Genomic DNA, 72,089 nt, shown 5'->3' with positions numbered 1-72,089 from the left:
GAACCCTCTCACTCCCCTGGTCTGTTCCCCACCTCTTGTATGCATAAATAAATAAATCTTTAAAAAAAAAAAAGAAAAAAGAAATCGGGAGAACAGAACACAATAGAGTGACATTTCCAATGCTTTGAAAGAAAAGGACTGAAAATAAAACAGCCTATGCCCACCAAAACTCTTCTCCAAAAAATGAAGGCGTGTGCTCACTTCGGCAGCACATATACAAAAAATGAAGGCGAAATTAAGATATTTCCAGATAAACAAAAACAGAGAACTTGTCACTATCAGACCTCCCCAGAAATACTGAAGGGAGTTCTTCAGGCTGAAATGAACGGACATTAGACAGTAACTGAAGTCCACCTGAAGAAATAAATAGCATTAGTAAAGGTAACTATATAGATAAATATAAAAAGACAGTAAAAGTATTTTTTGTTACAACTCATTTCTTCTGATTTTAAAACAACCACATACAGCAATAATTATAAAACTGTATTGTTGGGCTTATAATATATAAAGATGTAATTTGTACGTTAATAATAGTACAAAGGAGAGAGAGAACACAGGTATGTTGCAGCAGAAATTTTATAGACTATTGACATTAAGTTAGTATCAATCCAAGCCATATTGTTTTAAATTGAAATGCTAATTATAACTCCCAGCTTGCCACTAAGAAAATAGTTTAATGGTTTCAAAGAAGGCCTTGATGTGAGTAAACACCTTGAGGACTTATGTGCCTGACAATTATTTTAAATTCATGGTCATTTTCATAGTTAAAATGCATTAAAAATTTTAGGATTTGAGGGCCTCCCTGGTGGCACAAGGGGTTAAGACTCGGCACTATGAAGGTATTCACAGCCACTACAGCACGTTGGATCCCCAGCCAGGGAGCTGACCCATATGGTACAACAGACCTCTCCTGTCTCTTCTGCTTCTCCCCTCAGCAGTGTATCTCAGTAGCCTGTTCTATGCCCAAATCTGTCTCTGGTGAATCCTCTTATCCCCGCACCCCCTGCACCTCTGGCCTTTACCCCAGTTCTTGTATGCATAAATTAAAAAAAATCTCAAAAAAAAAAATTCTAGGATTTGAGAGGTCCATATCCTTAAGTATTTTGAAAATACGACTCCATTGTTATCTTGCATACAGTTTGAGATTGAGAAGTCTGATGACAAAATATTTATTGTTTCTTATAAATCATCTGCTTTTTCTCTGGAAGCTTTTGGAATTTTCTTCCAACAACAACAAAACAGTAGAACTTAGCCAAAAAATGCACAGGACCTACATAAAGAAAATTTGAAATTTTGCTGAAGGACAAAAAAGTGGAAAAGAGGAATGTTGGAACAAAATTAAAAGCATACCAGAGTTTTTAAGTGATTTTATTGTAGTTTTGTTATTATTCTCATTTAAAAGTTTGCTCTTTTAATCCCAGTTAGGATTAAAGGGCTCCTTTCTACTTACTTCTAACAAGATTTAATAAGAAACATAGGAACATAAAACTTGCCTCACTGAATGCACCAAGAGCCCATCCAATCTGATGTGTCACTGCCTTGGAAGGCAAACAAAAGATCAGACTCCCCCAAACCCCAAGTCCTCCCCCAGGGCCCAGCAGCAGTCAGGCTGGGGACAGGAAGGTTCTGAGTCTCAGTGCATAAAGCATCCATCACACCCACCATGCTCCAGCACAAAGGGCTGGTTCTCTCCGTAGGCAGCGCAGGATGCCCTCTGACAGACCCGTGTCACACTCCATGACCTCCTTGGTTGGTGTGTTCTTTGTTTCCTCCTCTCACTTCAGAATGACTCAGCCAGCTCAGCACTGAAGCCCAGCCAAGTTTCATTTTAAACATTGCCCTTCTCTTGAGAGTCTGCAATGAGTTTTCTGTTAGGTAGGTGCCATGCTTTCAAGTATATCATGTTTTTTGATAGGTCGATTCCACATCACAAAGATATCGGTTCTCTTATATTAATTTATATATTTGATGCAATCTCAACAAATAATACTATCTAGGTTTTTGTTGTTGTTTAGTTGATTATCTTATTTGGAACTAGAAAATATGATTCTAATGTTTATAGGTCAAAATAAACAAGATCAGCTATGAAGGCTGAAAAAGTAACCCAATGAGCAGATGTAAAAATATATTTAAAGTCTCAGTATGTAAAGGCATATCAATAGACAGTAAATTGAGCAGAACATTTCCATGAAGAAAAGATCAACTAGTCAATAAATGATTTAAAGACAACTCAGCCACCATCAGAAGAGAAAAAACTAGATTCCTGCCCCATACCACACACCAAGATAAACTCCAATTGGCTTAGAGAGAAAAAGTATAAAAAAATTAAACCCATGAAAGTATTTGAAGAAAACTTGGGAGAATTCCAAAATGGCCTTGTAATCATAGAACTCTAACTTCGCTTCAAAGTCCAGAAGCCATAAAAGAAAGTATGAATACATTTACATGTAAAAATAAATTTTTCCAAAAGCTAAACAAAACAACCATGCACTGTTGGTGGGAATGTAAATTGTTGCAACCATAAGGAAAGCGGTATGGTAAGTCCTCAAAATAATAAAAGCAGAAATTCCATATGATCCAATTATCCCACTTTTGGGTATTTACCAAAGGGGGGAAAAATACATAAACACTAATGTCCAAAAGACTTAGACATAACCCAAATGTCCATCAATAAGAGAACAGTTAAACTCTTATGATATATCAACATAAAGGAATATTATGTAATTAAAAAGTCACTTACATATTGTTATGGAGCAATAACTAATATATAGCAAGTAAAAAAAATTAAAAGTATGGAGCAGAAGAGTGTCTATATGCTACCTTTTGTGTGGAAAGGGAGAGAATGAGAATATATTCATGTTCTTGTATTTGCATAAGAAAACTGTGAAATACAGAAAACGATAATGAAGTGACTCTTTGGGGAAAAAGTGGGTACTGGTGGATGAAAAGGATGGAAATTATAGACTTTACCGTACACCTCTTTTGTGGGGGGGAGGGTGGACCACAAGAATGATGTATTTAAAATTTGAAAATTAAATTGAAAACTTATCTGACTATCTATGATATTCTTGAATTTCAGTGTACCATGTCCAGGTATGGTTGATTATTTTTCTTCTTAAGATACAATCTTTTTTTCAGTTTTGAGTTCTCCTGGACTTTTAGTCACTTTTTTCTTCAAATATTTCATCCCTTTCATTCTTCTTAAAAAGTTCCTATTATTACTTAAATTTTTTATTTTTCACTTCAATCCTCTGTATCTTAGCTTTTATTCCCATTTTCTCTCTTTTCTGATGCCTTCTCAAGAATTCCTAAAAGCTGTCTCCACCCACTGGTTGTCCTGGGCTGTATCCATCCTGCCACCCACTGAGTATGCCAGTTCCCTCAGTTTTCATAGCCATTCTTCATCACTTGTGCTTACTGATGGCTTCATGGTTCTAACATCTTCCCTCATCTCTCTGAGGATATTTGTTGTGTTGGCTTTAAATTCTTATTCCATTGACCCATCGCTTCTGCTTCCTATGGTATATAGATACAGTTCCTGGGTCTATTGCCTTCCTTTGTAATGGCTGCCCTCCTCAGACACCCACTATGTTTCCTTAGCGCGCATGGGTCCTTGGCCAGTAATGCAGACTCAGGCAGTCAGAGAACCTCTGACGTTGCTGTCTGTGAGCAACCATCCGCTCTTTGCTTCTCCCAACTGGGCAATACTATTTCTCAGCCAGCCTTCCAGAACTTCCTGCTTCCCTCTGTTGCAACTGCCTGCTCCATGGAAGAAGGAGACTGCGGGTGTGCCCAGCCTGGGTGCCCTGATTGTGCCCCAGTGCTGCAGCCTCACCCTGGCGCTCTAGGCTGGCATGAAGTCGGTGCTGAGCTGGTGCTGTTTTCATGCCACACAGTGGCAGTAGTGAGTTTTCTGGAGCAATGTGAAGGAGAGAAAAAGCATGGCCTGACACCGGCCTGCTTCTAGTAAGAGAGAGAGAGAGAGAGATCCTGTGGTTTATGTGTTCACTTAAGGGATCCTTCAGCCTCCCTCCCATCTCTGCAGCATCTCCAGGGACAGAGGAACACTTTGTTCCTGGCTTGTGATCTTGTGGGAAACCTGAAGTTAGCTCCATTTAGAACCCAGCTTTGAAGTTTAATCTCCCAGTCTCCATCTTTTTCTTCTACACGAGATGTTTGGAAAAGGTGAGCTCCAGTTGCTCTAGCTCTCCGATTCTGTGGTTCTGCACTATAGATGAAGAGGCGGCAGGTAAGAGACATTGACATATTTTAAGATGACAGAGTTTCCAAGGAGATAAAGAGAAATAACCATGGGGAACTCCCGAGAAGGGGGAGTTATTAGCCAGAATAGCTGTCAAATTTAGAGGGTGGAATGTCAATCAGGCTTCAAGGAGAAGAGGGGGCATTTTGAGAGAGATCCACAGGAGTAAGAAAAAAACTGCTGATGGAAAGAAGGTTTGGGGGAGAACCAGAAAGTGTGAAGAATGACAAATAACTACCATAGAAGCAGATGCAATATTTCCTTTTTAATGTATTATTAAATATGTCAGATATACCAAAATGACACATAATAATATACTGAACATTTGTGTCCCCAGTACCCAATCTAAAATCTCACTCAGAGATTAGTAGTGACCCTCCCTCCACCACCACCAACAGGCAGTGACCGTTATCCCCAATTTGTTGTTTATCATTCCTAGTAGCTCTGCACACTTATACCATATACGTATACATTCAAGGGCAGTATTTCACCTTTTTAAAAAAAACAGGTTTGATGTTTGAGACTGAGAAATAGGACTTGAAATACTTGTTTGAGGCAAAGTATACTTGCAAAAGAGCTCCAGACAAGAAGAACAATAAAATGGACAGATGACTTGGATGAGAGCATGAGAAGTTTCTTCTGACTCAGTTAAGTCTCTTTGAGGCGACAAAGCCACTGGCAGAAGCCCCCACAGATAGACCAAGGACATCGGCCAGCTCCGCGGTGCAGGAGAAGGCCACACTCCATGAGCATGTAGGTCAGGAAAGGGGATATTCCGGCTGCTGCCTAGGATATCTGTGTTTGGACCACAGGGAATTCTCTTCCCAGAAAGGCCAGCATGGGAAATAGGGCATCGGAACATAGTGGGGAGTCAGCCATCCACCACCAGGGACAGACCGCAGAGCAAGCTGTGCTTGGGGCCAGGCTCCAAGGCCAGTGGTGGCCCCTGATTAACCAGTGAGATGAACACAACGAGGGTTCTCCATCACCCTTTTTCTGGAAGAGAGCTTCCCTTGAGCTGCTTGCAAAGGGGACTGTGGTCCTCAGGTCTGGCCAACTGGTGAAATGGAACAACATGGGCCTCCCTGGTGGCGCAGGCACTTGAGCGCAGAGCTGTGAAGCTGTCCGCAGCCTCTGCAGTGCCAGTTCGATTCCCGCCAGCCACAGAGGTACCCACATGACGGGGCAGACCTCTCCTGTCTCTCCCACTGCTCCCCTCAGCAGTGTATTTCAGTCAGTCTGCCTGTTCTGTTCCCCACTCTGTCTCTGGTGAATCCTCTCACCCTCCCGCACATCTGGCCTATACCCCGGTTCTTGTATAAATAAATCTTAAAAAAAAATAATAATGATGTTGAAAAACATATTTTTAAAAATGCAACAACAGAATCATCCCATGAAAAGATGGCTGGGTTCAGTGATCCCCCCTGCCTCACACAATTCAGTAGTGAGAACCCATCCAGGTCATCTTCAGAAACCCCACCCTGCAGGGAATATAACTAAGCCCTAGACCCTGCCAGGACATGTTTAAAGGCACGCCTGGCGACACTAAATATAATTTGAGGAGGGAAAAATGAGAAGATTTTTGTAATTTTTCCTTTGAAATTATTTGTCTCAACCTGATTCATTTAATTTGATTTTTCCCCCCAAAATTTATGCATAATTGGGAATTCTTGAGAAGTGAGAAAATCAAATCCACAGATTACTTTCAAATGTGTGAAACGCTGTATGAATACTAAAATTTATTCATGAAGTTGGAATATTACATTTGCATGCATTTAATTAAACATTTATGCTCTATTTTGTGGTTTCCTTTCTGTATTCTAGAGCCAATAATCATTTCCAGGCTTCAGAGTTTTAAAGCTCAGAGTCTCTGGGCCTCATGCCCACAGTGACTGGAGGATAAAACACCCAGTTGGGAAGATTTTATGGGAGGTGTCTGGGTCTGTGGATACCAACCTGCTTCCTTAGCCCAACCCCCGCCCTTCTCTGCTCAAGGTCAATCTGTTGGTAATGAGGGCAAAGCCATGACAAAACATCCCCAGAGGTAGCCAACAGAGCTGGCCTGTCAACTTCTCCCTCAACCTCCATAACAGCAATGCCTTTGTTTTGTTTCCTGCTGCATTCCCAGTCTAGACTAGAGTGTTAGGCACATCCTGGTAAATGACATAAGTATTTGTTGAATGCTCTGTCCCTCTAGGAAATGGGATCAGATGATAGATAAATAGGGCTTTGGCTGTATCTATATTATTTGAATGATGTATAATGAGAATATGTTTACTTATTGCCCTTTTAATAAAAAGAAAACATAATTTCATCTCACACCCATTAGGATGCTTACCATAAACAAAAACTAGTGTTTTTGTTCAGTGAGGATGTGGAGATATTGGAACCCTTGCTCATGGCTGGTGGGAATGTGAAAGGGTTTAGCTGCTGTGGAAAAATACAGTGGTTCCTCAAAAAATTGAAAATAGAATTGGCATATGATCCAGCACTTCTACTTACGGGGCTATACCACAAAGAATCAAAAGCAGGTTCATGAGCAGCCAGGTTCATATAGGCAAAAAGTGATTGCAACTCAAGTGTGCACTGACGGATAGATGAACAAAATAGTGGAATATTACTCAGCCTTATAAAAGAAGGAAATTCTGACATGTGCTCCAAAATGGACAAACCTTGAGGGCATTATGCTAAGTGAAGTAAGACACTTACAAAAAAGAGATATGATTCCAATTATATGAGGTCTCTAGAACAGTCAGATTCATAGAGACTGAAAGTAGAATAGCGGCCTCCTTGGTGGTGCAAGGGGTTGAACAGCACTGTGAAGCTGTCCGCAATCTCTGCAGCACGAGTTCAATTCCCGGCTGGCCAGGGAGCAACCCACATGGTGCAGTAGACCTCTCCTGCTCTCCTGCAGTAGACCTCTCGAGCCCACTGCTCCCCTCAGCAGTGTACTTCAGTCATTCTGCCTGTTCTGTTCCCCACTCTGTCTCTGGTGAATCCTCTCACACACCCCCCACACCTCTGGCCTGTACCCCAGTTCTTGTATGCATAAATAAATAAATCTTTTTTTAAAAAAAGTAGAATGGGGCCTCCCCTGTGGCGCAGTGGTTGTGCGCTGGGTTGCGAAGCTGCCCGCAGCCTCTGCAACGCCGGTTCGATCCCCGGCTGCTCCCCGGCCACCAGAGGAGGGTCCCACATGGCGCGCAGACCTCTCCTGCCACCCACTGCTCCCCTCAGCAGTGTACTTCAGTCCTTCTGCCTGTTCTGCTCCCCGCTCTGGCTCTGGTGAATTCTCTCACCCTCCCCCGTGCTTCTGACTGTACCCAGTGCATATATAAACAAAACGAACAAACAAATAAATAAATTAAAAAAAAATGCCTCTCTAAAAAAAAAAAAAAAAGTAGAATGATGGTAATTAAGGGCTTGGGGAGAGGGGAATGGGGAATTGCTGACTAATAGAGTTTTGGTTTTGTAAGATGACATTGCTCTGGAGATTATTGTACACCAATATGAATATGCTTCATAATATTCAATAGTTAAAATAGTAAATTTTATGTTATGTGTATTTTACCACATTTAAAAATAAAAATTTAAGGGCCTCCTGTGGTGGCGCAGGTGGTTGAATGCAGCACTGTGAAGCTGTCCACAGCCTCAGCTGCGCAGGTTCGATCCCAGCCCGCCGGCGAGAATTCCACATGGTGAAGCAAACCTCTCCTGTCTCGCCTGCTTCTCTCCTCAGCAGTGTATTTCATCAGTCTGCCTGTTCTGTTCCCGCTCTGTCTCTGATGAATCCTCTCACCACCCCTCACCTCTGCCCTGTACCCTGGTTCTTGTATGCATGAATGAATAAATCTTTAAAAATAAATAAATAAATAAAAATAAAAATTTAAAATAACATAATATTAAAAGCAAATGGGTTGGAATACATTTATAATTTTGAGTGTGAAAGATTAAAAAAAAGCACAAATCCATTACCTAAAAAAATGATCAACAGATTTAGTTAAGTGAGTATTTTAAATTTCTACAATAAAAGAACCATACATGAAATTAAAAGACAGTATTTATATAGTTAGGGAATATATATATATATATATATATATTTGGTAATACTGATTAGATGAGAAGATTGTTGGTGGGAAGAGGAAAGTGAATTGGGCTTAGCAGAAACTGGATGATTAAAATCAAAGAATTTGGAGGCGATGCTGGGAGAAACATACAAGGAGAAACAGGCTGTGGAGTGTGATGGTTTTATAACCAAAAGAATAATTGAGCTGAGAACACAATTATTCTAGCAAATGGAACTGTGCAGGAACCACCCCAAAGTACATCTACCACAGGACCCCCTCATGCCGCTGATATCATAAGCCACATGGGAATGAGGCAAGTAAGGTCTGAAAGGAGTTTGTGCAATGTCAAAGAATGAACTCACAAAGGGGGAGACATAGGTTGCTGACAAAGGAATCTGCGCTGAATCTGAGAGCTCAAAATATTCTTGGGGATGACCATATTTCTCAATAATTTAGTCACAAGGCAAACAGGCCAGACATTGCCTCCCTCTCTTCTGCTTGGTGCTGATTCTGCTTTTAGGAAGTCCTAAGACTAAGGGAAGGGAGAACTCATTCTCCTGATGATTTGGTGAATCAATTTGGGTTACTCATTATTGGTCAGCTTGCTCTTGACCCTTGCTTTATCTAATCCAGTTTCAATCTACTCAAAGGCATAAGGGTGGATAGAAGACAGTGTCAATGCAAAAAAATCTTCTAGGGGGCCTCCCTGTTTGCCTAGGGGTTAAGTCTCAGCACTTTCACTGTCACAGCCTGAGTTTGATCCCCAACCAGGGAGCTAACCCACATGGTGCAGCAGACCTCTCCTGTCTTACCCGCTGCTCCCCTCAGCAGTGTATTTCAATAGATCTACCTGTTCTGCTGCCCACTCTGTCTCTGGTGAATCCTCTTACCCCCCACACCTCTGGCCTACACTCCAGTTCTATGCAGAGAGAGAGAGAGAGAGAGAGAAAGAGAGAGAGATCTTCTAGATATGAATAAAAATAGGAGACAGTTCAATTTTTAATGTGTGCCATATATGAACAAGAAACAGGTGACAAATGGCAACATGCATTTATGCACATAGATGTATTGTTCACCAAATCATCCAGCTATACTTCTGGATATATTCCTAAAGAAAATGAAATCAGCACCTTCAGAGAGACCTGAATTCCTATGTTTGTTGCAGCATTATTCACAAGAGCCAAGATATGGAAACAACCTGTGTGTCCATTGATGGAGTGGATAAGGAAAATGCACTGTATGTACATGTACAACAGAGTGTTATTCAAGCTTAAGGAAGGAAGGGACGCCTGGCCATTTTGTAGCAATACAAATGAATCTGGAGGACATTGTGCTAAGTGAAATAAGCCAGACACAAAAAGACAAAAACTGCACAATCTCTCTCATACATGGAATCTAAAAAAGTTGAATATACATAAAAGCAGGGGGTAGAACAGTGGTACCGGGGTGGCGAGGTGGAGGAAACAGGGAAATGATGGTCGAGGGGTGCAAAGTTACAGTGACACAGGATGAGTAAGTGCACACATCTAAGTTACAGCTGATGAATATAGTTAATAGTATTGTATGGAATTACTGGAAATTTTTCTCCCCAAAAGAAAAAGAAGGTACTATATGAACTGAACATGTTAATTAGCTTGACTAGTAGTAATCATTTCACTATGTAGATGTTTATCAAATCATTATATATATTCCTTATATAGTTTTTTAAATAAATAAATTTGTTTATATTTTTATTTTTTTCTCCAATAATTGCCCCAGAAGTTCCCTTGTACCATTTGTTGAGTACTTTCTCCACTGAATGTCATACTAGCATACAAAGCACATTTATATAAACTGGGGTCTATTTCTGGGCTTTCTATTATGTCTCATTGCATCAGTGATAACAAATAGGGACCCTGTGAGCCCAATTAGAACTTCCAGATGTGTGTTTTGACTGGTTTTGGTTTGGGCCGGAAGTATTTTTTTTTTAATTGAATTTTACAGCTTCCACAGAGTCAGCCCCGTTTAGACCAAGTTACTTGCCGGGTCCTTCAGGCTGGTGAGTTCTGCCTGCAGTGACTTTTGCAACGATTGTTTAAATACTTTCATCTTTATAACATATTTCAGTACATAGTAGTGGACATTCTCTCTCCTTTGTCTTTTTTTTTTTGTTGTTATCTTCTGGAGTATTCTAATTCTCCAAATAAAACTGTGATTTTTTTTGTTGTTGTTGTAAGTTTCTGGAGGGAAAAAATCTTTCTGGGATCTTCATTGCAATCTCATCAAATTCTTAAATTCATTTGGACAGAATTTACATTCCTACAATATTGAGTCATTAGTCAGAAACTTTGACTCTACTCAGTTCTTCATTATAACACTCAGTAAAATTACAAGTTTTCTTTTTAAAGATCCTGTATTGGGAGGAGAAGAATCAAAGACTGTCTCCCCAGAATGTGCCAAAGTGGCAGGCTGATTATTCTGAACTGAATGAAAATGAGAGGCAAAGATCTAAGAATGATGTTTTTTCACCCCTACTTTTCTCCTCAATTTCAGGAAATAGATCTTCTCTGTGGGGTCCTGGAGGTGAGAGACAGCTTTCTCACCGCAAAACAGGGTCTGCAAGACATATATAGATAACCCTGCAAAATTCCTTTTTTCAAATTTCAAAATTTCTTTTGATCTGTCTCTTTTCCTCCCAAATTTTTTTGCCTTTTTTCCCAAAACTATAAACCCACACTGCAATGACCAGATGAGGGGTTCATATTGCATGGTTCCCTAGCTTTTCTCTTGCTAATCTCTCGTGTTAATTTGTTACTAGTCCTGCTTGCAAGACCCAAAGAGGGTGAGGGGGAACTCTCTCCAACTTCCCCTTCAATAGTTCTTACTAAATGTATTTATTTCTAAGGACTTCATTTTGCTGCTGCCAGTACAAATGGATATCTTTTTCTTTTTTCTCAAGATGATAAAAGTAATATAATCACAATTAAAAGAAAATGAAACAATACAGGAATATAAGGAGTAATATTTCTGTCATCAAAGCTATGATACGCTATCCTTCCAGAGTTTTCTCTATATTTAATCATGGACACACATACACACAAAGACACACACGTACTGACTAAATCACACTATACATACTATTCTGCATCTTGCTTTTGTCACAAAGCAATCACAGATTCCATTCCATGCCCATACACGTAAACCAACCTCACTCTTATACATTGTGTAATATCACATTAAATTTGAATCATTTTTTGTTAATTAACTTTTTTTGGATTTTCACAGTAGATGATCCCAGCATCTGCCCTTATGTTTAAAAAAAGGGGGGGTTAAAAAAATAAGAGAAGAGAAAGCAATTTTATTGTCTTTTTGCAATAACCAGAACATCTGAAACTAAGTCAAATGATTGTTGTAATAGGAAAAGCCTGTCGTGTCCCCTTCCACAATGGAGATCATAGAGCTGCAGACTGGACTGGGCTTAGACCCTTTATTATTGCTTGGAAGAGAGTCTCCCAAGAGAGCTGCCCCCAACATACCTGGTGAAGTCATTGAGACTTGAGGTTATTTGTTACAGTAACAGACATGGGCATGCTTGACCAATGCAAGGAGTTTCTCAAAACATCCATTTTGAAGCATTCAATATAGTGTATCTTCATGATCCTACTTATATGAACTACAAGACATTATGAAATAGAATACAACAAATAAAAAATGATTTCCTCACTCCAAATACTCATTCAATCTTCAGCAAACTGGTCTCTGTTGTGTACCCAGCACTCTGCTGCTCTGTATGACTGGATAATATTTTTTGAGATACTAACCTAGATTATTTCTTCTCCTGACCAGATTATTTCTTCTCCCTCCCCAGTTTTAAGCAGATACTTGTCTTAGAGGAGGACGGGACAGGACAGAAAATACGCCTATTGTTTACCAACAACCTAAACCACTAGGAGAGTTTACTAGATGCCTCAGAAGCAAAGAGCAAGATGGAAATAGGGGGAGTTGTGGGAAGAAAATTGGGCTCACCCTGGGAGGGAGAGGAGGCGACCTCGAGAGAGCACAGATTTCTGAGACTCCCAGACAGCCTGCGCTCTGTCGCTGGCCCCTGGGAAAGCAGTGAGACCCCAGAGGGGAACGGAGGTGGTCATGTCGGGCACTGAGGAAGCAACAGAGCGAGCCCTAGACATGAGGGGATACACAGGTGCAAAGGCCACCTTAGCAGTTATCAGTATGCACTGCTCTGCTCCTGGACCACACTGGATGTGCCCTTGTACTAGGGCAAACAAGTGACAGAAGAAATAGAGAGCCCCCTCTTCAAGGGTGGCCATTACACTGTCCTCCTCAGCAAAAGAGTTGGGTAACCCCAAATTGACTAGGCCAGGCTCTGGGGATAAACAATGAAATAAACACACTCTTTGAGGAGCTGACAATCATTATTGTATTCTTCTGGATCCCTGCTGGATCTGTTTACTTGGGGGCACTTGAGTGTTGAACCACCTCTGGTTGAGGGCCTTAGCGTGGGGTGGGGATGAGGGGGGTGGATATGTTCTGGGTAGGGTTATGGCTGTCCTGCTGCCTCCCTGAACCTGTCAGGCTGGCTGGTAGCGACTTAAGTGCCACCGCCTCAGGAGTCTCTAAGGACCAGCCGGGAAGGGCAAGCTGGGAGAGTAAGTGCGGGGCGGGGTGGGGGGCGGTAGGGCCTGGACGGGACCGTGGCCCGCAGCACGTCTCTTCCAACGCTTGAATGGAGAGTGAGAGCTGGCGGCCAGCAGGGGGCGCCGGAAGACCGTGAACGTCGCGGGGGTGGGTTTGCAGGGGTCGGGAGGCAGTCGCAGCCCTGAGCCCACGACCCCACCCCAATCCTTTTGGACGGCAAAGGGAACGGGGGAGTGAGGCCGCGCCACCGGCCTGCGTCTCGGACGCAGAGTGTAGCGGGAGGCCTGTGCCGGCAGTAGGGAGCTCAGCTTGGGGTCCCAGTCTTTGTTCCCCTCCAGGATCCCCCTCTAGTCGGCCTCACACACAGGGTGTCAAATTGAGATGCTGGACCCTGGGCCAAATGAGTTCATGCACAGTGCTCTCGTGGGGTCAGGAAGGCAGCCATCATAAACATGTAAATGTGAGATGTTTGTGGTACTGTGTGTTGGCATTTCTTTGTATTTTAATATTCTGTTAACATCAAAAGAAGGCATTGAGTCTGTTACCCTCCCAGGGGCCTTGCCCTGGGCCCTCCTCCATGTGGGACTCTGCCTTCCTAGTCCCCAGGCTTCTGCCCTTCCCACCCCCTATGTCTCCCCACATCTAGGGCACCTACCACTTGGTTCTCAGCTTCAGGCCTCCCCACCTCCCACAGGCTCTGCTTTGCTATCCACCCCCACCCCACCTCAACTATACACCCTCCTTCCTATAGCCTTTTCTGCTGGATCATCTGTCCTAGGCTCATCCTCCTCCTTCACCCTCACATACACCTTGACCAAACCCCCTTCTCAGCCATGGACACCCAGGCCCTGCCTCTGGGACACCAGCATGTAATCTGTCTAACTTCTTCCCAGACTTCCTGAAGGGCAAATGCAGGAAGAGAGAGCAGGGCCCCAGCAAGAGTTGAGTCAGCCAGCCAGGGGACAGAGGGCAAAACCTGGGTTCCATGTGTGGTCCACAGAACCAGGCAACCTGTTGCTAGGTAACCAGATCGCCATCAACACCCCAACACTTCATCCTGAGCTTCTGATCTCAGCTTCCAGCCATCTTCCCCCAATCTCTTGGAGACCCACTTTTTGTGGGACCCTGAAAAACAGGAGCCCAGTCACCACTCTGAGCCCCCTGTGGCTCCATTATCCGCTGTTTCACAGTGAAGAGCAACTGTCCGGCCGTCAGGTCACCGCCACTATGAGTCTGGGCATCATGGAAGAGGAAGATCTTGCCGAGTACTTCCGGCTTCAGTATGGGGAGCGGCTTCTGCAACTGCTGCAGTGAGTGTCTAAGGGCTCTTGGAAACCCCTCCACCCCCCTGCCCTTGGAGCCAGGATCACTCATACCCACCCCACTCCCCACCTCTCACCCTGTCCCTTCCTGCTCCTATAAGCCACTGCCCCAAATCAAGGACCCCCATCCTTTATCACCCTGCTCCAGCAAGTCCCTGAAGTTGCCAGCACAGCCTTCTCTCCCTCACAACATACCATTCCTTCCACTCAGGCTAGGGAGGACACCCTCCCCTCCCCATGGGTGCCTGTCTCTGGCTGACTTCTAGTACCAGCGCTGCCCAGGTGCTCAGGACTCACAGGCCCCTCTGCCCATGTCTTGGACAGGAAGTTCCCCAATATTGAAGATCAGGCGGAGTCCCCATGCATCCAGTTACTGGAGAAGAAAAAGGAGGCCAAGATCATGCACCATGCTATGGAACATAAAAAGGAGGTGGGGCACTAGGAGGAGGGATGCAGAAAGGGTCACAGGGCTCCTCTGTTTTGTGGATGGAGGTGGCTAAAGTCAGCAGTCCTGGGTGGGGGTTTTGTGGTCCCTTTTTTTTGGAGACAGAAAGGATCCAGGTCTTAGAGGTACCAGATGCTCTGCTCTGAACCAGATGAGGGGAAGAAAGTGAAAGGCTTGGGGATGGAGGACGTGGGGCAGGGGATGCTGGCCCCTCTTCCATGCCCATGTCAGGGGCTCTCCTGACCTCTCTATTGCCCCTACCCTAAGACATTTCAGCACAGAATGGAAACCCTGAACCTGCGCTGGGAGGAACTGGGCATGAAGGAGGCCCAGCTGAAGGCCCATATCCAGAAGTTTGAGCAATTCATCCAGGTATGCCCACACTGCAGTGGGGCAAATTGCCCCCTTCCCACATCCCTTCCTTGCCTTTTCTGACTCCTCACCCTGTGGTAGCTGTCTCCTCAGGGCTCCAACATTTCCTTGGGCATCCCCTTTTATATCCTCACTCACTGTTCTTCTTGTAATTTCCTCTTTACCATAGATTGCTATTCACTGGTTCCTTGCTGGCACCTAGTTTGTGCTGTTTATCCAGTGGATGGCTGCCTGGATGATGAATGAATGAATGAGCCATGATCAGGGTTAGGCACTTCGATACAATGCTGAATCAAACAAGGGTTTCAGTACCTCCAACTCACCCTCCCCTTCTGTGCTTGCACTGAAGGTCCAGGCAGGGGCAGTGGAAGGACTGGGTACCAGAATTTATGCCAAGACAACTCCTCTCAATTGATCCTTAGAGGGAATTCAATCATTTAAAAATCCAGATTTCTCCAGATCCACACCAGCCAGAATTTATGGAGCCCTGAGGGCCTGGCCCAGTTCTAGGGGGTGATCACTGGCTTCTGCAGCAGAGGAGTCCTGATTTTAAATATCTCGTCTCATTCTACACCTAAACCCATGGGAAGGATGGACTAGACATATTCTCCAAAAGTTCAGTCCTTCTTACTGACCAGAGTGGAGTGGTTGGGAGTAAGAGATTTGGGGGAAAGTGTTCTCCAAATGGCTATCAGAGGACCAGCAGTGTTGGGATCCTGGGCAGGTAGTTACAGGTACAGGCCTCAGGACTCTCCTCACTTTCCACAGACCTGAGCTAGGAACTAGGCATCAGAATTTTTTTTTAAAGATTTATTTTTTATTTATATAAGAGCTGGAGTACAGGCCAGAAGCTCGGGAGGGTGAGAGGATTCACCAGAGACAGAGCAGGGAACAGAGCAGGCAGACGGACCGAAAGCACTGCTGAGAGGAGCAGCAGGGCAACAGTAGAGGTCTGCCACACCATATGGGAATCTCCCTGACCAGCCAGGAATCGAACCCACGCTGCAGAGGCTGTGGACAGCTTCACAGCACTGCACTCAACCCGCTGCGCCACCAGGATGCCCGGCATCAGAGTTTTTAAAGAGATCTGCAAAGAACTGAGATGCACAGTTGGACTTGAAAAGCACTGGTTAGGGCGCCTCTGTCATCTCTGGGTGTCTGGGAGAGAGTGTGAATCCTCTATGCACCTTGTCCAAATGTCCTCCAAGTGCCACCCTTGCATGCGAGGTGTAGCCATCTCATCTTCCTATAGCTCCAGCATGGTGGCCCCAGCTTTGGGAAGGAAGAGAGGGACTACTGCCCCTCACTTCTACAGTCAGAGAAACTGAGGGACCAAGTACCAAATCAGGAGAAAATTCAGGGCTCCCAAGTCTGGGCCCAGGATCCTGCCCAGTGATAAACGGCCACTGCTAAGAACAGAAACAGAACATTTGTCAGAAGGGCTCCTGCTCTGCCCAATTCCGGGACGCTATCAGCCATTTCTGAAATTGAGTTCTCTCCAGACGCAGAGCCTAGCTCAGCATCAGCCTTCCCATCCCAGTCCACTGTTTAAAGCCCAGGGCCCAAATGCCAGTGTCTGAATCACTTCCTGTCTGATACCCCAAGGCCACTTCTTGACATGGGCTAAACCTCTGTCCTTGCAGCATCCTCAGCCCACCTGAGTTCACAGAAATCACCTCAGTTAGCTCGGAATGACCCCAGAGACTCTGTCCCTGCACCTCCTGTCCCAGAAGAAAGGCCCAGCAATGCCCGCCCGTCCTTAGGGTGTACTGACCGCCATAGGCAGGGGCCTTGTGAGGGCTCCACTGGCCGGGTCCCAGGGAGGGCAGTCCCAGTGACTGGCTGGTGTCATCTCCCCGGGCTCAGGAGAACGACCAGAAACGGATCCGCGCCCTGAAGAAAGCCAACAAGGAGCGCGAACTCAAGAGGCAGCGCATTCGAGAGCTGACCAAGGCCAAGCAGGAGATGGCGGCCTTGCGGCTGGAGCACCAGCGGCTGAGCAGCAAGCTGCAGGACTACTCAATCTTCAACAAGTACCTGGAGAAGGTGGTGGAGAACTCCGAGGTGAGGGCGGGAAGAGGGGGCAGTTTGCAAGCATGAGGCGAGGTAGGGAGGGTGACTTCCTTGGCCCTCCTAGGCATGGGGCTCTGGAGCTGGGCATGGTCACCCAGCCCTGAGGGGATACCGCCAGTCCTGGAATGGGGTGGGGGCAGCTGGAAAAGGCCCCTGGTGAGGCCAGGGGTCCAGTGGTGTGTGTCCATTTTGTGGGGGGGCTGAGGGCCGAAATCTGTGTAAATGTGTCTGTATGGGCCATGTGATTGCCTCTTCCTGAGTGTTGAGGTAATGATTTGGTTTTGGAGCACCAATAACACACTTTCCCTGCATCAGGCTGTGGCCTACATCTAGTCCTGCTTCCCCTCCTCCCCGGTGTAACTTACTTGAGAATAAATCGTGGCTTGGGAGGGAGAGAAACTGGAAAATCTCCCAACCTAGCATGGAGCTTGAGTCCTCAGTGGTGCTGGGCCTGGGCTGGGTGCTGCAGGCAGGGACTTTGCTCAGACCTCTCCTGAGCCCCCAGAGAAAGCAGTGAAATCACCCTCTTACAGAGGAGGAAATGGAGGCCCAAAAAGGTTAGATCATCAGCTCCCGCCCTCCCAATTTTTAAGTGGCAGAGCTCTTGCTTCTAGCCCTCCTGTGTGGTCCCCAAAGTGCCTCTGATAGCTGGTCTTCCTAAAGGGGCCTTGTCAGACCTAAGGGAACACCCCCACCCTTTCCCCTCCCCTGCATCCTGAGCTATTTGACACTATAGACCCTGCAGACATACCTTAGCTCTTGCCTCAGGGAAACCTTCCCCTTCACTCTCCTGCTTTCTTATTCCTCCTCAGACTCCTCTGGGTGTTCCTCTTCTTTACTCCTTCCTTATGCTTTACTTGCTCTTCGGGTCTTTGTCCAGACCCCCCACTTCTCTCCCTGAGCAGTGCCCCCAAACTCCTATGGATACCACTCATGTCAGTGTCTATCCTCCTTGTTCTCCCCAGCCCCCATGTGACAGCAGAGGCAGGGCCTCACCAGGTTGGTGAGCATGGTATGAGGAGGTGGGCTCTCTTGGGTTATGGATCGGGGTCTTATGAGGGGCTCCAGGGAGGCAAAGGATGCACAGCTTTTTGAGTTTCAGCAATTTCCACATAGAACCACTAACCTAATTTCTTTATGCAGATTCTATTTTGTTAAGTCCTCCATTCTAACGTACTGCCTACTCAGTATAGACACATTGTTCATTTAATAATTGGGTTGTTTTTGTTTTGTTTTGTTTTGTTTTGTTTTGTTTTGATGGAGGGAATGAGAGAAGACTATTATAGTAAAGCTACAGAAATATTGTAAGACATGAATCAGATTCAGAGTTGGTAAAATGCATATCTTAGAATTGAGGTGACTGGCCTCTATCTCTCTGTACTGTATGATCCTCCTAAGCTTCAGGCCCCTACTTCAAGTTATTGAGTCCACAACTCAGCCCATCTGCTTCCTAACACCCCAGGCCAGCCCTGCCATTGAGGCGTCCTGTGTTGGTGACTGGCAAGGCCACTCATCCACAAGCCCCACCCACAGCCTTTTAGGAACAGGGCCTCATCCTTACTCCACCCCCTCCTCCACTCCCCTACAGCATCAATCAGCAGGTCTGGTCTAGTCTGCCTTCTAAGTATTTCTGGAATCTAGCCCCTGCCCCTTTCTCATCCTGACCACCAATGTGCCTCATCAACTTTACATTATTCCCAGCACCAGCCTGACCACATTCTACACCAGCGTGATCGCTCGCTCTCTTTTCTCTTTCTTTATGTCTTTCAAAATATTTTAAACATACTGAAAAGTACAGAGAAATGTATAAAAGCACCCACGTACTCACCACACGGTTTTGTCAAATCTTGATATTTTCTCCCATTTGCTCTCGATTTTTTTGTTTTAAAGTAAAATAGTACCCATAATTGAAATCCTTGTGTGCCAACCCCATCCTTCTCTTCACCTCAGAGGTGACCAGTATTCTGATTTTGATTTCTTATTCTCATGCTTGTTTTTATTATGTTGGCAACATATTGCAGATCCATAAACTGAATGGTATTGTACATATCCTTCTGTAAATTGCTTTTTCTGACCAATATTTTTTTAGAGAATCTTTTTATTATGGAAGATTTCCAATATGTACAAACATAGAGAGAATAATTTGTTGAATGCCTGTTACTCAGTACCTAGTGCCAACAATTAATCGACCCATAGTCATCTCCTCTATTCTTTCCCACTGCTGCCATTTTAAAGCAAATAATTTTTTATCAATAAGTTTGTATTTCTAAAAGATAAAAGTTTTTTAGCATCATACCACTGCTACACATAGTAAAAATTTGATAGTAATTCCATAGTATTAAATATCCTATTCATGTTAAATCTCCCCAAATGCTTTTTGTACAGTTGGTTTGTTCTAATCAGCTGCTTTCGGTTGATAGGTTTCTTAAGTGTCACAGACATTATTATGCTGAGCAGAAGAAACCAGACTCAAATGAGGACATAGTATATGATTCCATTGATATGTTTAAAAATCGGGTGAAATGAATCTTTGGTGGTAGATATCAGAATTCTGGTTTCCTCTGTAGAAGGGAAAATACCGATGGGCCAGAAGACTCTTCTATCAAATGTTCTATCATTCTTTTTCATGTTAGCTAAAATACTACCATAACAAAATGGACTTTGCAAAAAGAAACTTTATCAAGTATTTAATTACTAAGTCTTTTTTTTTCTTTTTTGAGGTGACATTAATTTACAACACTGTATAAGTGTCAGGTGTACCTCACCTCAACAGTTTTATGTATCACACCACGCCCACCTGCAAATACTTGTCAAATGCCTGATTCTTTATTTGCAGTTTTCAGAATGAGTTGGTTCTCCTGCATCCTCCAAAAGGGACCTCCAAGATGTTGTTGGCATCTGTATGCTCTCACGGATTTTTAACATATATGCTGTGTTTCAATCCTTCGCTGTTGCTCTGTTGTTCAAAGTGCCCCATCTTTGGACCATGGGAACCTCTTCCAATGGGCTCCTGAGCCCTTTTGACATCAACGTTTAAGTTTTGGAGAAGTGTTTCTGGCGTTCATTTTAATTGCTATATGCCATTCATCATGTACTGATTGAACTTTCATAAATACAGATATGAAGATATCTCTCTTCTTCTTAAAATCTTTCAGTGGATAAAGTCCGTACTCCTCTCAGTGTTTCTTGGGCACTTCATTTACATTTCCAGATCCACTTTCCCATCTTGGACTCAGGCCATTCAAACTAACAAACCTTGAGCATCCTGACCTGGCCACTCACGTGCCATCATCTTCATCACACTGTCCCCTCTGCCTATAACACCTCCTCACCTTGCCGCCTGACTTTGCCTTGCTGTCTTCTGTCCACACCTTTGGTCTCATTTCAGCCATCATTTCCCCCAGGAAACCTTTTCTGGCTGTTCCTACCTCCTCTAATGCTGGGTTAGGAGGCATATTTGTGGGGGGAGGGAGAACAGGGCAGTTCCTGGGGCACCAGTCTGTCGCTGGAAATGTCATGAGAGGGAGAAAGTGCTCAGGGAGTGTCCCCAGAGTGGCTGGGAGGCACACTTTGATAAGCCCCTGGGGAGGTGAGTTGGCATCCTGGAATGGGTGCTCCGTGCAGAGAGGGAGGGTTGTGGGTTTTTCTGTTTTGATAATAGGTTCTGTGAGTTAGGCCAGAGTGGCAGGACTCTGGACCAGGCCAGACTAGTCTGATCTTGGGCCTGGGAGACCACCTGCCTCGCTGGTACCCACTCCAGCCCCAGCTCTTCCCCAGCAAAATGTTGAAAAATATCAGAGTACCATGTAGAAGGCATTAACCCACTGCCTCCATCTAGCACCATGCCCCTGTTAGAGATAGGTCTTATCACTGTGCTGTAACTGACATTTACTTATCTGTTCCTCTTCCCTGCACACTCCCCCACCTTGAAGCTTCCTAAGAACAGGGTCTGGCTTTCTATCTCCTCCTACAGCCTGAGCACTTAACACAGGTCAGGCTTGTAGGTTGTTCTTGGTACAGTCTTGTTGAATTGGATAATTATTGCTCAGAAGACCTCTCAAAATGCCCCCACCAGCGATTCTCAAGCCTAGAATCACCTAGGGGTGAATTTTCAAAATTCAGATGCAAGGGCCTCCCTCAGACTTGTTGATTATTCCAAATATCTGGGGGTGGAGCTTGTCTGGTATCCTTTTCCAAGTTCTCCAGTTTGCTCTAATATGTAGTCAAAACCAAGAGAGAACCCCAGGTCCAGTTACACATGTCCCCAATATATGGCCCACGGCCCATACTGATTCAGGAGAAGTAAACAATGTCCTCACAGCCTCTGCCCCCTTAACCTGCTAGGCCGAGGTGTCCAGGGGTGGGGGCCGCAGTTGTAGGGCTGGGTAGCCTTGTGCCCCACCCCAGGGGAGCAGTGCACTGATGTGATTCCCGGCTGCAGTTTGAAGAGATCCACGAGGTGATCACGCGCTACAAGACACTGGTAAGCATGCACCAAGACCTCTTGCAGTCAGCGCAGGAAGGCCAGGAAAACATTGAGCGTGCCAAGGCCCGGCTGGCGCGCTACATGGAAGAGAAGGACGACGAGATCCTGCAGCACAACAACGAGCTGGCCCGCCTGCAGATGCGCTTTGATCGTGCCCGCAGCGACGTCATCATCTGGGTGAGGGGCCTCCTGGGCGGGGCTGGGAGCAGGAGGGCCTCTGGGCACTAGGTGAGTGAGGGGCATGCACGTACTCCCCACTCAGGCCTCTTCTTCATCCCCTCCCTAGGAATCTCGCTGGGCACATATCCAGAACACTGCAGCCAAGAAGACTCTCTTGCTTGGCACCATTAAGATGGCAACACTGAACCTCTTCCAGATCGTCAGCAAGCAAATGAAGGAGACAACCTCAGTGTCTCTGGAGGACACACACAAACAGCTGGACATGGTAGGAGATGGGGCGGGTGCCTTGGAGCCTGGATCTTCTGGGCCAAGGTAGTTCTGGAGAGGTTAAGTGGAGCAGTGCATTCTCACCCTCAGTCTGGCTCAGTGTCTGGGATGACAGTTCATGAATTTCCATGTTCAACAAGGTCCTAGATGATGGTCTGGTCTGAATTTCAGACTTTGAGATCCCCTGCATTAGAGCTAAGACCTGTTGTCCCCAACCAACTTGGGAGCACGGAGACCCACCATGGAATTAATTTTTTGTGCAAAGAAGTCTTACTAAATCCTTGTGAGTCATTGCAGACCTGTGGCCCACTCTGGGAAAAGAGAAAAGACTTTTGGAAAAAGGGAAATCACGTTTTTGATTTCTTTTTGAACTAATTGAAAGGAAATTAAAAAGGAAATCACTTTCTCACTGTGTGTTTCAAAGCTGTCTAATACATGTCCCTGTGTCGCCTAAAATCGTCTCACATCTGGCACTTGGGGTGATTTTAACACTATTAATGACTGACAATCTTATGGGAGTTTAGAAGGGTCTGTGTAGTCCCTTCTCCAGGGACATTCTTGAAAAGGAGAAATTTTTAAACTGAGTTATTAAAGGCCTCTAGGCCTACCTTTTCAAAGATGAAGAAACTGTCCTAGAAAGATGAGGTGATTTCCCCAAAGCTGTGTTTGGGTCTTCTGACTTCCAAAACAGCCCACTTTCCCTGTCACTTGTTCTTTAAAATAGCAGCTAATGAAGGGTCCTCCCTGGTGGAACAGGGGTTAAAGTCTCAACACTACCAAGCTATCACCAGCCATTCCACTGCAGCATGAGTTCAATCCCCAGCCAGGGAGGGGACCCACATGGCACAGCAGACCTCTTCTGTCTCACCTGCTGCTCCCCTCAGCAGTGTATTTCAGTAGATCTGCCTGTTCTGCTCCCCACTCTGTCTCTGGTGAATCCTCTCACCCCCCCCACACCTCTGGCCTGCACCCCAACTCTTGTAAGCATAAATAAATAAATCTTTTTTTTTAAAAAAAGCAAGAGTATCTGAAAAATATGTACAAGCACTGCTTATAAAATGAAAAACTAGGGCCTCCCCTGGTGGCACAGTGGTTGAGCGCTGGGCTGCGAGGCTACCCACAGCCTCTGCAGCACCGGTTCGTTCCCCAATCGCCGGCGAGGGTCCCACAAAAAAAAAACAAAAAAAAGTAAAAAAAAAATAATAAATAATATAATATAATAAAATGAAAAACTAGGCCTACCTGGTGACCTAGGGGTTAAGTCTCAGCTCTATGAAGCTATCCGCAGCCTCTGTAGCACTTTTCGATCCCTGGTCGGCTAGAAACCCACATGGTGAAGCAGACCTCTCCTATCTCGCCTGCTGCTCCCCTCAGCAGTGTATTTCAGTCAGTCTGCCTGTTCTTCTCCCCACTCTGTCTCTGGTGAATCCTCTCACCCACTGTACCTCTGGCCTGTACCCCAGCTCCTGTATGCATAAATAAAGAAAAATAAATCTTTTCTTAAAAAGTAGCTAATGAATAGAATTCAAGCTTCCCTTGATGACTCAAGATGATCACAATGCACATCAGCTTGAGTTTCAAGAAAAGGACCAGCTTGAAGGCTATGAAACTGGAGAGCTGTGCCCGACACTGCCTGCCCCAGGTCCACTCACCTTCCTCTCACGCTTCTCCTCTGTTAGGCTGTCAACCTGTACTTCCTCATACTCCCCTATGTTTGCCTCTAGGAGTCCCCAACTCCGATCCTAGTTACTGCTTCTTGTTTACTAACCTGATACTCAATTTCAACTAGAATAATTGTCAAATGAGGGCAGGTGGGCTCCTCAAGGGGTCATTCCAGGAAAAAGCTACACCTTGCCAGTTACGCCAGACTTATGCAGATTTTGGGCTGGGATGGCTTCTTGCTGGGTGGGGTTAATTCTGTCCTCCTTGCTTTGTTAGATCCAGCAGTTTATCCAAGACCTGTCGGACATCTGGGCAGAGGTAAAGAAGAAGGAACAGCAGCAATTCCGGGTTTAAGGAGCACCGTGGTTCAAGAGTGTTCTGAGACAGAATCTGAGAGAGAATAAGTTCCTGGCAAGCTCGCAGCCTAGTCAGCCCAGTTGAGCCCTCTGACTTTTTGCTGGTGCACATCCTGCCCCTCAGCCTCAGTCCATCCCAGCCATGAAAACATTAAATTCTATAAGAAGTTTGTCCCTAAGTTCTCTCTCCTTTTGGTGATTTATTAATGAGGAAGTGTCCAAAGAAGAGAGAGCTCCCAAAAATCTCTTCTCTCCAAGCTGGTCACTGTGGCTGGGTCCTCTCTCAAATCTCAGGCCTACTTCCTCCTAGGCTTTGTACTGGCACATAGTAAGCGTTCTCCTGAGCAACATGCCAGTGAGGTGAGTACATAGGACCCTTCTTTGCTCTTCCACTTCAAAAAATAATTTTTTTAAGTTGGTGTTTCTAAGTGGGGTGCAAAGTAGGGTAGAAACTATGATGGCAGCTTCCCAAGTCAGGGTTCCAAAGATGGTAAGTGAAAAACTTCCTTGGGCCTCCCTGGTGGTGCAGGAGTTAGTCTCAACACTATCAAGCTGTTGCCAGCCATTGCAATGTGAGTTCGATCCCGGCCAGGGAGCTAACCCACATGGCGCAGCAGACCTCTCCTGTCTCCCCTCAGCAGTGTATTTCAGTAGATCTGCCTGTTCTGCTCCCCACTCTGTCTCTGGTGAATCCTCTCACCCCCACACCTCTGGCCTGGTTCTTGTATGCATGAATAAATAAAATGAATCTTTAAAAAGAAAGAACTCTGCCTTGACCTCAGGAGCAGTCCATGCCCTCTAACCCACTGTGGACCCTCAAACACATGATATGACGTAGGAATCACAGTCAGGCCACCAAATGCCCACCTCAGGGCTCGGGAGCACCTTTACAGGCTGGAATGACGGACTAAAACCAGCAAAACTAAACTGAGTCAAGGTCAATGTAATGCACTTAGTATCAAAACCTTAGTTGCACATGTCAGTACATGTCTAAATCAGCAATGGCATTCATGAAATCAGAGACGACTGAGGTGCAAGGGACAGATGAAACATTTACTGAGTACATGCTTCATCATCCTGTTGAAAACTGTGAGGCACCATTAACCCTGTCTTAGCAAATAGGACATTTGCCCAAGACACAGGCTGCAAACAGCAGGGCCTGCCCCAAGCCGGTGCTCCCTCCTCAGCCAGGCTGCCTCTCAGAGGCAAAGGCAATGTTGTTTTCCCTTCAAAAAAGGCAGATGAGCAGGCTGGGAACAAGGCTTTCTCCCTGGCCTTTGACCCTGGAGGGCTTACACATCCCCATTATGCACAAAAGAAGACACAGGCAGCCTCCTGGCTGGGATCCTGCCTTTGTATGTACCACCTTACAGCACTGGCTCAGTACCTGTTCTCTAGACCAGCAGCATGAGCATCACCTGGGAACTTACTAGACTTGCGAAATCTCAGGCCACTCCCCAGACCTGAGAATTAAAAATTCTGGAGGTGGGACCAGCAATCTGAGTTCTAACAAGCCCTCCAGGTGATGCGGATGCACACTCAGGCTTGAGAAGCACTGCTTTTAGTGAACCAAACACTTCCGAGGACCTGAGCTCAGTGACATGCTTATCAGTAACCCAGACGTGTCATTCAGTGTGCAACCAGAGAAGCAGAGCTGCCAGGAGATGGATGTCATATATGAAGGGCTCTGGTTAAGCTGAGTTTGCAAAAGCTATTGTCTTCCTACTTATGCTGGGGCTTGAAGCCCAGAGGGGAGGTTGTAGGGTCAGGAACAGGCACTGTGCTTTCTAATCCAGCAGACCAGGTAAAGGAAGAGTCAGAGTCCTCAGTGTTTTTTGAAGGTCTTTTATTGGGGTTCACCAGGCATATGGCAGGCAGGGGTGCTGGAGGGCCGGGAGGCTGGCAGGCCTCCCAGCCCTTAGCAGGTCTTTACTTTGGGCTCTCCGGCCTTCTCTCAGCTTCTGCTTCTCTTGCTTCTGCTTCTCTCTCGGCTTCTCTTTCGGCTTCTTCTGGCGTCCTCATGACGCCGCCCTTAAAATGCCCAGTCTCAGCCCAGGTGAATCCCATCTACCTATGTCCACACCCTATTCCAGGTGCCCGCCATCAGGCATGCATTCAGGACCGCAAGGATCCATCATCTATCCTGATGGCAGGAGGGCAGAAAAGCCTAACATTTTTTTCCTTACCCTACAGAGGTAAATGGGAAAGATTTGGGATGTGAGTTGGGGAGATCAAGAGTAAGTTGAAATCCATGCACAGGAGCTGGAATCCCTGAGGACAGACAGACACCCCTGCCAGTTCTTGTTTCTGAGCTCACTGGCTTGGGTGTCCTGCAGAAGCCTGAACACCCCATCATGGAGGTGAACACACACACCTGGCCCAGGAGGCTAATTAACTGAAGGAGGATGGGAGGCAGGTGGCGCCATAGCCGCTGCTGCTGAGGTGATCACGAGACCGCCAGCTACAGTGTATGGGGCTACGATGCAGCTGCTGCTGCTTTTCTACCTTCCAAACCTTCCATGGGGGTCTTCTGTGACCCCCCACTCTGTGGAAACCCCCAGGAAGAATTTTAGGAAATAGAGTTCAGCCTAGTCAGGTGGCCACACCCTCAAGCCTCCACACCACCATCATCTGTTGTACAGGTGAGGAAGAGGAGGGGAGTGGGGCTGGCTGGAGCTTATCTCTGGAAGGGGTTGGAGGGTAGAAGTCAGTTTGCAAGTGCAGGGCAGGGTGTGTCCTGGGGTGACACTCAGGGAAGTGGGTACAGTCACTCACTGGAAGGAGGTGTCGGGCCTCCAGAAGCTGGTTTGTGGGTGAAGGATATGACTCTGAAATAGCCGCCCCTGATATTTTGAGTCTTCTGGGCTGTGTCTTGGGAGGCAGGAGAGGGCACAGGACAAACGGTTCCCCCACTCCCCATGCACACACCTCACACCGTTTTCTGCTGTATGTGTGAGGGGATGTTTGAGAAGTCCAGCCGGTAAGGACTAAGCATCTTCCTGGGAGACAGGGCCCCCCCTGAACCAACCCTGGGGCCCTCCCTCTCTCCTTCCCACTCTCCCCCCTGGCTCCTTAGCCTTGGAGTGTCAAGTTTCCTGCTGACTGAAATGGGGAATTGCAAAGAGTCACACTTTGAATTCCTGTGATCACACACAAGCTTACCACACATATGTTTACAAATGTGTGTGAAACTCACTCTGATATTATTGCATTTTTCAGGTTTGAAAAAGGGCCCAGCCCTGGGGTAGAAGAAATTCCGTGGGTCTAGGCAGATTCCTTGATTACAAGTGAAGCCACAAATCCACAGATTGGTTCCTAAACCCACAAAGGCAGAACAAATCTGGAAGTTTCAGGGATTCTCCGGAGCCTGAGGGGAAGGCCTTCCATTGGAGTGGGGGGGGACGGGCAGCCCTATGAAGACCCTTGATGCTGCCCTTGGCCCCACTCCAGCCCCTTCTCAGCAGTGACTCCTGCAATCCCTCAGCATGTTCATCCTGTGATCTGGGGCCGCAAAAAGAAGCCCAGGACCACAGAATGAAGAGAGATTTGGGCTCCCAGATGCTTGAGCTCATGTTCCAAGAAAAAGGACATGAAGTTAAGGGTCTGACTGAAGTTTTCCCAGCAAGAAAAGACACCAGCTCATCAAAGCAGAAGTAACTGGTTGCAGAAATGAATGGTTCTTATCAGCAAAGCGGGGAGTAGGGCTCTGTGTGTTTAAAACAGGAAACAAGAGGAGGGAATCCCTTCAGGGACACACTTTCAAAGCTGGAACACCCCGCTCACCATCAAACCTGTTAGTTCTTCCTGATAGAAAGGAGGAGGGAAGGTGTAGGCACGAGGAAGGAAAAAAGGAAAAGCGGGGAGTAGGCTTCAGGTGTGAAAGAACTGGCGAGCCATCCATGTCATGCTCACAGCTACCAGGCTGTGAGGCGTTGGTCCAAAAGCTGTTGGTGAGGATGAATTAGAACTAATAGTTGCAAGTTTTTCAGAGAGACCTCTGTAGCTCTGGAGTAGCTAAAGAGTCCGTGCTTCTGTGGGATTAGCTACTCTCTTGAGGGACCAGACCCCTCCTTCAGATGTCTGTGCCCTAAAGACTTTTTCTTAGATTCCAGCTCAGTGTTCCACATCTAAGTACAAGGCTTTCAGCCAGCTGGAGGGGCCCTGACTGCTTCCTCTCATTTCAAGCCACCTCAGGGTTTATGGCTCCAGCCCCTGAGTGAGTGCCCCTTGTCTGGGACCTTCAGTCCAGCAGTGTCTATCTAAAGTGTCAGGATGCTCCCCTGGTGGTGCAAGGGGTTAAGTCTCAGCACTATCAAGCTATCACCAGCCACTGCAGCATGAGTTTGATCCCCGGCCAGGGAGCTGACCCACACGGCACAACAGACCTCTCCTGTCTTGCCGGCTGTTCCCCTCAGCAGTGTATTTCAGTGGATCTGCCTGTTCTTCTCCCCACTCTGTCTCTGGTGAATCCTCTCACCCCCTGTGCCTCTGACCTACACCCCAGCCCTTGTACGCATAAATAAATAAATCTTTAAGAAAAAAACAAAAAGTGTCAGGGTGCTGAAGGCCAGCAGAGAACCAAGGGCCCTGCCTCAGGTAGAGTCTTATCCTCTGGGAGGAGGGGCCTCCTGAGAGCTGTGGTGCTGAGTATAGCATCACCTCAGCTTTCCTCACTTCCCGGGGCCCCATGTTCCCTTAGCTTTAACTCTTTGAAATGTTTAACTTTTTGAAATGGAGAAGGTTCCCAGCGTTGACCACCACGGGAGTCAGGAATGACCACAGGAGTCAGGAATGACAAGAAGCAGGCTCAGAGGCCTCCAGAGCATGATCGCACCCTCAGGAGGGCACATAACCATTTAAGGAATTTTAGAGGAAATGATCTAGAAACATCCAGGGGAATGAAAGTCAGCTGCATAGTGATGCAAAAACTGATTGTTTTCCAATCTGTGTAACAAATTACCACAAACTTGGAGACTTAAACCAACACCCACTCATCTCACAACAGTAGGTCAGTTGTCCATGGGGATTCAACTGGGCCCTCCACTCAGAGCTGAAATCAAGAAGTCTGTCAGCCCAGGCTCTTATCTGGAGAGGCTAGGGAAGAATCCACTTCCAAGCTCATTCAGGTTGTTGGCAGAACCAGTTTCTTGCGGCTGTGGGACTAAGGTCCCTTGACCTCTGTTCCTGGAGACTGTCCACGTTCCTCCTCCTCATGTGCTCTATCATTGTCATACTTTGAATCTCTCCGATTCTCTTCCCTTATGAACCAGAGAAAACTCTTTGCTTTTAAGGGGCTAGTGGGATTAAGTTAAGCCCATTCAGATAATCTTGCTTTTGTCATATAATATGGGAATATAGCACCACGAAGGGCATGGGGCCATCTTAAAACTCTGTGTATCACACTGATCAAGAAAAAAAGTCCAGAAAACTTGAGAAGGAGGAGAGAAAGGGGATGGGAACAGGGAGGAACTGTGACAGGGTGGTCAGAGGCCAAGATGAGGCATGCATGGAAGGAAATCTTTTAGACAGACACCTGACCTCACATGTACTAGTGATGGTTTCTTCAATGCAGGGCTTTCCTGTGGCTTACAGCCCTCTGAGGAGTCAGTAAATGCATTGTCTGTGAAATCTGATATTTTATGAAACTTTTATAAACATGAATGTATGTGTTTTTCACGAGTGAGGGGAGTCTGTGAGGACAGGAGAAATTTCATATATTTAAATAGATTCTCCCAAGAATCACAAGGAGCTGGCGCTTTTAAAAATTATTATTAACAGCTTTTTTGAGATGTAATTCCACATACTTTATAATTCTCCTATTTAAAAGTGTATGGTTCAGTGCTTTTTGGTTGTGCAACCATTAGCACAACAAATTTTAAAATCTTTTCATCACCTCCCCAGAAAAAACCTATACCATTAATAGTCATTCCCATTTCTTCCCAACCCCTGGTTTGAGGTAAACATTAATCTACTTTCTATTTCTCCAGATTGGACAATTTCATATAATTTGACCAATTTCATATAAATGACCAATTTCATTTCTGGAAATTTCGTATAACTGGGATCATATACTATGTGGTCTTTTGTGTCTGACTTCTTTCATTTAGCTTAATGTTCTCAAGGTTCATTCATACCATTGCATTATCAGTACATTGTTCCTTTTTGTGGCTTAATATTCCATTGTATGGATATACCATATTTTATATACCCAATCACCATTTGATGGACATTTGGGTTGTTTCCACTTTTTGACTATTATGAATAATGTTACCCTGAACATTCTTGCACAAGTTCTTCTGTTATCAAAGATTTTCATTTCTCTTGGGTGTGTATATACATAGGAAATAGAATTGCTGGGTTATATGGTCATGCTGTTGAATCTTTTGAGGAGCAGCCAAACTATTTAGAATTAGTGCATTTTTTAAAGATTTATTTTTATTTATGCATACAAGAACTGGGGTGTAGGTCAGAGGGATGAGGGGGTGAGAGGATTCACCAGGGACAGAGTGGAGAGCAGGACAGCGAATCTACTGAAATACACTGCTGAAGGGAGCAGTGGGCGAGTCAGGAGAGATCTGCTATGCCATGTGTGTAGCTCCCAGGCTGGGGACTGAACTCATGTTGCAGTGGCTGGTGATAGCTTAATCCCTTGTGCTGCTGGGAGGCCCAAATTACTGCATTTTAAAAAGTATTCTGGGAGCACTTTCAGTTCAGGGATTAAAGGACAAGTTTTCAAAAAGGAGAGCCAGCCTGACAAGAAATAGTCAGAAGGAAAATCAGGATTTGACGAAGCACTGGGAGAGGACAATTTAAGACTGATGACTATAATACCCAATTCTAGGCTGCCCAGTTTCAAAGGGAGGAGGCTAACCATTGAGTTAGAGAAAGGTGACCATTCCAGCCCTACTTACTCATAGTTAACTTCACAGGTTCATCTGCATCCCTCACTCCATCCACCCTTCAACCACACACCTGGGCTTCAGAAACCTTCTGTCAGTCAACAAATAATGGTGTTACTGAGTTCCTCCTACAGGCCAAACACTGTGCCAATGAACTGAAGAGGACATAGTAAATTCTTAATATGGTTTCTGTCTCTCCGACTTAAGGTCTCTTGAGAAAGACATTAAGCCAATAGTTATAAGTAGTTAGATAATTAAATGATAATCACTGCAAAGGCTGTCAAGAAGTGCTGGGTTCTGTGAGATCACATAAGGGAATGGAGTAGGGAAGCCAACCAGGTCTTTCTAAGAAAGTGATATTATGTTTAGGAAGAGACAGAGACTGAGTGGAATGTCTCTTAGCCAAGCAATGATGGAGAGGAGGAGAGAGGGAAAGAAGGCTGTCCTAACGCAAAGTGGGAAACCCCGTGTCTGGAGGGGATGGGTCAGAAGGCTGGCGTCTCTGAAACAGAGAGCATGAGGACAGGAGACAGGCAGGACGAGGTCATGCAGGACCTTTGGGTAGACCTTTCCAAAGATCATGTGTTTTATTCTATGGGGCTTGAGGAAAAAAAAAAAAAAAGCATAAGAGAACCAAAGATTGAGTTCTGAGTAGAAGTTAGTTTTTGTGGTGGCAAGCTTAGAAACACAATTTGGCACAACATCTAGGATTTGGGGAATGAGGTTTTGGGGGAGGAGAAAGGAAGTATCAACATATCTTTAAATCTGAAGAACAAAACAAAACTCACAAAACTTTTCTGTCCTGTGCTTGTGTCCTGACAAGTTTCTAAGCCCTGTTGATGAAATCTGAGCTCAGGTGGGCACAGGGCTTCTGCCCTTGGATGGAACACCACCCCAAAGGTGCTGGCCTGTCCTGTCCCACTGCTTGATGCTAAGTGAGGGCCCCACTCAGGACGGTGGCACGAAGTTGTCTCGGTAGAAGTGGCGCCTATGTTATTGTCAGTCGTCTACACTGCCTGTCAGTTTTAAGCTGGGAGGAATATGGTGAGATTTTCCCTTGGAAAAAATGACTCTAGGCCCTGTGTGGATTGAAAGGGGAGGCCAGAGTGGACACATGAGACCATCTTACTAAAGGATCATATTTTTTAAGTTGGTGTATGACCACTATAAAGATGTCAAATGGACACATTTGAAAGATTTTATTGAACTCATTGATTGAGAGAACCAGTATGATATAAAACCTGATTCACAGGAGACTCCAAAGAACAGACACATTTAGAGACTGTCAGGAATGCTGAAGTTAACTTACCAAGAGATAAAAAAAAATTTCTGCTATAGAGCAGAAGTCATTTGCATCTTTTCATACAAAATCCATACGCATTTCTAAGAGCAGAAATTGTTTGCATCACCTCCATAACTTACATTCTCTCTGTACAAAATTGCAAAATGGTAAAGAAAAAAAAAAAATGCAAAACCCATATAGAATCAGATAGTCCTAGAAAGGTCCTCTAGAGAAAACACCACTGGAAGGAAATGCAGCAATAGTTTTGCCTATTTCAAAGTCTTTTTTTTTTTTTTTTTTAGAGGCATGTTTTTATTTATTTGTTTGTTTGTTTGTTTATACACGCACTGGGTACAGTCAGAAGCGCAGGAGGGTGAGAGAATTCACCAGAGCCAGAGCGGGGAGCAGAACAGGCAGAAGGACCGAAGCACACTGCTGAGGGGAGCAGCGGGCGGCAGGAGAGGTCTGCGCGCCATGTGGGACCCTCCTCTGGTGGCCGGGGAGCAGCTGGGGATCGAACCGGCGCCGCAGAGGCCGCGGTCAGCTTCGCAACCCAGCGCTCAACCGCTGCGCCACCGGGGAGGCCCTATTTCAAAGTCTTTTGCAAATTTCCTTGACAATCCCAACTGCTGCTGTGGTCCAGGTAAAGTGATCTTATGTGGAAGAACCGCATGTGAATGTGAAACACAACCAAGTGGGGTGCTGTGGTCAAGCTGGGGGATGAGGGTTCATAGCTGTCCCTCATGAAACCTGGAACTCTTCAAAATCTGGTGTGAAAAGTTTTGGCTTAGGAATTTCTTAGTTCCCTGACTGCTCAATAGTCTATGTTACCTGGACTTTCTAGTTTCCCAAATCTTACTCTCAATTATGCATATCTGTTTAAGTGCCACCTCCTGCATGTACTCAGAATCTTAAAATGTTAAAAAGTTTTCAGAGACAATCTAGCATACTGATTTTAAGTGCAGACTCTTGGAATCAGACTCAAACCTGCACCTTGGGTGATTTCCTAATCTGCCTGTGCTGCTGTTTCCTCATCTGTAAAATGGAGATAATACCCTAGAGGTTTGCCTTGAGGATTAAACTGATTAATGTATGTATGCATGCCATTTAGAACAGAAGAACAAAATCTGGGATGTGAGTAAAACTCACTTCTTTCTATCATTGTGATGCATGACTTCACAAGCCATCCTTCTGCTTCATTCCTCTCACAAGAAGTCTGGTGATTGAGATAGTGATGCAAGTCCCTCATCAAAATTGTGATCAATAACTAATCAGCAGGTGTCAGAAATAAAAACCCTAGCAGGTCAGAAGATTCAGGCATATAAACAAATGGCATACGTGACAATCTTCATCATCATCAAATATTTAATGAGTGCCTGTGGAGCCCCCAGTGTGGCAGGGAAGGCTCCAGAGTAGTGGTGCTGACGATGGATACCCACCCACTCACACTGCCAAAGCCAACCTTGAAGCAATCACAGAAAACCGGGGATAACTCCTGGTGTCCTCTTCTTCCTGACACAGCAAATGTGGTGAAGGGAGCTCTCTTCCCAGGATTGGCCCCATCTCTCTTTCTCCAAACACTTCCTGTATGTGCCCCCTGCTGCACTCACAGAGAGAGCCGAAGATTGGTTAGAGGAAGGCTTACCTCTCCTCCATGGGAGATAGCAGCAGAGTCAAATATATTAATGATAATTACGATAACAATACTTATTATTTTTTAAAATATCCTTTTTTTAAAAAAGATTTGTTTATGCATATAAGAGCTGGGGTACAGGCCAGAGTTGCAGGGGGTGAGAGGATTCACCAGAGTGGGGAACAGAACAGGCAAAATGACGAAATACACTGCTGAGGAGAGCAGCGGGTGAGATGGGAGAGGTCTGCTGCGCCATATGAGTAGCTTCCTGGCTGGGGATCAAACTCATGCTGCAGAGGCTGTAGATTGCTTCATAGTGCAGTGCTTAACCCCTTGCGCCACCAGGGAGGCCCTACAATAAAAAAAACTTTGACAGCACTTACAAGCAGTATTCTTGGATCCTCTTTCAGAGAGGTAGAGTTAGTTCCCCTCCCTTCACGAGTGGGCTGGACTTAGCAAATCGCTTTGATGAATAGAATATGGCAAAAGTGAAAAGATGTATGACATCTAAGACTGGGTCATAAAAATCCTGTGGATTTTTCTCTCTCTGGATTTATTCACCCTGGAGGAAGTCGACTGTCAGGTCATGAGGACACTTAAGCAGCCCTTTGGAGAAGTCCACAAGAAGGAAAAACTGAGGCCTCCTACCAACAGCCATCTGAGTGGATCTTGGAAGTGGATCCACCTACTTCAGATGAGCTATCAGGTGCCTGGAACCCTGGACATTATCTTGACTACACTTCATGATAGACCTGGAACCAAAACCACCAGCTAAGCTTGCTCCCATGTTTCTAACCCTCAGGAATCATGTGAGATAGTGATATATTTCAATTGTTTTGGTTTTTTGTTACCTCATTTTTTCAGAGGGCCCTTTCTGCACTGACAACTTAATCTAAAATAGTTACCCAATCACTCTACTATATAGGCCTGTTTTTTTTTTATAGCACCTATTACTATTTTTCTCACTTGTTTGTTGTTTAGCTCCACTATAATTTAAGCTTCACAGGAACCAGAACAGTTCTTGTCAAATTCAGAGATATGTCCTCTTTGTTCAGAGCAGCACCTGGTACCTAGTAGATGCTCATTAAATGTTTGTTGGATAATTAAAATGGAAGGCTCTTTGTTAATCTCCTTTAATGGAAAGACCTATGTTGATCTTTCTTGTCTCTCTAAAATGTTAAGCATAGTAGCTTGAATGCAATTGGAACTCTGAGTCCCATTTTTGTCCTTCTTATCTCAGAACATTTTTATACTCTCCTTGTGGGAATACGAATTGCTGGCATGTCATAGTGAACGCTCACCATGTGACAGGCGTGGTGCCGAACACTTTGAACCCAAGGTCTCATTTAATCTTCTCAACAAGCCTACAAGGCAGGTCTTACCGTAAAGTTCACTTTCTAGATAAAGAAAAATGATTTAAAGGTTTGACTGACTTCTTAAATTAGTGTTTATCAAATTGCATTCCAACAACCTAGTTCTTCCTTAAATTTTGGCTTACAATCTCGTTCTATTTGTGTCCAGCATATTTTAACTATCAATTTTAAAAGGATTTGGAATGTTTAATTCCAATTATCAAGTTACCTCCCTTAAACACTCTAAATTACATTGGAACATTACTTGTGTTCAGTTTTCTTTTATGTACATTAATGGTCTGACTTAAAATCTTTTCAAATATTTAAATTTATATCATTCATCCTATTAAACCTATAAGTGTAATGAACTTTGAGTTTTCTTAAATGTTTCAATATTCTATATATGTTTATATGTAAGTTTAGGAAGCTTTCATTTTAAAATTATAAGTCTGAATCAATTACATACTCATTAATTTTCAATTGGAATTTTAAGATTTTTATTTTAGGCACATTCTCTTGAGCTATAAATACCAAGTGTGCAGAGATTCTTTTGCATAAAAACATTAATACTTTGGTTTGGATTCCCTTACTGGGAATGTTTAAATGTTTTTTCTGTGCTTGATTTTACATCTTTTAAGTATGCTCACTTCTCAAGGAAATTATGTTTCACACCATTTGGGGAATTGCCTTCTTGACTCTTCTGAGCTTATAGAACATTCTCTCTACCCTATCACTGATGTGTCCATGACCCCTTGCTCAAAGGAGAGGCCACATAGCCTGGGACACAAAGATTTCAGTTATACATTCCATCCCTCCCTACCCAGGAAACTCCGCTGCTTGGTTTGATTTTTGCATGTCATTGGTTTTTAAGATTAGTCAAGTGATTCCTATTGAAAGCTAAAGATCTTCGAACCAATAAAATTCTTCATTTTTTCATTGGTCTTGAACCATGCAAGTCTTAGAGATATTAATATCTGATTGAAACATGGCTTTGGAATCAGCTATTTTACAGCTAGTGGTGGAACTTCCCACCTGCCAGTGGGAATGGACTTGGGGTCATCGGTTCCTTCCCAGGTCTGTAACATTACACATCACACCCTGTACTTCCACAGTCTGGGAGGCCAGGCAGCTCTTGGGACAGGAAATAAGAAGACTTCCTCCAGAGGTCTTTTGTTGATTCCTTTCCTGCCCTACAGGATAACAGTCCTACTGGAGGGACCAGGAAGCACAGAAACTGCAGAAAACTGCAGCTAAATGTGCTCCTCTGAAAGGAAAACAGAGGTGCCCGAATGCTTCTTATAAGAGGGCTGGTTAAGCTGGCAGGGCAGGTGGAATTGTTTCCATTTTTCATTTATCTATTTATTCATTCAACAAACACACACTGCCCATGTGTTATGGACAAGGTCATTGCCTTCAAGGAGTTCACAGTGCACAAAGGAGACTTGGAGGTGTAGCTTAGGTCTGGATGTAATCTACATTGTAGGAGGGGCACTGATAAAGTGCTATAGGGTCAGGAAAGGGGAGACATCAGCTAGTTAGTACAAGGTCATCAGAAAAGGCTGATGAAGGAAAGAATATTCAGCAGCGCCTACTGATAGATACTATGTGCCAGGTACTGTTGGGGGAGGGGTTCAGAGATGAACAAGAAAAACACTCAGGGCCTCCCCGGTGGAGCAGCGGTTGAGCGCTGGGTTGTGAAGCTGCCTGCAGCCTCTGCAGCGCCCTTTCGATCCCTGACTGCCGGGCGAGGGTCCCACATGGCATGCAGACCCTCCTGCCACCCGCTGCTCCCCTCAGCAGTGTGCTTCGGTCCTTCTGCCTGCTCTGCTCCCCACTCTGGCTCTGATGAATTCTCTCACCCTCCCGTGCTTCTGACTGTACCCAGTGCTTGTATAAATAAATAATAAATAAATAAATAAATAAATAAATCTTTAAAAAAAAAAAAACAACAAGGTAACTTTAGGTTGTGAAACAAGAAGGTATATTGAGTGCTTTCAACATGCAGACACCTTTCTAAATACATTACTTAGATTGACTCCTTTAATCCTCCTAGCCCCTGCTTGCCAAAAATACTTTTATATCCCCATTTGCAGGTAAAAAGAATTTTCTTGTTATCCACTTTTGCAATCCACCCCAAAATTTATTGGCTTAAAACAATAGTCATTTTCTTTTGCACCAATCAGTTGGTCAGGAACTCAGGTGGGCCTCAGCAGGGGCAGTTCATCTCTGCTCCACGGTGTTAGCTGGGCGTTTGGCTGGGGCTTGAGAATCAAGATGGACCTGACATATGACTGGGGCCTTGAGGTTGGCTATCAGCTAGGGCACTCCAGCCATTCTTTATGTGACCTCTCTCTCCGGTAGGATAGCTGGGGCTTATTTTATAAAGGCTGACTTTCCAGAATGCAAACACAGAAGCAACAGTGACAGGTGTCAGGTCCACCACATTCACAGAGTCACAGAGCCAGCCCAGGTTCAAGTGAAAAGAAATTGACAAGAGGGGAGTGGCAAAGTCAATATAATCGGCATGCCGGCTGGAAGGAATTGCTGTGGCTGTTTTTGGAAACAGTCTATGCAGACACAAAGTTTAAATAACTTGCTCAAGATCGCGCAGCTACTAATTAGGCTGTGGGGGCCAGAAGGGTTAAGGTAAGATGTGTAGAAGTGTGGAGAGGAAATTTCAGAGTCCTCTGTGAGTGAGGGACCAGAGACATGAAAACCAAGAGTATAATTGTGCAGTGTGCTAAAAGAAGTAGAAGGACAAGAAGACGAGGGGGCTAAAGTAGACTTGGGCCAGACCTTGCATGACCTTGAACACCAGCTAAATTATTTAGACTTGATTCTGTAGTCAGTAGGTTGCTATGGAGAGGTTTGGAGCAGAAGAGTAGCTTGATCAGGACTGTGTTTTGGGAGGATTTAGCTAGGGTATGTCGGATGAATGGAGGCAGTTGGAAAAATGAGGAGACTCCTACAGGAGTGACGAAGACCTGATCTTGGCAGCGTATGTGGGAGTAACAGGGTGGCTCTGAATGCAGAACACCTCACAGGGGTGGATTTGACCCAACTTGGTATTTTACAGATGAGGAAGCTGTGACTCTGAGAGGTTAACACTCTACGGTCTCTTGGAATAAAGAGCCCAATAGATAAAACAACAAGTGGAGGTGGGGCCCAGGTTTGAGTCCAGGTGTTTGCAGTCCTAGTCCATTCAAGCACAATGGGAGTGTCCATGCATAAAACTCGGGGCTCCATTGATGTGCTGCAGGCTTGCTGGCATCAATATGATGTGAGTGTCAACCCCATGAATTGCCCAGTGATGACATTACTTGACTTGAACCAACAGAATTTGTCCACTCTAGCGGGTAGCCTGCTCTCTCCCCACCCTGAGCTCATTCGTGAAAAAATGTGGTTCATTCAGGGTTGGGGGGGGTCTGGGTGTAGAGAAAGAAATGGATGCTTGAATTTTGCCACCACCACATATAAGCTGACTTGCTTTGAGGGTCTTTCTGGGAAACATTTTTTTGAAAAATATCAGCTAAGAGTGAAGCAGGAACATGATACACAGTTCTTTCAAAGCTCTTATTTGAAAAAAACACTCAGTGGTGTTTTTTGTTGTTTTTTTTTTTTTAAAGAGCCAAGTTGATCTCATTATTAGCATCTCTGGCTGAAAGGGGCCTCCCTGCCCCCTGTACTGATTGCTTCTTAGGATTTGTATCTTCTGTTCTTCTGACACACTTTATGCAGGGAGAGCTCATTTTGGCTCCTTCAAAAATTGGACTCTAAATTTAGAACTGGCCTCAAAACTTCTGATCTTTGAGCTCAACTTGTCTGGCTTGGCTCAGCCTGCAACAGCCTCCTCTTATCACCACGAATGTTGTTCCTATTTGGTTCTCCAGTTGTCTTAGAAACAAGAAGTGGTATGATCGGTCACGACCAAGAAATGTAAGCCAGAGCCCACCAGTCCGCCCTGTCCCAGCTCTTCCCTTGTAAATAACGTTCTCTAGGAGCAGAAAACCTTTCCTCCTCGTTTTCTGAGAGCTGGGCCTCTTGGGCCCATTCCAAATTCCTTTGGTCTCCCTTCCATCTGTTGCAAGTTCCTTTCCTGCCTTCTCATCCCTGGAATCACCAGAAAGGGAAGGAAGCTGTTCTTGTTTTGTGTCTCAGCCCAGCTGCTTACCATCTGGACTCAGGCCTATTAACCCCTGACCTTCAGCCATAAGTTGCCCCCTTGCCTTCTCCCACATACTTGTGTTGGCAGAAGGAGACACAGGACCTCCCAGTACCCACCAGTGATCCTCTATATACCCAGTTCTAACCAAGGAGATGGCATCTCCCTCGGAGCCCAGCATTATCCAGCGAGAGCAATGGGCAGCTGGTTGTGTTCTGGGCTCTGGCCCTCTCTTGAGCAAATCACTTGGCTTTGCAGCTGAGCCTATTTTCCCATCTATAAAATGAAGAGTGGAATGAGCAGGCCTTTAACCTAAGGGGGCACCCCACTTAAAACATTCCATGCCTCTAGGACCATGACCGGTTTTTACTAGAGAAAAGTTCCTTCAGCATTAAACAGAAGAGCACCGCATAGCGCCAGCCACGAGTCCCTGCAGAGCAGCAGTCATGGAACACATTACAGAGTTTCAGCATCCCTCGATGAGATCCAGAGACATAATCCCCCAACTCAACTCCAAAAGATCCTGCAGGAGGCCAAGGCCATCTGGATCTCATTTGTGGTAGTTTTGAAGGTCCACAGTTTTCTCAAGATAAAGGCTAAATTCTCCAAAGTGGTGTTTTCCAAACTGTTTTGCACAGCACACTAGGACTCTGTGTGCATTTGGGCCTCCCTAACTTAGTCAAATAAATTTGGTGGAAACTGGATTCCTTTACTGCAGGATTTCTCAATCTTTCGCAGATTAATGGGCCTTGAACTTAAAGCCCCTACCACACACAATCCTTTTAACCTTCATGACAACCAGTTTGTTTTTGCTATTTTGCCCCTTTCATTTTACAGATGAGAACATAGAACTCAGAGTAAAGTGACTTGCCCCAAGGGGTTGGGATAGGAATCTAGAGCCCATGTTCATAATACTAGATTATGTATATATTTTTATTTATTAAATGTATTTATTTTCTCCCCTCATCATTGTTCATTTTTGGACAGTATTTGATTTCTCCCCTCAGGTGTAGTCCCTGTAGTTCTCCCATCCTGTGATCCATCACCATAGTCCCTGTGCTCTGCCCTCCCCTCCTTTAACCCCTCTCCCTCCCTCTCCTCTATTACATGCCTCAGATTTCTGGTCAGCCTGCAAGTATTGTCTTTTTGCCTTTGATCAATTTCTCTATGTACATAATGGAATACTACTACTCAGGAATCAAAAAAGATTAACTCATGCCATTTGTGGCAACATGAATGGAGCTGGAAGGGATTATGCTAAACAAAAAAAGCCAGAAGGAGAAAGAGAAATATCAGATAGTTTCACTTACGTGTAGACTATATATATTTTTTAAGATTTATTTTTTAGTTATACAATAGCTGGGGGTACAGGCCAGAGGCATGGGAGGGTGAGAGGATTCACCAGAGACAGAGCGGGAAGCAGAACAGGCAGATGGACTGAGGACACTGCTGAGGGGAGTAGCAGGCAAGACAGGAGAGGTCTGCCACTCCATGTGGGAATCTCCCTGGCCAGTCAGGAATCGAACCCGTGCTACAGAGGCTGCAGACAGCTTCTCAGCACTGCACTCAACCCTCTGCGCACCACCGGGGAGGCCCATAGACTATATTTTTAGCCCACGTTGGTAAGCTCCAGAAAGAAGTGAATGTCCCCAGAGGCTGCCTTTGTCCCAGCTGAAGCACCTCAGGCAAACAAACAAGCACAGAACTCTGGGAAGCCCTGCTGAATGCAAGACTACTGTGAAGGACAGGCTTTGCTCTGGGCTCTCTCAGGTTGACTGGAATTTTCTCAGAGCTGCGCCCCAGTCTGAAGTCTTTTCAACCTCCTCTCCCTTCAAAAGTGTCAGACCTGAAGGCTCTCCCATCTACTGCTCCCACTCTTCCCATACTCCTGCGTATCATTTTGGCAACTTGCTTCCTGTTAAAAAACAAAATTCAACTAAGTTAACTTTAAAGATCTTACTGGCTTTATTTAGTGATTCATGATGGATGTTCAATGATGCACACCTGAAACTTGCTGTTATACTGCAATATTACAGCAATAAAGAAAATGATTCATGAATCAAGCAGCCTATAATGTAGCACTTAGAAAGGGGCTTTTGGGAACTATAGAAAATGAATCTTTTATAGGTTGAAGGGAGTGAGATGGGAGAGCAGATTGGCAGAGGTTTATCAGGCAGATTGTTTAACTAGTACTCATCAGGAAATTCCTGCTTGACTGGTTTAATTCCATTTCTGGAAAAGCAGAAACTGTAATAAAGTCTTGATTTGGTGAGGTTTAGCATAAGTGACGCTATTTTAGGCCTGTTGTCTTGTTTTTAACATTCTCAAATGATTAGAACTGACGCAGGGGTGAGGGGAAGTGCTCTGTGGGATGTGATATGGAGCTGAGGTCAGAAAAAATGAATAGACCTGAATTAGGGGAAGAAGACAGTTAGACAAAAATAGGTGGTGATGGGAGAGAAACATTCCATATGGCGCTGTAGGGGAGGAAGAATTTTCCTTATACCCATCTGGGTTCTTCGGTTGGCCTAATAATTAAAATGACATAATACAGACAAACTAGACAAAAACAAATATAATTTTGTATGTATGGAAATCCACAAGCAGATGGGGTTCCCAGACATTCAGGTAATTGCGGTTTCTATTCCATTCTGAGCTAGGGAGTAGGGGCCAGGAGCCTGGGACTTCAAAAGGGAGGAAAACAATTTACAGGAAGATGGGAAAAGCAAATGTCTGGTAAATAAATGTTTGCCTTGCTGTGCAGAGACAAAGGGACACAGGGAGGAATTTCCTAATTCTCCCTCCCACACATGCCCCCCCACCTGCCCCATTCCGTGACATTTAGCTCATATTCTTTGTAGTTAAGTCTGGTGATAGCTGGCTTCCTAGAACAGCCTCTTTATCTAAGTTACTTTAGGCAGTTAAGGGAGTGGTAAAGAAAATCCTCCCTGAGTCTGCTGGATCAAAATAATCTACTTGCCACTGAGGCATACTTTGGGGGCAGCCTATTCTCTGCCCCACTGTGCCAGCGACACGTGCAAAAACCCTGTGGTGGAAGCAGATGAGTGTGGCCAAAGCACAGTGAACAAGGGGAAACTGAGAAAATTGGAGAGGTGGACAAAGCCAGAGAACAGAGGGTCTTGCCAGCCATGGGAAGTACTTTGGTAATTATCTCAAGAGCAATGAGCAGATGTTGAATGATTTTAAGTGTCCGGGAATTCAAGGGGTGAAAGTTTCCTTAGGGATTTTTGCAACTTTTTCCTGAAAGCTGTGTAGAGAATGAATAGGAAAAGAAGCAGGATCACAAGTGCGGGGATCAGAGAGAAGGTCTTGCAGTTGTCTAGGTGAGAAATGAGGGTGGTTTGTAGGCAGTAGAGGCGGTGGCAATAGAGATGGAGATAAGTAGATGGAGTTGAAATACATCAAGGAGGTAAAATTAGGAACTTAGAGCTAGTATGGATGTGGAGCTTGTAATGAAATGGGGCAAAGGTGGGGAGGAACCAAGGATGAACCAGCTGGTGGGTCCTCACCTGGGTGCTTAAGCATGCAGGACACAGAGAGAGAAAGAAAAAGGATTTATTTAAATAGAAAAAGGAGAACTAAGATAGAAGAAAATTTATAGGTGGCATTTCACTGGATGCAAACTGTTACCTGTAGATGACATCAGCTAAGCAGAGACCACGGTGCACTATAATGCCAGCCCAAGAAGAGAGTGAGCAGTGTTTTAAGGTCAACACGTTGGCTTAGCTCCATCCCTAGATCCCAGAAGCCCCCACTTTCAGGTTCATGGCCTCAGCAGACAGATAGGTGTGGAGTCCTTCAGGACATCTGTGTGGAAACTCCACCTTTGCAATGAGTGTCTCGTTAGAGTTTGTTCCTCTCTATTCCTTTAGCTGTAAGACAACAGAAAAAGGTCTGAGGGATGACTCCCAGGTACCTGGATGGTGGAGGCAACCTCCATCGAGATAGGAAACACTGAAAGAGCACCAGTTTTCTGGGGAAAGATCATGAATTCTATCTTGACAATAGTTAATTTAAGCTGTGATACTGTGATACAATGAAAAATAGATATTTTGGGCTTTATACATGATTCCTGACACAAAGCTCCTAAAACCTCGGTAATTTCCTATATAAGAATTATAAGGGCATCTTTGTGAAATATTTAGTTTTGCTCTCATACCTGAAATAATTCCAAAGCTATAGAGGTGAAATGGGTATCTTTTGTTATTCCTAACCCCTTTCAACTACTCTTACGGAAGGAGACTGGTTGCCAGGGAAACAATCTCTTGATAAGATGGTTGAAACTTCACCACCAACCAGGGATGGAGATTGACCTGATCACCGATGGCCAATAATCTCATCAGTCATGCCTATCTAATGAAGCCTCTATAAAAACCTTTGTACTATGAGAGCTTACAGGATGGTGACCACCAGGAGTTATTGGGCAGGTGTTGAACCTGGAGAAGTTGGGGAAACTCTGCCCCTTCCCATATACCTAGTCTTCTGCATCTCTTCCATCTGGCTGTTCCTGAGCTGTAGCCTTTCATAGTGTAATAAGTCAGTAATCCAGTAAGTAAACTATTTCCCTGAGCTCCATGAGCTACTCTAGCTAATACATCAAACTGGAGGAGGGTTAGTGGGAACCTTTGATTTACAACTAGTCAGTCAGAAGCATAGGTGTCAACGTGGACTTGTGATTGGTGTCTGAAGGAGGGGTGTCTGAAGTGTCTGGAGGTGAGGGGGTGGGGACAGTTTTATGGGACTTCACCCTTAACCTGTGGGATCTGAGTTAAATTGTAGGACGCTGAGCTAGTATTGCTACATTGCTTGGTGTGAGAAAATTCACATATTTGGAGTACCAAGTAATATATGAATATCGAGTAAAGGACAAGAGTTTTCCTTACAGAGGTATCTTTGAGATATCCAAGGGAAGATGTATAATAGGTAGTCCAATATGGGTCTAGAGCTCAGAGACTCAAGACCAGAGATACAAATTTGAGGAGTGTACTGGTCAGAGAAGGCTACCATTATGCTGTGGTTGAAAAGAAAGATCACGGTGCCTGCTGGTGATGGCATAAGGTTGGTGGCTGCCAACTCTGGGCTGGGATGAACTTCCTTGATGGAGGCAGCATTGCTGAGCCTAAACTATAGCCAGTACAGTGGTTGCAATTGAATTGCTACTCTAGAATTTGCTGGGTATTATGTTTTGAAAGCCATGAAGCATATGGAGCTTCAAGTTTTTTGAAGTCTACCAAAATCTGCCTCCAATGATGGCTCTTACAGAGGCGGGTTTGAACCCAAAATGAAAACCAGAAGCAGCATTAATACTAGCTGTAAGCCCTACTGCCAAGACAAGAAAAATAGAGACACTCATTGACTAATTATGCTTTTAAATCATCCAGCCAAGAGAGAATATCCTTATATAGCAGCCAAATCAATGAAGCTAAAAATTTACTAGAAGCTCAAGCTAAAAATGAAGTCAATATATGATGAATTCTAAGTTCTTGTTAGTTTATGTGTGCATAACTACAAAGTTTTTATTCATAAAATGTCTCAAAGCTACAGTTTTTTAAAAACGATTTATTACAAGCTAAATTAAAGCCTTGGTGTATATTTTTTTGAGTATTTTAGACCAGATTATTTGCACATAAGAAGATTATTTGGAGATTAATTAATCTCCAAATTATGGAGATTAATTCTCCACAGTTATGAATAAATACATACCATTTGAGTAGGAAAAGGATACAATGTCAGCAAAGGCATAGACAATCTGAACAACATTGTCAACCACTTTTACCTAATTGACATTCATAGAATAGAACACTCCAAGTACATATTGTGTTTTCACTAAGATAGACCACAAATTAGTCCATAAAGCAAGCCTCAATATATTTCAAACTTAAAATTTTACAGTGTATACTCTCTGACCACAGGAGTTAAGCTCGAACTCAATTATAACAAGAAATGTAGCAAAACCCAAATGTTTGGAGATTAAACATGTACTCAAATAGCCCATGAATGAAAGAAGGACTTACAAGGAAAATTACAAATTAAATATTTTGAAGTGAATGATGATAAAATATAATCTGTCTGTTATAGATATATCTCTGTGAAAGGAGGGAAAGAGTATTGAATGGGCATCGCTTCTCCACCCCCAATTACACACAGCTGCCTTGGACTACAACTCCCAGTAGACATTGAACCATACTTCCTGACTATGTGGGCAGCTGGGAAGGAATGAAAAGGATATATAAATAGAGAGGGGACATACATGTGAAGAGGTACTTGGAGGAGAGAGATGTAGCTGTTACAGGGCATCCCAAAAGGAATAGGATTGCCTGGGTATGAGTTCTGATCCACACACAAGAAAACTTAGAACAAGATCCAAATGCAGGCACACATAGAAAAGTTAATAAAATGTTTAGGGAAAACAAAAATAGGGAAATAAAAAGAGGGAAAACCCAGAGAGGGAGAAAGAGAGATTAGTTGGTCGATGTGTCCTACCAGTAACACTATCTGAGCTGGGACCCAGACAGCACAGGCAAAGCCCAAAAGAGTGCAGACCCACATGTCTCTGTTTTTATACCAAGCATGGCTGCCTATCTCCACCCTTAGTTCCCAGCAATCCCTGCTTCAGGAATTCAAGAGTCATGGCAGATTCATGGCATGATGGGATTTGTAATCCTCAGCACCTGGGATCTCTTTGGCATGGAGGTGGGGATGGAGTCCCTAAAACATCGGTTCATAAAGCATCAACATAGAAATACTTGGAAGAGACACATGTGTAAGAGACATGTGAGGCTGTTCCCAGTCCTCGGCAGAGACAGTGGCAGCCATTATCTTAAACTCATATGGTATATTTTAGATTTTAATTCTTTCCTGTCCCAGCTCTCTGGGGTCTGCCTTATAAGAAGGTACCACAGAAGGTATCAAAATTTGTAGCATCCAGCTAGAGGCATTCTTAAAGGAAAATATTTAGTTTTATTTGAAAAACAGAAAAATATAAAATCAGTGACCTAAGATTCTACTTCAAGAAGCTAGAAACAAGAGAAAAGTAAATCCAAAGTAAGTTAGAGGAAGAAAATGATAATAGCAAATACATGTGACATAGAAAACTGACAAAATGAACAAAACCAAAAGTCATTTAACAAAGTTAGAAAATTCCTAACTGGACTTATCAAGGAGAGAGAGGCAGAGAACAAAATTATCACTACAAGGAATAAAAGAAGACAACAGAGCACATGATCCCAAAATGTACCACTTTGGCATGTGGATTATATTGAGCTGAAGGCAATTAAGGCATAACAGATATAGGAAGAGTGTTTGTTTTTTGTTGTTCCTCTCCCTTAAGTGCATACAAGAATTTAGATAGGAGTCTGTAACAGGAAGAGAGTTATTATCATAGATAATTTTTTTATAGCAGGAAGACTTTTTTTTTAAAGATTTATTTATTTTTGCCTACAATAACTGGGGTGTAGGCCAGAGGTGCAGGGGGTGAGAAGATTCACCAGAGATAGAGTGGGGAACAGAACAGGTGGATCTACGGAAATACACTGCTGAGGGGAGTCGCAGGAGAGGCAGGAGAGGTCTATCGCCAAAAGACTTCTCTGCATGGATAGCTAACATTTACCCAGCATTCCCTCTTCTTATCTTCCTGTGACTTGTCCGCCTCCCCTTTGAAGCCCAACACCCCTATACCCATCTCTTTATCTCAGGATGACACAGAAGCCCCACCTACTCAACTATTTTAGGGTCTCATATTTTTTGAGTCTCCCATATGATATTTATTTTTCTCAAGTTAATCTATCTTATGTGATTTTAATTGTTAATCAAAGAAACTAAGAGAGAAAAAGAGAAAACTTTTCTACCCTATAATATCTCCACAGAGCCTGAAGACATTAAGAAGACTAAGACAAAAAATTAGAAAGTACTATGAACAGCTTTATGCCAATGAATTTGAAGATACAGGTGAAATGCACAAATTGCTTGAAAAATTATAACTTACTAAAACTGACCCGAAATGAAATTGGGAATCCAAACAGTTTTAATCTATTATAGAAATTGAAACCATTTTCAAAACTCTTCCCACAAAGAAAACTGAAAGTCCAAACTGTTTCACTGATAAATTCTATTAAACATTTAAGGTAAAAATAACACCAAACTTACATAATCTTTCAGAAAATATTGGAGGGAACATTTCCCAATTCATTTTAGGAGGCCAGCAATACTGTGCTAACAAAACTTAAAGACATTATAAATTGATAGATAGATGATAAATAGATAAATAGATGATAGAATCTAGATCTCAGTGTCTTAATTCAGCAAGATTTATTTCTTACGATGCTACATGTGCAAAATGGATCATCAGGAAGACTTTGCTTGTCGTAGATGAGCAAAGAGGCCAGGCTGATGGAATTGTTCTTGTTTCAAATTGTTCTTCTACTGTGATTAAGGCAAAGAAAGGAGACATAGTGCATTCATGTCGATTCTTAAAGTTTCTGACCTGAAGTGGCATGTGTCACTAATGTTCATGTTTATGTCCACATCCCTAGTGGGCAGGGAAGTCCTGACATGTTCTTGGAAGGAGGTGAGGAGGGATAGTGATTATCACATTAGTCATAGATGTATGTGTAGTAACAGGAGGACCTAAATAACTAACAGGAGTGACGTGTCAAGGAGGGAGCACAAGATGGTTGATGGGGGATCCGGGCCCAGGCCTTGAGAAATGCCACCAGCCTGAGGGACTTTTCTGTTTCATGGGCCAGAACATGTCTTTCTAATCTTCAGTTTGGAGCGAATTTTTGTCTCTTTCAATGGAAAGAATCCTGCCTGTCACCCTCCGCACAAGTACCCTTTCAAGGGCATGCTGTGTAACAAATTACTCAAAATGCAGTGATGGCGGTCACCAGCCTCCAACAGGGCCCTCGAAGACCCTCACCTCCTAGTATTCATATCATATCTTATATCCTGTCTTTTCTCAGAATGGACAAGTAACCAAAACGCATCAGACAGGTTAGCAAAGAAAAAGCAATCAATTTAATAATGTACACATTATTGTTAAGGGAGCTACAGTGATTGTGCAGGTCCATCATCAGTTAGGGAGAAAAGGATATAAATCCCAACTTGAGGGACCTGAGGCACTAAGGAGAGAGGAGAGAATGACTTCATCTTTACTCTTAGCATACAGATGAGATTCTCAGATTCAAAGGACATGCTTCGAGATAAACCTTCACCTGGATGATAGCCCAAACAACATTCTTCTAGGTTACTTTCAAAAAGGGGAAGCAGTGATTGCTTCTTCGATTAGGAAAAGGCAAAAGTATAGGGAGTGAAGAAGATTTCTCCTTAGATTAGGGCAGGGCAAAGGACTCAGGCAACAAAAATTTCTCTTCAATCTCCAGGGTTTTCATTGCTCTTAGATCAAAATAATCTGCATGGCAGAGTGAGACGTTGTGAAAAAACCATTTCTTAGAATCTTGGGATGATCTGTTTTGGACACCTTTATTCCTAATTCCCACTCTCATAATTAGGCAAACTAGTGCTTGTCCATTAAGACCACGCTCACTGTCACTTCCTCTAAGGGGCTCCTCTGAGCCCCTATGTCCCTGTGGACACCCCCTGTGGCAACATTCACTGCCACACCTCTTCCCCCAGGGCCAGCTGCTTGGGGGCGGGGGTCTTGCTGTGCAGGTCACCTTCCCCAGCACTCAGCCCTGTCTGACCCCAAATGGGAACTCACTACAGGGTGGTGAATGCAGCCATGGGGAACGAAGGCCGAATTGGAGAGGGAGAAAGGAAACAATAAAGAAAAGGAAAATAGGAGAGTAAGGCAGACAAGAGGGCCCCCTTCCTCCAGCAGCCAGCCCATCCCAGCAGCCAGCCCCTCCCAGCAGCCTAGGCCCTGACCCTGGATGAGGATGACCTCTATAACCTAGCCCACTCTCACCTGGGAATGGGAGGCCAGAAAAGAAACACCAAGAGGAAATTGTTGCCAACTCTAACTGCCCCAGCCCTGGTGGACCTGAGAAGAAGCTGGTGACCAAATTCTGGAACAGAGCAGAAAAAGCAAGAGGCACAGGCCTGAGATAGAGGTGGAGATGAGCCAGACATGGACACCACACACCAGTGACAACAGGATCACAGAGGAATCTGCTTGGGCCAACAGTGGGGCAAGGCCTGGGCCTACTTGCCACCACCCAGAATTTACCCCACCTGATTAAGGCTTCAAGGGGCCACTGAGGAAGAGCTCCCAGTTCCAGAAAAAGGGCAAGATGGAGACTAAGAGGCAGGGAATGGAGAGCCAGTCATGAAGGTCACCCCGGCCCCCATAAAAGAAACTCATGGAAGAAAAGGATGGCAGCAATAAGAAGCAAAGTACATGAAAAACAATTATATCATACACACACACACAGTCACTCTCTCACAGCAAAGCAACTGAGACTCAACTTTTCTCCTGGTGGACTTAAGGTTCAAAGAGACTGTAGGGATATTAGAAACTGTGGGTTCTTTTTTTTTTTTTTTCACATCACAAAATTCCCTTTATGGTATAATCTTGCAGACTGGCAATGTTCCACTGATTTTAATAACATTCTATTAATTTCCCCACCTCTGTCCCTCTCCCACCATTCCTTATATCCCCTCTTCCCTTTCTCCCTCCTCTCTCCCTCTTAATCTCAGAGCCCTCACCGTGTTCATTAATGACTGCTAGTTTTTTAAGTACTTTATTTTGTCAAATTGTCCGCTATGTCAATGGCCAGCATTTGTCTTTGTCATTCTGACTAGCTTCACTGCACATAATTTCTGAACTCGCTCCATTTTGCTATAAATGGCTGCATTTCATCTTTCCTTGTAAGTGATCAGTATTCATAGTGTGACTATACCACATGGTCTTCACCCAGTCCTCTGTTGATGCACACTTAGGCTGCTTCCATGTCCTGGCTGTCGCAAGCAGTGCAGCAGTAACTACTGTAGCGTGCATAGCTTTTTGCATTGATGATTTTATGCTCTTTGCATAGAAGCCCAGGCAGGGCATAACTGGATCCTATGGTATTTCCAGTTTTAGTTTTTTATTATGGGTTCATTTTATCCTTGGAATTGGGGGTGAACTGGGCCTCCACCCCCACTACACACACACACACACACACACACACACACGCACACACGCACCACACTAGGCTGTTTTCTGGAAGGAATGTGAGTTATCGCTCTTAACTTCTAATTTTCCTTAAGGCAACGGTCAAACATACCGCAGCTCTGACTGACCTTTCTCATCCTCTTCCCCACCCCAAACAGACCAAGTCAGCTCCCAACAGAGGAAGCAGTAAAGGAGGTGGTGATGGAGGCCCCGCCCCTTCGACCTTCCCCAGCCAATCGCTGACCCCTTTAATTTCCAGAGCAAGGGTGGGTGTGGGAGGCTGGGAGCTGGCGCTTGGGGGTTCAGAGCCAGGCGGGCTGCATGCTCCGGGCGCTGACGCAACTGAAGAATTTGGCTCCTTTTTATCACATATATCATTCTGCCTTATATGGTCATGAGAGGTACTGGCAGCGAGGCTTGCCCCAGATGGTGGGCTCCCAGAATGAAAGGAACTACATACCAGCCCAGAACAAACAGACCATCGCTCACTAGACCGGACAGGTGGGTGGGCCGAGAGGGGTTATATATAGTTCTGGTCACATTCCTTCACTAATGCATGTTGGCCTCCAAATACACAAACAGTCTCCATTTCTGGGTCTTTTTTACTGAATTTGTTAATTGCTATTCTTCTATAACCAAGGGAATGAAAAAAATTCCAGGAGGAATGTGAGGAAAGAGATCGGCCGGCCGTCACTTCCTTTCTCTGACCCTCCCCTCCCCCACCTCCCGCCTATAGGTCCCTGACTTCCTTCCCACCCGAGCAGCCCCCAGAGGGCCTCCTCTGCTGCCATTCCTCCTCTCTCCCCTGGCCTGCACCCCCTGCTTCCCTGCACTCCTCCAGGTGCCGCTGGCCTGGAGGTGCAGATGAGCTCCTGAGTCTGGGCAGGATTCAAAGAAGCATGAAGTCACAGTAGACAAGATCACTAGCTCCCCAAACCTGCCTTTAGCAAATGTTGGAGGCTGACACTCCCCAGGTGGCCCACCCAAGCAAGAGATGCTGCCCCATCCTTTACCTAGGAAAATGAAGATAGCAAAAGCTGCAGCAAAGGAAGCCAAACCCTGAGATTCTAAGAGATATGAATACATACTGTTGATCCCAAAGCCACTGTCCAGATTTCACTGCCTGCCTGCAATCTCAGGCAGCCAGGTCTCCAAATGTTTATACTTCCAACCCAGCCCTGCTCTGGACTCACAGGTGAGCAGTGGCACTATTTATCAGCCAAGATGGTGACACATGCCTGAAGCCAAGACAGATGAGACACAAGAGTTTTAGACCAACTCTGGCGGTGGACACAAGTTAGGGAAGTCCCCAGAAGCAGCTCCCATGTCAAGTGTAAGGAAGGCAACTAGCCCCTCACATGCTGTCCAGAGAATACACTGGGTAAAATGTGGCTTTGGTGATCTCTGCCTTCTATTAATAATTTGCTCCAAATAATAGTGAACATTGCATTCCTTGTGCCTTTGGGACACAGCAGGAGCTCAACGTTGCCATGCAGAGAAACAGGGACAGCTTTTATAAATTACCTGTATCTGGGTCCAGTCCAGGGATTCTGACGCAGTGGTCTGGGGATGGTTTCAAGCATGGAATATGATATACATCTATTCCCCCCAAGCTTCCCAGGCAACCTGATGTGTACACAGTCACAAACAAGGCTGTTTTTTTCTGCGGTATCTGACCTGAGTATACCAGCTCCTGATACCCCAACCTGGGCCAACCTCAGGGCCCCCAAGCATTGCTGCGACCAGGGTCCTGTGGGATATAGCTGAGCAGTAAGGATGAGCCCTGACCTGGGAACTGGAATCTTGATTCTTGCCAGACTCTGTCCAGAATTACCAGGGACCCCTGTCACCACTCCTATTTTCTCAAAATCCAAGTTTCTTCAACCAGAAAATCAGGAGGAAGACAAGTTTTACAAAGACAGTGAGATTGTTGATGCAGTAGTAATGCCACTAAGTAATTACTATGCACCCACTATGATCCTGGGTGCTGAAGACATGTTATTTCATTTGGTTCTACTTCTGAAGATGAGAGAATTGAGGCTCAGAGAAGCTAAATCACTTGGCACTCCTGCTGAAATTGAGTTCCAGAACTTGCATGCCTAAGCAATGTGCCATCATTTTGTACACCAGACAATGTGAAGGAACTTATTGCTGGCAAGACAAAATCTGGAAGGACCACTTCAGATCACACAGAGAAATGCCCTGGGCACATGTTGCAATTTAGCACATAGCATGGTTCTCCTCCTGTGCTCCACAGTGGGCTGTCAAGGAGTAGGTTTCCAAGCTTGCACAAAATAGTGGTTGGCCCAAAGACAGGTAACATCAGCCAAATGAGAGAGAAGAGCAGCCCCTTTCCTCCATGCAGGAAAAGAGAAAAAATGGCGAAAGAGTGAACAGTGGGCCTGTCTCCAACCCAGAAAGTGGGTGACATGGGTTTCAGTCTTTCTCCATCCTGCCCTTCCACCTGTCTGTCTTTTTTTTTTTTTTTTTTTTTTTTGGTGGGACCCTCGCCGGTGGCCGGGGATCGAACTGGTGCTACCGAGGCTGCGGGCAGCCCCGCAACCTAGCGCTCCACCGCTGCTCCACCAGGGGAGGCCCCTGTCTAACTGCTTTTGAGTACAATCAAAAGGAAGGGGAGGGCCTCCCTGGTGGCACAGCAGGTTGAGCACTGCACTGTGAAGCTGTCCGCAGCCTCTGCAGTGCGTGTTTGGTTCCCAGCCAGCCAGGGAGATACCCACATGGCGCAGCAGACCTCTCCTGTCTCGCCCACTGCTCCCCTCAACAGTGTCCTTGGTCCGTCTACCTGTTCTGCTCCCCGCTCTGTCTCTGGTGAATTCTCTCGCCCTCCGCACCTCTGACTGTACCCCAGTTCTTGTATAAATAAATAAATCTTTTAAAAAAAAATAAAAACAATCTCTCTCTTTAAAAAAAAAAAGGAAGGGAATTTGAGCTTAAAACAGGGTCAAAGATGAGGCTGGTATTGATGGGGAATGAAAGTAGAAGCAGCCCAAATGAGAAAACTGGGGCATGGTAACTGAAATTGGCAAGACCGCAGAAAGCCAAGAGGCTATGTGAGAAAGGTCAGAGAATGGTTTTGTATTTGTGTGTTATTTGTTGACTTGATGCAATTTGGACTTGAGAGATGGGGGTTCAAGCAGGCGTCAGTCTCCTCTGAGCTTATTTGCCTGAATTTAGGGTGAACTGCCACCAGTAGGATTTTTGTCAAGGTGTTTGAACAGTCTGACGGCAGATAGAGTGTGAATAACTATCAAGTTAGCATCCCTTCTTCTCGTCGTTTTTATTAGACCTACACCTGCAAATCAATTTAAAAACAAGGAAAACTTACTTGGAGAATAAGAACTTTATAAGACAAAATGTAGAAAAACCAATTCCTAAGTACACGGTGGTTCTGTTTTCACTCCGGGCAGACTGGAGTGGTTCTCACCTCTCTTCTTCTCTGATGATTTCAGGGATGTCAGAACTGCTGACATCCAGACTACGCTTGCCTTTTGGCTTCACCTGCTTGGTTTGTTGAACATGCTCCTTCCTCCAAGAGATGTATTTGTGGTTCTGCTCTGAGGTGCACTTGAAATTCATAACCTTGTCATTCCAATCCAGTGCTCTTTCATGCTCCATTGGTGGAACTGAGGGTGGGGCAATCTAGGCTGCGGCCTAAGGTCCAAGAGGGAAGCAGCTGCTGAAGCTCTGAGGGTGAGGTTCCTTGCTCCAGCACTGACTCAGGTTTCACTGTGTTATAGAGGATGTGAAACAGCAGCAGCAAAGTTCCCCTCTGGGGTTAGTTTTCCATGTCCCTCCAAGGGAGAAGAAGCATGCAAGGGGAACCTCAGGAAAAGCTTCTTGATCTGGTCAGGGACACTTGGAAGAAGTAAGAAACCACCAAAGGGAGGTGCTAACTGACCCCACGTGAGTTGGGGCTGGAAAAACCAGACTACTCTGAAGATAGTGTCATTCTTTAAAGATGTTTTCATTATTGAAATTTTTAAATATGTACAAAAGTAGAGAAAATAGTACAAAGAACCCCCCGTAACTGTCCCCCAGCTTCAGCAATTGGCAACACTGCCATTCTTGCTTCATCATCTCCTCCCTTTTTTTCCAAAGCAAGTCAGATGTATTATGTCACCATAAATACATCTTTATTTATTTCTAACAGGTAAGGACTTTTTTTTTTTTTTTAAGATTTATTTATTTATTTATTTATTTATACAAGCACTGGGTACAGTTGGAAGCGCAGGAGGGTGAGAGAATTCACCAGAGCCAGAGCGGGGAGCAGAGCAGGCAGAAGGACTGAAGCACACTGCTGAGGGGAGCAGCGGGCGGCAGGAGAGGTCTACGCGCCATGTGGGACCCCCCTCCGGTGGGGTTTGAACCAGCGCTGCAGAGGCTGCAGGCGGCTTCGAAACCCAGCGCTCAACCGCTGCACCACCGGGGAGGCCCAGGACTTTGTTTTTTTAACACAGCCATCCTATCGATGTCACACCTAATAGAATAAATAATTCCTTACTATACAATCACTTGTTTCAGGTTTTCTCTAATTCTCTAAAAACATACCTATTTTTAGGTTGTTCAGATCAGCATCCAAACTACCTGTACCCATTGCATTGGTTGGCATGTTTCAAGTCTTTTCATTTATAACATTTTCCACTGTCCTGCTGTTTCTCACACCATTTATTTGGTAGAGAAACTGGGTTGTTTGTAGAATTAGTCACATTGGCTGAAACATCACTAAGCAGCACGTGATTGCATAAATCAGTCAGAGCAGAGGTTGGAATGATTGTCTGTATTAGAGTTTTAAATACTTGTACCCTTTGACTATGTGCTCTCCTTGTAGGTAACAAATCTGAAGGAACAGTCACCTCTACACCCAAGGAGCTATTTACAAGGTTAATCTTTCATTTATACACTTATTGAGGAAATATTTACTGAATTACTCTACTGTAGCAGACACAGTTTTAGAAACAGCAAGAACAGGGCAGAAAATGTTTTTCTTTGAAGAAGTTGAAATTCTCATGGGGGCCAGACTAAACAATAACCAGATGAACAATCTAACAAACAAATGACTGGGATAAATTTAGGCAGTAACAGTGCTAAAAATATATATTTTATGTAGCATGATAATGAAGAACACTTGGAACCCATTTAAATGTCCCCCAAGAAGGTTCAGGATTCCTCTGGGCCTCAAATGGGAAATAATTTTAAATAAATATATTCATACTGTAGACTAATAAATAGCACTTTAAAAGATCAATATGTACTGACCTGGTGAATACTCCAAGCATAAATCTATTAAGTAAAAACAAACACAAACATAAAACCTTCCAATTTGCTATGTAGAATTTAATCCCATTTATGTAAAAAAAATACTGAATTCTAGATATAAACATGTATGTATGGACATGGAAAGGTATGTAAGAAGACACAGCAAATGGATAATACAGTCATTTCTAGGCAGGGGACTAGGATTGGAATGAAGAGTCAAGGGGAATTTTTCCTTTTTCAGTATGGTTTGAATTTTTTACATTGGGAATGTTTTTATAAATGCCTCACATGTTAGAAGTAACAAAATAACTGCTACAGAACATAGAAAAAGATGGAAAGTTTCCCAATTCAATTTACAAAGCTAGCATAACCCTGATATTGAAACCTGACGTTAGCTCAAGTAAAGAAGACTAGAGATCAATGTCCCTTTATGAATATGGATGGAAAATTCCTGCGTAGAATGTTGGCAAATAGAATACAGCAGTACATTTTTAAAAACCATGACTCAGCAGGGTTTATTTCAGAATCACACGGATGGATAACTATCAGGAAATCTTTTGACACAATTTGTCAAGACAAGCAGTATTGCCTTTCCACCTGGAGAACAGGGCCCCCCACTCTGGTCCTTATCTTCCCTGCTTTTCCCAGAGGGTAAAGGATTCCTCCAGGTCAAACCACTTGTCCTGTGTATGCCCTCCCTTTCAGACCCTATCCGACTCAACATTGCCTGCCTGCACCTATTTCCAAGGCAGACACCAGCCTCTTCCCTGGTCCTATCCTATCAAGGACGGATCTTGCCACCCGAGTAGAGCACATCCCTAGATTGAGGGATGGCCAAGGTGAGGCTGCTTCAGGGAGTGTAGTTGGGCGAAACTTGGAGGTGTGACTGGGGTGTCCAAAGCTGTGCACATGAGGCACCTCGGTAGAAAACCCGCTGTGCCTGGGGGGTGGGGGAAGGCAGACTCTGAGACTCTGTTGTAGCAGGATAGTTCAAGGAGTATGAGAGCTTTGAATTCACACCTGACTCCCAGTATGTTATGAAGTTAAATGTCGGGGCAGGGGACAAGAACATTTTTTTACTGAACAGTTTGATGTTTTGGCTATAATTTCTAAATAGAACAGACTGAGCCTCTATTTGTATGTACTCTTGGCCCATGCCGCATAATTATTAAGGGCAATCTGACAATAATAGAACCTGGGAGAAAAAAGTGTTACCAAAAATAGAGAGAAAAGACGTGGATTAAGATGAAGAGGAAGTAGAGAGACAGCCAGAGGGAAATTGGAAATGGAGTCATTCTAAACTCACTTGCGAGGTGCTCAATACAATATATATTAATATGTGATATATATTACATAGAATATTAATATAGGATATATATGAACTATAATATATTAGTTAATAATATATAATATTACTATAATGCTATGGATTATGGAAGGGAATGCCTTCCCTCTGCAGGGCGGGGTGAGGCGCACCATGGTAAGGAGGGGGTGGAGAACAGACCATAAGAGTTCTGAAACATTGAAGGAGGTAAGGGATGGAACTGTAATGTAAAAGTTGAGCACTTTTCTGGCTCTAAAGATGAAGTTTTTGATTTATCTCTAACACCAATTCTTTCTGTTTTTCTTTAAATCTTCATTTGTTTTGGAAAGATGCACTAGAATTGACTATTTTTGGTACAAATATAAAGCAGGTACCCATTCATTGTCCTTTTCACCTGAATACTTTTATTAACTGTGGTGGTTTCCTCATGCCCTCTCTTCCTCAGCTGAATCAGAGTGTCTAAGTGTGTCTAAGTATGTCTAAGTGTGTCTAAGTATGCGCCACTACTCTGACTTTTTTGTTTGGAGAAGGGCCTTTGTATTTATTTTTCAAGGGAGATTTGATTTCTTGAGAAGAGATTCCAAGTAACAAAACAGAGAAGACACTCTGAAATTTCTAAAGTGATCTATCTTTAACTTGGCTCCCACCCTCTAACTTATATATTATACTTTTTTTCTCTTTAGTTTTATTAAAGAATGATTTACATCATAAAATTCACAGATTTTGAAGATAGAATTGAACATCTTTTAGTAAATGTATATAACTGTGCAACCATCATGAGAACCTAATTTTAGAAAACTTCCATCACTCTAAAGATTTCCTTTGTGCCTATTTGTAATCAAGGTTTCCACTCCCAGCTCCAGGCAATCATTGACCTACTTTCTGTTGCTATAGCTTTCCTGTCTCTATAGTCATTTCTAGAAATTTCATAATGAATATAATCATATAATATATAGTCTTTTGTAATTGGGTTTACTTAGCACAAGTAAAAGAGGTGCAGCAAAAATATAGAATATGTCACCCTAACATCATTTTCAACTGGCTGAGTAGTATTCCATTGTGTACTTCTACCACATTTTATTTATTCATTCATCAATTGATGTAATTTGGATTATTTCCAGTCTTAGGCTATTATGAAAAATGTTGCTATGACCATGTGCTTCAAGTCTTTGTACAGACATGTGTTTTAACTTCTCTTGGGTATTCCTGTATCTAAGAGTAGAATTACCAAATCATATGGTATATTTATGTTAAAATTTTTAAGAAGCAGTGAAACTATTTTCTAACATGGCTGATTTAACATGGCTCATTTAAATTCCTTCCAATGATAACTTACACTTCAGTTTCTTCACATCCTTGTTAACATTTCGTATTGTCAGCCTTTTTGATGATGGCTATTCTAGTAGGATATTTCATTGCTGTCTTCATCTGGAATTTCCTGGTGTCTAATGGTGTTGAGCAGTCTTTCATATGTTTGTCTTCCAAATACCTTCTTCAGGAAAGTATGTAAAGCTTCTTATTTTTTAAAATTGGGTTATCTTTTTAGTAAGATGATCTGTGAATGATCTGTTAAAAACAAACTGGGTCAGGTCACCTTCCTTGCTGAAAATCCTTCAGTGGTTGCACAGGTTGATTCCCACTTGTTTTTGCCTCAGCTCACATCTCTCTTCTGCAAACTAAATCAGGAGCCTCTGATATGATATCTTTGTCACCGTCCCCTGGATAGCTACCTCATGGCCTTGCTACTATAGTAATTGAAATTTTAAACATAAAATTCAATCTTTGTCTGCCATGTTTTTCAACAGTCTCCATGAAGGGGACATGGGTGTTATCTTGTGTACTCTCAGGATTTAGCCAGTGCCAAGCACACAGTGGGCATTCCCACATGTTTATTGAATGAATAATTGAACAAAAGAGGCCGCACTTCCCCGAGGCGTGAGGTCCCTGAAAAGCCACGTTCGTTCCAAGCTAGAGGGTGAGAACAGTGTGAACCACACTCATGATCAGAGCCACAGGGAGGAACTGTGGACTGAAGAGTTACAGGGTGTTTCTGAAAGGAATTTTTAAAACATTAACCGTGTATCCTAAGGACAGGCTCCAACTGGAAAGAATTTGTATACTTGGAATTCCTTTCTGGGGAATAATAATTTACTCTTGAATGGAGAGTAGATGAAGAATTTCAATGAATGAGGTAAGAAAAAAAAACTACTATAGTGGAGGCTGTGGGAAAGGCCCCTGTGACTCAGTCTTGAAAAGAGAAATTCCCTCTTTCCACACCCCAGTTTGAAAGGGCATAAAGTGTTAATGGAGACCCACAAGCCCTCTGGCACCTGGACTATGTGTGAAATTTTGTCTTAACATTTTACTTTTTTAAACTTCCATCCTTTCTGTCTTCATTTACAATGGAAATTATACACTGATGATTATATTTGTTTGAAATGACCTGATGTTAATCAAAGTTTAGATAAATTGAACATTTTGAAATATACTCAAAAAATCTAAATGTCTCCCAAGTGATGTTCTTATATATTTCCCATATAATAATAATGGTGGCCTTTGGCAGATGAATTATTTGAGTGGGTATCCCTTTTATTTCTACAAAGCCCTATAATTTTTTTATATAAACTATTAATTTATTTAAAGGAATGTTCCCCAGCTGCATCCACATTTATTTTTTTATTATTTAAATTTTATTTTTATATTCCCATACAATTACAACCCCCTTATTTTGACCCCATTCCCTCCTTTCCTCGCCTCCCACCCTCCATAGAGTGTCTCTGGTTCATAGTTGTTTGTTGATTTTGATATTTTCTTTCTTATAGTTATTCTTTTTCCTGGTTCCTTATTTAAGTTTTCTAGATTCCTGCTATGAGTGAGACCATCTAGTATTTTTCTTTTTCTTTCTGGCTTATTTCGCTGAGCATGATCCCTTCCTTGAGGACAGAAGAGAGAAAGAGGACTGAGTTCAAGACCTGAATAAGATCAGCTACAGGGATGAGCTCATGAGCTCTGGCAAAGTTTCCAAATCCTTTAGCAGATTGTGACTCAGAGATCTGTGTATTATAGAAGGTCTCTTAAGTCATGGGCCTTGGTTTATTCATTCTCATATGCACATTAGGAAGAAAATCTCTAGAGTATACCAGGACATACAATGACCTGTTATTGGAGAGGAACTAGGCTGATGAAGGTCAGATATAGAGGCAAACTAGATAGGTTAAACCAATTTTTAGAAATCTTGAAACAATCTCAAATTGACACAAAAGCCACAAGTATGATAAAAATACCACTTTTTTTTTATAGAGTCATGTTTTATTTATTTATTTATTTGTTTGTTTTTTTGTTTATACATGCACTGGGTACAGTCAGAAGCGCGGGAGGGTGAGAGAATTCACCAGAGCCAGAGCGGGGAGCAGAGCAGACAGAAGGACCGAAGGACACTGCTGAGGGGAGCAGTGGGCGGCAGGAGAGGTCTGCGCACCATGTGGGACCCTCCTCCGGTGGCTGGTGAAGAGCCCGGGATCGAACCGGCGCCGCAGAGGCCGTGGGCAGCTTCGCAACCCAGCGCTCAACTGCTGCGCCACCGGGGAGGCCCAAAAATACCACTTTTCTCTGAATCATTTGAGAATAGTCTGTGATATGATGCTCCATCACCTCTGAACACTTCAGTATATCATCTGTATGTCCAAGAAGACATGCGCCTGTGAATGTCCTGTGCTGCTGTAATCACAGCACAGTCCAGAAAGTTGGGGAATGAACATGGATCCATCTCCATCACCAAGTGTCACTCAGAGTGCCCATCATGCCCCTTGTATAAAGTAAAGGATCCCACCCATCATCACTGTTGCCTCTAGTTGCCTTGTCTCATGATCTCCTTTAGTCTAGAATTGTTCCTTAGTGTTTCCTCAGCCTTTGTGCCTGGAAAGATTACAGGGCAGATCTCACAGAATGTCTTTCCACTTGTGTTTGTCCAATTAGATTCAGGTTACAGTGAGGTGCATCACAGAAGTGCTGTGTGAGGGTCTCACTGCATTCTGTGAGGCATCGAGAGATCACCATGGCCTGAACTTTAATTGCTTTGTTAAGTGGTGTCTGCCAGGCATCACCACTGTCAAGTTACTCTCTTCCCCTTTGTAATAAATGAATGGTTTGATGGGGAGACACTTACTTTGAGACTATGTAAATGGCCTGTGTTGTCTCAGATTTCAACTTAAAATTTTTTGAAGATTTATTTATTTATGCATACAAGAGCTGGGGTGTAGGCCAGAGGTGTGGGGGGGGGCAGGGGGTTGAGAGGATTCACCAGAGACATAGTGGGGAGCAGAACAGGCAGACTGACTGAAATACACTTCTGAGGGGAGCACCGGGTGAGACAGGAGAGGTCTGCTGAACCATGTGGGTCACCTTTCTGGCCAGGGATTGTAGTAATGCTGCAGTAGCTGTCGATTGCTTCATAGTGCTGTCCCTTAGCCTCTTGTGGCACCAGGGAGGCCCCCATTTTTTCATTTATAGACCCATAGTTTCCTATTTTACTATTACTAAACACCTTATATTTTACTTTCTTTGGAGCCATGTGAATCTGTTAATTATTTTATAAACTGAATTTTTAGAGGAAAGAACCTGAAACTTAGGAGGGATCTTTCCCCACATGGAAATATTACCAAAAGCAGAGAGAATAGAAACTAGATGTTGAAGATAAGAGTGGATATAAAAACAACCAAACACAGAAAACAGACTGTGACAAGGGAACTAGAGGTCTAGGGTTGGGGAAGGGGGGGAGAAGTATTTGAATGGAAAAGGGTGCCAACAAGTACAGGAATGAATGCCAGGGCCAGAGGGTGGTCCCGGGGCTTGAGGCCCTGCTTGCTGGTTTGCTGCTGCAAACAGGCCATTTTCCATGGAACTGGGACCCAGGTAGATAGGCAGCATCTGGCTGAGGGGGCCATTCAGAGACAGGGGATCACTCCTAGAAAGGCCTGACAGCCTCTCTGAGACAATAACGTGTCTTGTTTGAGACTTTAGATGAAAGAACAAGCGGGAATGTGCTAGCTGTTCTTCCCGGAGGTGGACGTCAGCCCAGGATTTGAACTTTGGCAGTGACGCTTGTATGGAGAAAGTTGTCGGCAGTCGCCAAAGTCTTTGTAGACCTCATTTTTTAAATGCAGGAAGTATCTGCCACAATACATGAATTATGCTTCATGCCAATCATTCTGTACCTCTCCCCCAGACTTTCCTCTCTCCACCTCTCAGCCACAAATCCATGGAGTCTGCTTATCATTCCTGTTCGTGTGGGATATTTTAGGAAACTGTTTGTATGTTGGCAGCTGTCCCTGGTCTGACCAGAGCACACCTCTGCAGACAGACACATTCTGCAGATTTCTAACAAAGCAAATATGTTGATTTTGGCATGGATTAGCCCCAATTTATCAGACTATATTGTTTGGTTGACTAGGAGAAACTATCTAGGGAAAACACATTTTATGATTTTAATTGTTATTATAGGTGCTCTCAAAAAATAAATCTGTGACCTGCAATATATTTCAGTGAAAGAACTCACATCTGGTTCTGATTAACTCTGGAGTCTGTTGGCTGACTTAGCACGGGAGCCTTTTCTGGAAGTCAGCAATGAGTCTCAGGGATTTTGTTTTCACCCAGCAAGGCACAGTGGAGACCTTGTTCCAGTAAAAAAGGCATTAACTGTTAGTGTGACCCCTCACAGACATGGCAGTGCTAACAAGGACCTTAAAGCATCAGAATCCTGTCCTGGATGACTGAGCCAGGCAAGGCTGAAGGCCAAGGGCAGAATGGATGGGAAGAGAGGTTTCCAGAATAGCTTGAGAGATGTGGCATTGCCATTTGAAACTCAATTAACAAGACCAAGTGAAGCTTTAATAAAGACAGTGCCATCTCTCACCCTTGTTCTGGGTAAGAGGATGGGCTCAACACTAAATACAGAGTTACGTTCACTTTCATTATGAAACAAGATGATAAAAACCTACAGCAGACATCCTGAAAAGTTCTCTTTCACTTGAAAGATAAGAGTTCTAATAAACACATCGGTCCCTTTCACTTTCTTTATGGGCAAAATGACAGGATTAATAGAATGAATGGGTGAAATGAAGCTAACACAGTCAGTAGTTGCCCTGGGTCTATAGATTCTGGGGACTCTACTAAATATAATAAGATCACAATGTTTAGAATTGTGTGATCCAGGTGAGGGTTACAAAGAAAATAGGAAAAACATAAGTAGTACAGAGATGGGTCCAGATAGATACTAGTAGACTTACAAATTTTATGAATATGGCATCTCAAATCTGGACCAAAGGAATGGTATATTAAAAATATTGAAACAACTACCTGAATGATCTTGAAAAAAGTTGGATTCCCTACCCTCCTGCATCATTCACAAAATAAGTTCTAATTAAATGCCATTCAATAGAACTTTCTGCAATGATAAACATTCTTTATCTGCACTAGTCAATGTGTGAGCCACTGGCCACCTATTGTTATGGAGCATTTGATATGGGGTCAGTGCACTGATTATCAATGATCTTAATTGATTGAAATTCAAGCAGCCATTTGTCTGGCTCGTGGCTACCATATTGAATGGCACTGTTCTAGATGGACTAAAGATAAAAATATAAGAAAACAATAATGTGCTAGAACAAAATATAAATGACTATATAGGCTTGAGATAAAGAAGGTCTCCACTGGCATTGAGTAAAATCAGAGTTATAAAATCAGAATTATAAAAGATGGCTTTGACGATCTAAAAGTGTTCAACTTTGGGGCCTCCCCGGTGGCGCAGCGGTTGAGCGCTGGGTTGCGAAGCTGCCCACGGCCTCGGCGGCGCCGGTTCGATCCCCGGCTGCTCCCCGGCCACCGGAGGAGGGTCCCACATGGTGCGCAGACCTCTCCTGCCGCCCGCTGCTCCCCTCAGCAGTGTACTTCGGTCCTTCTGCCTGTTCTGCTCCCCGCTCTGGCTCTGGTGAATTCTCTCACCCTCCCGCGCTTCTGACTGTACCCAGTGCATGTATAAACAAAAAAAATAAATAAATAAATAAATAAATAAATAAATAAAAGTGTTCAACTTTGGAACACAAGAAATATAATTTAATAAATTAATAAAATCAGAAAAAACTTACCTTATCCATGACAGATGAATGATACATATTTCAGTATACTGTTATAAATTAATACATCAATTATAAATTAAGATTGTAATTCAATTTAAAAAAAGAAAAGGGGCCTTCCCTGGTGGTGCAGGTGGTTGAGCGCCATGATGTGAAGCTGTCCTCAGCCTCTGCAGCGCTGGTTCCATCCTGGCTGGCCTGCGAGGGTCCCACATGGCATGGCAGACCTCTCCTGTCACACCCGCTGCTCCCCTCAGCAGTGTATTTCGTCATCTGCCTGTTCTGTTCTCTGCTCTGGCTCTGGTGAATTCTCTCACCCTCCCGCGCTTCTGACTGTACCCAGAGCTTGTATGAATAAATAAATAAATCTTTAAAAAAAAAAACTGCTCTGTAGACATTGCTGAGGAGAGGATAGGGAAGCAGACATTTTCCTACATTGTATATGTGCAACTATAAATTGATGCAAACTTTCTGGAAAGCAATTTAGCAACATAGCTCAAATTATACATTCTTGGGTCAAAATGCAGGCATCTTTATATCCCCCGTGTTTGTTTTACATGAAAACCCACTAATGAAGATTCCAGATCGCCATTAGTCCAAGCCCCATTTCCATGGACTTTTTAGTAAAGGGGAGTCATGGAAAACTGTGTTGGTATCCTGAGAACTTGAGGAAATAATAGTCATAGAACATTTCGCTGTGTGCCTAGCGCTTTATACAAGGCATGTCATTAATTCTCACTACCACCTCATGAAATAGATCCTGTTGTCACAGATGCGGGAACAGGCCCAGAGAGGTTTAGCCAGAAAGCCAGCAATGGAAGCCAGGCCTGTGACTCCAGGTTATGCTCCTGTTGCTGGCAAAGCCTTCAGGGCCACAGGCAGCATTGAGGCCCCTTGAGGAAAATCCTGAGCCAGTAAGACCTGGACAAACAGAAAAGCTACAACCCTGGCCTTCCTGACCAGGAATGGTGACCAGCAAAGTCAAGCAGACAACTCTGGGGGCCACAATCTACCCAGTGACATTGATCACTTAGCCACTCCCTTCCTGTGACCCAAAGAAAAGAAAAGTTGATGTGTAGGTGGGTGGGGAGGAGCTGGATTTTAGCTAGTTAACTTGTAGAGGTTGAAGTGAGGGAGAGCTCTCAGAAAAGGAATTTTGGGAATTGAGTGTCCTCAGACTTTTCCAACTGCTTTTGGACAAGACCCTGCCAAGTGACGACGGAATGCTGTGTGTGTGCCGGGCCTCCCTCGGCTCATCCATCTCCCACATTGGGTTGGGGTGGCAGGTTCTGCAGCCGAGGTGGGTGGGGGTGAGTTTCTCGGGGAGGGAGAACTAGAGGCTGCCAGCTCCCTCTTGCAGCATAGTTAGAGCCTGAGATAGTTGTGTGCTCAGAAGGAAATGGGGTGGGAAAGCAAAGCCAAACACCATTTGGTCTCTATCAACACTCAGAAAGCAACTTGGGTCAATTCTGCTGTAAGAGTTCAGTCTATATAATGAGGGTGATGGCAACTGGAATGTTTGCCATGGTGGCTAGACCTGCCCATAAGAACTGGATGTGGGCCAGGGAACCCTAGGGAAAATGGCCTCTGCTGGGCAGGGAGGGAAGGAATGATATAGGGTTTGCTGGGATGAGTATAGGAGATCTAAAAAGTCTGAGCATCAATTCTAAGTGTTGGGAGGGGGAGTTTCTCCATACTACCAAGCAATTCTCTAATACCAGCTGGATGCCCTATAATTCCACTTAATTCTTTTTTTTTTTAAAAGATTTATTTATTTATGCATACAAGAACTGGGGTATAGGCCAGAGATACGGGGGGTGAGAGGATTCACCAGAGGCAGAGTAGGGAACAGAACAGACAGATTGATTGAAATATACTGCTGAGGGGAGCAGCAGGCAAGCCAGGAAAGGTCTGCTGCACCATGTGGGTCACCTCCCTAGCGAGCCAGGGATCAAACTTGTGGTACAGAGGCTGTGGAGGCATTATAGGTTGTGTCTTAACCCCTTGCACCACCAGGGAGGCCCAAATTCCACTTAACTCTGCCACTACCTAGAGGTAGCATCAGATCCTACAGGTTACAGGCTCACTCCCACAAGACTGCCACTCTCAAAACACATATAATTCACATGTCAGTCACAAGTCCAGGGTGTCATCCTGGATTCTGACAGGTTATAGGTTTGAGGTTCAAATGATCCCCCTCCTTAGGTGATTAATTTGCTAGAGACGCATTTTTATTACTAGATTCTCAATTCATTATCAAAGGATACAACTCAGGAACAGTCAGATGGAAGAGATGCAGAGGGCAGGGGAAACCTTGTGGAGATGACACACCCTCTCCTGCACCTCCATGTGTTCACCAATCCGAAGCTCTCTGAACGCGTCTTTTGGGGCTCTTACGGAGGTTTCACTATATAGGCATGATCAATGAAGTCATTGGTCATTGGTGATTGATTCAGCCTCCAGCACCCTCTCCTTTTCCAGGATACCAGGAGTTGGGATTGAAAGTTCCAACCTTCTATTCTTGGTTGGTTCCTCTGACAACCAGACTCTATCCTTAGATGCTTTCCAAAAACCACCTCATTAACAGTAACATAAACCCACTAAAGGGGCTTGTTATGAATAACAAGATACTATCACACCTTTATGGCTCTGAAGCAATTTCAGGAACTGAGAACAACAGACCAAATATAATATGATGCCCAGATTGATCTTGTGGCTCAGGAAAATTTAAGGGTTTGAGGAGATATGACCCCAGAACCATGGCCAAAGACCAAACATATATGAGAAACATTTGTTATCTGAATGAAAAAGTAGAGTGTGAATTTGGGCGATTACTTCAGCTCTTTTTCAGCCCCAGCTGCAATGTCTATGAAATAGGGAACTAAACCAGAGGTAGAAGCTCACTTTTAGTGTTAAGGTCAGAGATACTCAAGCATCCTCAGAAATAAGATTCCCTGGGAACCAGTTAAAAACGGTCATATTAAAAAAAATTAGCAACAACAAATGTTGGCGAGGGTGTGGAGAAAAAGGAACTCTCCTGCACTGTTGGTGGGAGTGCAAACTGGTCCAACCACTATGGAGAGCTGTGTGGAGATTTCTGGACCTACTAAACATAGAGCTTCCATATGATCCAGCAATTCCACTCCTAGGTATTTACCCAAAGGACACAGAAACATCAATTCCAAAGAGCACCTGCACCCCTATGTTTATAGCAGCACTGTTTACAATAGCTAAGCTTTGGAAACAGCCCAAATGCCCAAAAATAGATGACTGGATCAAGAAGATGTGGTCCATATACACCATGGAATATTACTCAGCATTCAAAAAAGATAAACACATGCAATTTGCAGCAACATGGATGGAGCTGGAAGGGATCATGCTCAGCAAAATAAGCCAGAAGAAAAAGAAAAATACTGGATGGTCTCACTCATAGCAGGAATCTAGAAAACTTAAATAAGGGACCAGGAAAAAGAATAACTATAAGAAAGAAAATATCAAAATCAACAAATAACTATGAACAAGAGATACTCTGTGGGGAGAGAGGAGCGGGGAAAGGAGTAAAAATAAGGGGGTTGTAATTGTATGGGGAATATAAAAATAAAATTTAAATTAAAAAAAAAAACGGTCCCAAGTTTTGCCCCATATCTACTGAATCAGAATCTTCGGAGGCATCTGTATTTTAGTCAGCAATCTAGATGAGTCTCTACATCAGGAATATTTAGGGATTGCTACAGGGGACAGTAAATTTCTAAGCTCCCCTGGTCCAATTTTGGAGAAAGAGAGGAGAAACTGAGGCCAGCAGTACTGACCTTGAAGGGACTGGAGAAAACTCTGCATCCTTCCTTTGCCTTTGGTGTCAGCAGCCCTGGGGTTTTGAGGGTTTTCGGTGACCTGGCTCACATGTGTGGCTCCAAGAGAGTGAGCAGGAGAGCAACATGTGGGCTGGAGGACAAACTCCAGGGTCTAGGAAATGGGAATTCTGGCTGACACTGACATTGGCAGAGTGATTTTGTGAAAACGTGAGTCAGGGCTTGATTTTCCTGGCCCTGTTCCTTCATCATTAAAATCAGGACAATTAATAATAATATTACTGAGGCGGGCCCCCCTGGTGGAGCAAGGGGTTAAGCACTGCAGTATGAAGCAATACACAGCCTCTGCAGCATGAGTTTGATCCCCGATTGGCCAGGGAGAAACCCACATGGCGCAGCAGACCTCTCCTGTCTCACCCGCTGCTCCCCTCAGCAGTTTATTTCAGTCTGTCTGTTCTGTTCCCCACTCCGTCCCTGGTGAATCCTCTCACCCCCGGCATCTCTGGCCTGTACCCCAGTTCTTGTGTACATAAATAAATAAATCTTTAAAATAATAATAATAATATTACTGAGGCTTGTTAGAGACTATATTTTAGGTTTGCTGGAAGCATCTATTGAGGTATTGGTAGAAGTGCTTTGAGCAGTATGGGACTCTTTATCAGCATTTCCCAAAGAGCACAAGGATGTCGGATATTAATAATGTTCCAAGCAAATAAAAAGGGTCTGTATTCAGTTGAGGAAATGCTTGATTAAATCAAATTAAGCAGCCTTTGATGTAGGACTCCTCAGAATCTTTTCTTGCATGTGCACTGTGACTGAGGCTGGGGTACAGGTAGGAGAGGAAGCGAGAGTATTCAGAACTCCCAGACTGGCTTGTTTGGTGATACATTTAATTAGTGGACCATCTCTTGTGTGTGTGTGTATTACACAGTGAAATACACATTAAAAAAGCTACCTCTCTGATATGCATTGGAGCAAAGAAAGTTTGTTCAGTAAATGGTGCTGGGAAAACTGGGTCGCTACATGCAAAAGAATGAAGCTTGACCACTACCTCACACCATACACAAAAATCAACTCAAAATGGATTAAAGAACTAGACATAAGACCTGAAACCATAAAATATATAGAAGGAAATATAGGCGAAACACAACGTGATTTGCACATCAAAGACATCTTTACAGACACATCACCCAAAGCAGTGATAGTGAAGGCAAAGATAAACAGCTGGGACTACATCAAATTAAAGAGCTTCTGCACAGCAAAAGAGACAATAACAAAAACAAAGAGAAACCCCACCAACTGGGAGAACATTTTTGCACACAACACTAATGATAAAGGACTGATCACAAAAATCTGCAAAGAGCTGATGAGACTCAACAACAACAAAGAAAATAATCCTGTCAAAAAATGGGCAGAAGAGCTAAAAAGAAACTTCTCTGAAGAGGAAATGCAAATGGCCAACAGGCATATGAAAAAATGTTCAACATCACTTGTAATCAGGGAAATGCAAATCAAAACTACCATGAGATACCATCTTACACCAGTGAGAATGGCACATATTAAAAAAACTGGCAACAACAAATGTTGGCGAGAGTGTGGAGAAAAAGGAACTCTCCTGCACTGCTGGTGGGAGTGCAAACTGGTCCAACCACTATGGAGAGCTGTGTGGAGATTTCTGGACCTACTAAACATAGAGCTTCCATATGATCCAGCAATTCCACTCCTAGGTATTTATCCAAAGGACACAGAAACATCAATTCCAAAGAACACCTGCACCCCTATGTTTATAGCAGCACTATTTACAATAGCTAAGCTTTGGAAACAGCCCAAATGCCCAAAAATAGATGCCTGGATCAAGAAGATGTGGTACATATACACCATGGAATATTACTCAGCATTCAAAAAAGATAAACACATGCAATTTGCAGCAACATGGATGGCGCTGGAAGGGATCATGCTCAGCGAAATAAGCCAGAAAGAAAAAGAAAAATACCGGATGGTCTCACTCATAGCAGGAATCTAGAAAACTTAAATAAGGGACCAAGAAAATGAATAACTATAAGAAAGTGAAAATCAAAATCAACAAAAAACTATGAACCAGAGATACTTTTTGGGGGGTGGGGGGGCGGGAGGGGAGGGATTGGGGTCAAAATGGGGGGTTTGCAATTGTATGGGGAATATAAAAATAAAATTTATTATAAAAAAAATTGTATTAAACTCAAATTATAGTGTCCTAAAATAAAATTCCACTAAAACAGAAAAAAAAAAAATCTACCTCTCTGGGCCTCCTCTGGAGGAGCAGTTGGTTGAGCGCAGCGCTGTGAAGCTGTCCACAGCCTCTGCAGCCCCAGTTTGATCCCGGCCATCTGGCAAGGGTCCCACATGGCTCAGCAGACCTCTCCTGTCACGCCTGCTGCTCCCCTCAGCAGTGTATTTCGTCTGTCTGCCTGTTCTGTACCCCACTCTGTCTCTGGTGAATCCTCTCACCCTCCCGTGAATCTGGCCTGTACCCCGGTTCTTGTATAAATAAATAAATAAAATATTAAAAAAAAATCTACCTCTCAGTAATGTTATGCAGTCACTCACATTGTTATGCAACCATCACCACTGTCCTTCACAGCTGTTTCACCTTCCTAAACTGAAACTATATCCCCATTAAACAACTTCCTATTCCTCCCTCCAGCCTGGCAACTGCCATTGTACTTTCTGTCTATGTGAATTTAACTACTCTAGGTACCTCATATGAGTGGAATCATACAGTATTTGCCCTAGTGCGACTGATTTATGTCACTAACATAAAGTTCTTAAGGTTCATCCATATTGAAGCATGTGACAAACTCTCCTTCCTTTTCAAGGCTGAATAATATTCCATTGTGTATATGTACCACATTTAGTTTACCCATTCATCTGTTGATGTACATGTGGGTCTTCCACCTCTTGGCTATTGTGAACAGTGCTGTTGTGAACATGGGTGTACAAGTGTTTTTGAGAGCCTGCTTTTAGTTCGTCGGAGCAGATACCAAAAAACAGAATTGCCAGAGCATCTCTTCAGTGGGTGTTCTGTTGAATGCACTTTGGCAACATTGCTCTTTATAGCTCTGGGGGAGCCCAAGTATGTAAAAAAATGACTGCGTTTTTCCACTGAATATCCTAAATATCCTGCTTTGAATGATGCAGTTGGAAAACATCCTGGATTAGGAGTTAGAACTCACATTCTTTCCTGATGAGGACCTCTGTGGGTCATAGTTTCTGCAATGGTTAATTAAGTAGGATGAACTAGATGATCTTTTGAAATCTAAGATTCTCTGACCTAATGTGGTTCCTCCCTTCCATGTGATGAGGGGGGATGGAGGGGGGCTGTCTAGGAAGGAGATGCTAGCATGCAATGGGGACAACTTAATCTCTTTGCCTTTCAATGTCAACATTTTAATTTTCTCTAGCTTATTTCCTCTTATGGGGGAGAACAGTATTAACCAGACTCATACCTGTGGACTTTCTCTGACCTTTGGGTTTTTCCCTTCTCAATCAGCCATATAGACAGAGGGGAAAAAAGAACACCTGTATTTCCTTTTCCACTTTCCTCTAACAAGAGTAGCTTCCTTTTCTAGCATTAGAAGCACAAAAGAAAGTAACTCACTCACCTAAGTTTTTATGTAGGCTACAAACCTCAGGAACTACCCTTTCCCATGAGAAAGAGAAGTAATTTTCCATATTCCTCCTCAAAAGCAGAGTCTTCCCCTTCCCATTAGGAATCTCTGGCTGCTACTTGAATTTTAAATATAATAACCAGGTTTATACATTAAGCCAGCTTTGCCTAGTTCCCTTAGCAACAGCTCTAACTTTTATAGCTTGCCAATAGCTTGCTCTAAAGGAACTTGCAGATTTCATGATAATAACATCACACTGAGCCCAAAAGGAAGAAATCTTAACATTTCAGAATGATAAAAATCTAAAATTAAGA

The 72,089-nt window shown here is 44.0% G+C and overlaps 1 protein-coding gene across 1 annotated transcript; it reads left to right on the top strand.

Annotated features, from left to right (window-relative positions):
- Nucleotides 1–14,190: 14,190 nt before the first annotated feature.
- Nucleotides 14,191–24,124, top strand: CCDC42 (coiled-coil domain containing 42; the record flags this gene model as incomplete). The annotated part of the gene is made up of 7 exons (XM_084239268.1): nucleotides 14,191–14,273; nucleotides 14,610–14,715; nucleotides 14,998–15,102; nucleotides 16,969–17,166; nucleotides 21,617–21,838; nucleotides 21,948–22,106; nucleotides 24,047–24,124. 7 exons carry the CDS (start codon nucleotides 14,191–14,193, stop codon nucleotides 24,122–24,124), a joined length of 951 nt encoding a protein of 316 aa, XP_084095394.1.
- Nucleotides 24,125–72,089: the final 47,965 nt, after the last annotated feature.

Source organism: Talpa europaea (genome assembly GCF_964194135.1).
Source record: "Talpa europaea genome assembly, chromosome: 7".
Lineage (NCBI taxonomy): Eukaryota > Metazoa > Chordata > Mammalia > Eulipotyphla > Talpidae > Talpa > Talpa europaea.
The sequence above is the reverse complement of the archived record's forward strand: the minus strand, read 5'-3'. Positions and strand labels throughout refer to the sequence as shown.